The sequence below is a fragment of the Pinus tabuliformis genome, chromosome 7 (assembly GCF_031772625.1).
Source record: "Pinus tabuliformis cultivar Carrire ecotype Pingquan chromosome 7, CPIR1, whole genome shotgun sequence".
Classification (NCBI taxonomy): domain Eukaryota; kingdom Viridiplantae; phylum Streptophyta; class Pinopsida; order Pinales; family Pinaceae; genus Pinus; species Pinus tabuliformis.
Genome location: NC_142293.1, coordinates 46,142,289 through 46,214,377, shown reverse-complemented (window position 1 = coordinate 46,214,377; position 72,089 = coordinate 46,142,289).

Here is a 72,089-nt window from a genome sequence, read left to right as displayed (position 1 = left end):
AATATCAATAAACTATACAAGTGGTTGCATTAATTTCAATTGGGAATTCTCTTGATTATATCAGGACATTGTGCCAATGTCACTAGCTACCTAATAGTCTCTAGTATCTTTGGATAACCTCCATCAACATTGCGCACAATTGTATTTCCACCATATTTTATTTCTCGAATAAGTTTTGGAGCTAATAATATACTCACTAATTGTATAACTATCAGGAAAAGTTTCACTTTTACCACAAACCTAAGGAATTTTACTCCTATCATATACCAAAAAAATTCCATCTGATTTTGTTGTCCCAGGAGGTTGGTACAAGAATAATTCGAGAATTTTCTTTTGTCTGATGAGCTGTTTTAAATCCAAGTGCACTAGTAATATAAAATTTCAATGCACACAAATGTTTCCATGCATGGTCAATATGACCATATGCATATGCTTCGATGATTGTCTCTATATTAATTTCTACTACTATATCTGAAGCATCTCTCTCAGTTTACATATTTCCCCAATATTCAATAACATTGGTTAATTGATCAATATGTTTAAGAGACTCTCCCACTATCATTCGATTTGGTAACTTTATGCCCTTTGATTATTTCCTGAGTACTCCACAACCTTCATCCTTTGCTCTAGATATGGTTCAAATAAATGCTTCACACATCAATAAAATAATATAACTTTCTGATTGTATCCTAGATGCTCTGAAACATTGTTTAGTAATTTCAATTGACTGAACTCTAAACTTTTTGAAGACATTAGGATGCCAACCAAAAGAATTTCCAGAAATATTTTTCAATGATGGGCATTCCCTTTGATGTATTTATTCCATAATTTTTCATATTCATTAATTGATTCGTGGGGAGGGAAGTCATATATCCATGTCCAATCTACAGCACACCAAAAGGGCATGAAGTTAAATTTATGGAGGTCTAATGTGGTTAAGATAACTCTAATTTTGTTTGGGTGCAATGTCATTAGGAAATTAGCAATTAAATGTGCTTACAATAGGATGAATGGATTCTTAACATAATGAGGGAGGTCACAAATGAAATGATGGAAGCTATGATTTAGTTAACATAATTCCAACTCGATGAGTGGGTAGGCTGCAATGAGTTAAGAAAGATCATGATGAAAGGATGGAAGTTGCGATGTGAATGAGGAGGAGTCACAATTTGGTGATTAAAATGATGATTAGGAAATTTAATGTGCAATAAAGTGAGTGCAATCACAATTTTATTGAGGGATGTCGCCATTGGAAGAAGTTGTCACAATCTAGTGAGCTAGAATGTTATACAATTGAGGAGAAGATAATGATATGACTATCCAAATCATGATGCAATGGAAGGATATCCCAGTTAGGGGAGGTAAATTGCAATGCACTGAGGAAGATTATAATGAGATAAAATAAGGAAATAGTTCCTCTCAGAAGTTTGTCCAAATTCCCATCAACATTAGAGGATTTCTCTTAGTAATTTTATAATTTTTGTAAACATTGTGAAACATGTTTTTCCTTGGAATCATTATCAACACCTTAATGAATACAAAATTTGACACCCTTTATTTCAAAAAAATCCAATGCTATATTTTTCCTTCATATTATAATTGATGTGAGCATACCTCGTTTTCCCACCCTATCGGAGTTGAAATAGCGTTTGATCTTGGCTCCACTGAATTTCCTTAATCCTTCTCTATCTATTTGAAACTTTAATTGATTTCACTCAGTAGTTTGTCTCTTATTTATATTTCGATCTTGTCATAGATGAGCTATAACTATTTTTCATCCAAAATTCAGTGGGTGATCCAAGGGGAATTACACAGAGAATAGGTGAGTAGATTGGCTTTCTTTGAGGGTGAATATTTATTTCCATTCCTCTAAGAGTAGACCTGCCTGACGATGATTCCAATCCTTTGATAAGATTGAATCCCTGTTAATGGTTCATAAGACCTAGAAGAAAATCCAACCCTGAGGAATCATAAAGAACTTTTAGACATAGTAAAGCAATGGTGTCCAAATGTCCTCCACTTTACATCAATGGGATGTACGGCTAAACCTCTTACTATAAAAGTTTTGCAGTGAAAATAAGGGGCAATGTCCAAACTAATTCCCTTACAACTGACCATACTGATCTTCTCATTTTGATATTAAAGACAATTTTGTTAGAAAATTATATATTACAAACCAATGGAACACATAAAATATATTGCAAAAACATAAACACAAAAAGCACATAAAACAAGAGAGGCAAATATACATGGTTCACCCAATTTGGGCTATGTCCACGGAGAAATATCTGAATGTTTTAACCCTGTACAGGAATTACCTACATATGAATTCTAAAACACATAAAATAAACAATGCGAGAGCATAACACATAAAACAGATATACACAGATATTTTCCCCTGGATCCCAAAACCGGGACTACCAGCTTGATTTTTCATTATGTTCTTTTCAATGTTACAATAAATGTTTATACATGCTGAAGCATCCAATACCATGGACCGAAAACCATCATGTCCAAAACCATGGACCGAAAACCATTGCGCCCAAAACCATGTGCGAAAATCATGCACAAAACCATGGGTATGTCTGCCCAACCTAACATAGGGTCCAAAACCAAAACTTACACCAAGGTGACCTGATATTAGAGAAGTGTGTGCCTCTCGAATTATCTTTACTCTTTCAATTTGTGGAATGCATAGCTTCCCAAATGATACAAGAACTGGTCCTTAACATGATAATCCAACTCTTCTACTTATTTTCCATGACTTAAAGTTTCATATACATCTTTAAAATCTATATCTTGAGCATACTATTCAATGTAGCTTTCATGCAATAGTGAATTATGCTTAAGTATAGTGGATGCATTTATGATTGGTCTGGACAACATATCTGCAACTTTATTGTGTATTCCCTTTTTATACCTGATGACTAGATGAAATTGTTGTAGAAAACCCATCCATCTGTAATGTCTTTATTGCTGCAACTTAGTTTGGGAGTGTAAATATTGAAGTGGTTGATCATCAGTATGTATAACTATCTCTTTTCCCATTAAGTAATGTTTCCACTTTTTCACACTCTGTACTAATGCATACAATTCTTTATCATATGTGGGATAGTTAACTACTGCAGAATTAAATGTCTTAGAATGATAACATATGGGTTTATTGTGCTGCATCAACACTACTCCCATGGCATAGTCACTAGCATCCATTTTAATCTCAAATGGTCTTTGTAGATCAGGCAGTGCTAGTACTGGTGCTATACTAATCTTTTCTTTGAAGGTGTCGAAGGCTTTCTGCTATTTGCCTCCCCACTGAAACACCTTGTTCAATCTTGTTAGAGCATGTAAGGGAGTTGCAATTAAGGAAAAGTTAGAAATAAACTTTCTCCAATACTGTGATTCTCCTAAGAAGCTTCTAACTTCTGTAGCAGATTTGGGTTTAGGCTAGTTTACAATGACTGCAACCTTAGATAGATCTATCCTCAATTCACCACCCCCTACAATATGACCCAAATAATTCAAAGATGTTTTTCCAAATTCACATTTTCAGAGCTTAACATAAAGATTTTATTTTTTCAAAACATCTTGAGTCTGCTTAACATGCTTTAAATTTTCTTCCCATGTTTTACTGAATATAAGAATGTCATCCAAATATACAATGACAAAAACATCCAGAAAAGGTCTAAGTACATCATTGATTACTCTCATGAAAGTAGCAGGAGCATTAGTTAAGCCAAAAGACATAACCAACCACTGATACAGTCCCTGCTTTGTTTTGAAAGCAGTCTTCCATGCATTTTTCTCTGCAACTCTAACCTGATGAGAGCCACTATGTAATTCCAACTTGGAAAAATAAATAGCTTCCTTGAATTGATCCAATAGATCATCTATGTGAGGAAGGGGATAACGATTTTTTATTGTTATTTTATTCAGTGCTCGGTAATCAATGCACATTCTCCACGAGCCATCTTTCTTTCTCACCAAGACAATTAGAGACCCACATGGTGATGTGCTAGGTCTGATGAACCCCTTCTCAAGTAGCTCCTGTACCTGCTTCTTGATTTCTGCATTCTCTAAAGCGAACAGCCTATACATTCTGATGTTAGGCAATGGAGCATCTTGTTGCAAATTAATATCCTGTACTATTTCCTTTTTGGGTGGCAGACCTTTACGTTCTTGAAACAGTATATCATATTCTGAAACAACTTTTTCTAAATTAGCTCGTTGTTTAGCATCACAACCCTCAAATACATTGGTTTTATCAGGTTTCTTTTCCTTTACAACCATCAGTAAAAATTGTTTGCATGAATTTACAATTCTTTTCATCTTCCCTGAGTTTATGAGAGTATAATTATTCTTGAGTTTGTTAGCTCTTACAATATATTTGATTCCATATTTAACGAGTTGATACTTGTTCTCAGCTCTATAGAAATAACTTTTCTATCATACAAGTAAGGACTTCCTAAAACAATTCCACATATATCCAAAGGAACTATATCTAACTCAACCTCATCTACAAATGCTGACCCAAAAGAAAACCTAAGTTTACTTTGCCTAGTCACTTATAGCTGTGCTTTATCACATAACCAACCTAATGGATATGGATTTTTGTGAGGTGTGGTTAGCAATCCTAATTTCTTTACAATTTCTTTAGAAATTAAATTTACTTGTGACCCACTATCAAACAAAGTATCAATCTTTTGATGCTTTGAAATAACTTGAATATGAAAAAGCTCATGTCTTTTCCTCTCATTTTCTTCATTATCAGTAGATTGTGTAAAATTACTAGTAGATGCTTCAGAATTTTTAGCTTTTATACATGTGGCTGCGATTGTTGTTTCATCTCCTGAGTCTAACCCCAAATCCTTTTGAATAGATACAAGTGTCTTACTCTTCTTGCCCTCAAATTTCTTGGGTCTCAGCTCCGGATGCAAGATCCAATAGTGTTCATCATCATGCCCATCCTTCTTACAGTGAGTGCATGAAGACTTGGTCTTTTGTACAGTATTGGCCTTCCTCTCTTTCCATTTCCGTTTTCTCTTTTCCTTGCTTTTGCTTGCAGTGGGTTTTGATGATCCCCCAACTTTTGGGTTCACATTCTTTCCTCTAGCCTCTAGATGTGTAGCTCGAACAGATACCTCATCTATGCTAGTGGGATTAAAAATGAGAATAGTGTGCCTTAAGTAGTTGTGTACACCAACTATATACTTCAGTAGGGTTTCATGTGAGTCTAAAGAAATTCCTAGAATCAAAGCTCTTTTCCTAAATTCTTGAGTGTAACTTTGTACACTTTTCCTTTTAATTGGTGAAGAGTTTTCCAGCTCATCATGCCTTGCTGCATAGAGGCTAGTGGATAGAATTGCTTTTTAATTGTAGAAACAAATTCACTCTAGATAGAAAGAATTTTACCATGTTTCTTCATGTCATCTCACGTACTACCTTCCCACCATACCAAGGCAGTGCCTCCAATGCATACGCTAGCCAGCTGAATCTTACTCTTGTCTGAATCGATGCTTTGTACTCTGTAGTAAACATCAATCTGTCTAATCCAATTATCCAGCTTCTCTGCATTCAACTCTCAATCATATATCAGTAAAACAAATTTAACATCTAATTTAATCAAAGATGTTTTCTTTTTGTTTTCAGGGATACTAGGAGGTGTGGGAAGTTTTTCTTCTTTCCCTTTGCCTTTAGAGTGGTCATGGAGGAGAAATTCTCGCTAGCTAAATTGATGGCGGCGGGCGGCTGCTGGCTAGATGGCGGCTAGGGGGTGGGCAGAAGAATGATTGTTGGCTTACCTAGCTGGGATGAATTAGATCGCTGGCTTCGGATTGCTTGCTTTGCTGCTGGACCTGGAACAGGTACTCCAACTAGTTATGCTACTTATGCTGGATAAGCTAGATCTTATGCTTAATCGACATCAACAGCTGCATTCCAACTGGTTCTTAAGCTACTGGATATGGATCTCACTATGGAGATGGGTATGGATCTTGATCTGGTTAAGATGCTTAAACGTGCGCTTAAACCTATATATACTTATGAATCATATACATAAAAAAGTCATCTGTAATAAGACAGAGCCTCTAGGGTATAAAAGCTTACCATCATATAGTAAAAAACAACCCCAACCCCGGAGGTAAAGGTTACCACCAGCATCTACACCTGGCATTGAATGCTGAGTAGGACCGGTGCTACTTGGGAGCATTCATTACTCACTCGCATCTTTATTTGTGATCACTGGTCAGGTGCTCTACTTCCTTGGGGAATTCTAAAATTACCTCAGGGGGAGTTAACCGCACCTACAAATGATATTAATACTACGGTTGCTCTTCTGCTCCTTTATCTTGTTTGGAGTTTGATGAATCTTTAGCTCTAACTTTCTTAAATTCTCTATAGATTTCCTCCACCATAGCTTTCATGGTCAGGAAACCATCCATGAACTGGGAGTCCGATTCCAAGGGGTTTTCTTCTGACATTTTACTCTTAGAGTGGACATTTCCAATTTCAGGGTTAGCTTTAATGAACTCTCCTTCTCCTAATTTAAGTTTTGATCTAGTTAGCATTCAACAACAAAATCGAACACACGCTTGTCTAACCTTAGTAACCTAGAGCTTTGATACCACTTGATCTGGAATTTATCCAGGACAAAGAATTAAAGGTATTACAAACTCATGTGCATGGATGTGCCTATGTTACTTTATGCAATGGATCGATAAGATTGTAAAATACATAGACACTGAGGCAGTTAGAGAAGACATAATAGGAAAACATGTAAACAAAACAAGTTTAATAAGGAGTTCACCCAATACTCCCGGGCTACGTCTCCTGGTCCAGCTTTTAGTGGTGGCCTCTCTATTATGTTTTCAAAGCAGAGTTTATTTAAAACAGTGATCTCAATTTGAGTCTCACTCAACAGATATGAATCAGTAGGATTGGAGTACACACACTCTCCTTACTGGTACTTGACCTCTACTGGTCATAGTAGTATGAGCCCAATCTGAGACTCATAAATGATAGGCCTATGCCGAGGAGCTCACTTGAACCTCTCAAGCTTTCTCTGGAGTGCACAGACTCTCTGACACTCTCTGGCTCCATCTGGCTGGATGCTGCCTTTAGGTTAGCTCGGCTTCTTCTCTTTGTTCTATGCTCTTAGCTTTTTGCATCTAACTAACTCCTCTATGTGTGTGTCCTTTGCTCCTGTCAGTTTATGGCTTTAAAGCCAATCTACTTTCTGTTGGTTCGTTTCTGCTTCCCAACATTCTGGTTTTCCTACCTCTGTCCATTCAAACTCCCCTGTTCTGTGTCATCATCACTGGGTAACGCTTCACAGGGAGGTGGCCACCTATTCTACAACGGGTGAGTGTGTCTGTTATAGACATTTTTGAGCCTTACAGCATTGAGCATGAAATGTCCATAATCTAAGGGATCCAAAGTCCATAAACATGTTGTTCCTACCCCTAGAGGAACAAGGCAAACTAACCATAGCAATTCACAGAAGTTCTCCACCTGAAAACAATCAAAAACAAGCCAATTCTGGATCATGTCAACTGCTCCACTGAGCATCTGCGCTGAATGTCAACTGCTACACTGGCTACCTGCGTTGAATGTCAACTCCAACACTAGCTACCTGCACTGAGCGAGTTTGGACATGTGGCAGAGTCATTCCTCAAGGTGTCAATGCCCAGGAAGCTTCCAAAATGACACTTGCATCAAGGAATTCGACTGGTGATGAGTAAGAGGTTCCAAATCTCCAAGTGGAAGCAAGAACCTCCAAGTGGACTCAAGAACTGAGAGAGGGAGAGGACACTAGTCAGATCTCAAGCTGACTCATCCTCTCTCCAAACATCTATATATGGATCTCTCCTCCATGGGATCTAAAGGTTGGAATTTTGTGAATGCAAAGAATTGTTGTTGGTTTGTGGCTGGAAACATTGGGTGCTTAATGCTTTGAAGGGAGCTGAAGAAGGAATTCCATTCTGCTGGGAAAGAGATGCTGGATTGGAGCCCTATGGGTTGTATCTCTTCCTGAACCCTGTTACTTATCAATAAAGCTATCTTGATTCTTTCCTATATGCTGGTGTATTTGATATGATTGCATTAGTGTATTTGATTTACTTCTAATCCTGAATCATTTATGAATATGTATATTTGCCTTTGTATTGTGTTATTCTCTTGTCACAGGTAGTTGTTCTCTTGAGCAAGCGAGGAGACGAGTAGTTGTGGACACACAAAGAGAAGAGGATCTAAATCGAGGGACAACCGGAAGACAACGGTAAGTCTACCGATCTCCCCTCTTTCACATTTCATAAAGGAAGAAATCATAATAGCTGTATTCGTTTGTTGCTAAGGCGCTGTCACACCTTAGGTGGATAGGATCGTCCTGCATAGGCATTTTTCCCCACAACAAATTGGCGACTCCGCTGGGGAAGAACTTGTTTATTCATTTCATTTGTGTTTCCGTCATTTGTTTACTTCATAGACTTGACAGTTACTATTGAACTGCATCTTTCCCGGATGCAAAGTAGAAAGTTGTTGTTTTGATCCAGTTGCTGGACTCGTCTATGATATAAACTAGATCCACAAATGATTTGATGATCCTTTGTGATAGTCTTTAGTACCCTCTCAAAGTATCCCTCTGTTTATACCTTGCTTGTGTTTCTGATTTGGCCTGAAACGGTTGATTTTTGAGCATTTTATGACCCAGAACCCAAGGGAAACGAGAGTTTCTCTTTCAGCGCAACTGCTGTGAAGGCAGTCTGCATTTCAACGCAGGTCCCGAAGGGGCTACCTACGTTGAATGTCAAATCCTCAGTGTTGAGGTTGCGCTGAACCAGTTTGGCCTTGTGCAGCTGGGGTTCTTTGTCCTCTGTTGCCCTGTTTTGATCTCTGTTTTTGCAGCCTTTAACCAGCATAGGTACCAGTCCGATAAGCCTTTTCTTTTCTTAGATTCCGCCTCTTTTTTGTACAGAAAGATTGTGAATGTTTTTATGTGTTTGTGGCGTCATTTACAGTCTTCCTTTGCGTGAGTAAAGTAGTCATCCTGTAGCCTTTGATTCAGATCTGATTGATTGTGGTCTTAGAAAGAGAGTTCATTGGCTGTTTGCAGATTGATTATAGATTTACTTTTGCTTATTGGTTTGAATTTGTGTCTTTTAAATGTCAAAACAAGTCTTTATTACGAAAGTAGCAAAGTGATTGTAATCTCTTCTACCCTTGTTGTTTTTCGAAAGAGTGAGCTTGTTTGTATTGATCATTTTAAAAGCAAATTCAAAGTTGTGCAAAAAGCTTTCTTTGTAGGCATTTATACTAAGAAAGTGGAAAACAAACACCTGCATTGTGCATTTTGCATTTGATAGTTTGCATGTTGGATTTAGGGAAAGTGCATTAGAGTGTGCTGATTGCTCTTTGAGAAAAGATAGTGTTTTTCTTTTCCCTTAGTAGCTAGGATTTTCAAAGTTGAAAGATAATAAAGCTTGCTTATCATCTTAGACTGCATTTAGGAATTTGTATCATACATCACGTGGTGAACCTTGAAAGGAAAACTTTAAAAAGATCAACCTAAAATAAACTGAATGAACCTAACAACGCTTTGTAACATAACGCACAACATAGAGGTCTAGGCTAGAGACGTGTTCCGGCGTCGTTAAGCCTAGTGACTGTCGATCTCGAAGAAGGTGGGTGATTCCTCCTAAGAGACGGTAGCGCTAGTACGGATTTGTGCTCCCACGTACCGTCGCGTATATATTGGGAGACCCCTATAGGAATATATCTTTTATCCTTAGGAAGCCGTGTCGGCCGCCCTACTGATCGCAATGCAGTGAACACAGCATTCACGAAGATCGACCACCCGTACCGTAAAAAGTATTTTGTGGTTTTGCGAAAAGTTTGGCACACCCTCTGCCTAGATCTCCAGAGCAGTTTCTTTTGGCCTTTTTCAAACTCTATAACAGAAAAAGTCCATCCGATCATTTTTCATTTCGGGCTCGTTAAAACATCGAAGGAGACTAGAGTCATCTTTAGCTTTTTCTCGACTCTTTAAAAGTGAAAAAGCAAGTTGTGTCTAAAGCGTCGTTAACAATTTATTTTAAACGGAACAATCACCCTTTAATCCTGCGTTGATCTTTAGGTTGAAAAGATGGAGCACACCAACCAAGGAGTTCCCTTGGGTGGAAATCCTAGTCCCTTCTCCTCTTGGGGAGATGTTGGTGCGCCCCACATGGCCACATTGTCGCTTCCAGGACTGACAATTGGCCTACCAATTTGGCTCTTTTCAACCAATGTCGTTCAGAATACCACCATTCCTGAACAGTTAGATCAGACAAGAGTTGCCTCCCAGCCTTCAACTTCATCTTCCTCCCCTCCTTCCTCTTCACTTGACGGAACTGGTCGAATTAAAAACCAGGTTCCTAAGGAGAAGAAGGAGAAGAAGAAGAAAGAGAAGAAGAAGAAGGAGCCTAAAGCGACTGGGGGCAAACAAATGTCATCTGACAAAAATCCACACACCACACTCGTAAGGCCTAAATCGCCATGCGTCATATGCAGGGGAGACCACTTCCATAGAGATTGTCCCTGTATCCCACAGATACTAAGAGACTGTTCGCCCCGTTTTCACAATTCGGTAGCGTCGACCTCTGATAGCCATGTCGACTGCTCACCATCAACTAGTGGGAGTGAAGCTCCAGGACAGAGCGGGAGAGCTAAATTTCCCTGCAGACTGTGTGAAGGCAATCACGCCATCCACCGTTGTCCCTTCTTAGACGAGGCAAAAAGAGTTCTGGAAGATCGCCCGATTTTACGAGCGCATCTCCCTCCTGGATATCAAAGACTCCTGCCAAGTCCCTCACTAGTTGAGAATCCGGCTGAGCCACTTAGGTGGTCAGCTAAAGCACCTGTCATTGAAGATGAACCGTCTGGATCCATGCCTGATGAAAGTCAAAAGGTTGATACGACAGTTGACCCGGTTTTGCCTTCAGAGGCTCCATCTTCGAATGACACCATCACAGAGGAGAATCAAGACGACACCGTCCAGATTCTCTTCATCAGCACTGACTCTAATGATCAAGGGGGCAATGCCACCATTCCTTTGTCGCAGGAAGGAATTTCATCAGAGCGCTATCCGGCCGTATATTCGGTCCCACCACCAAGCAACCTGGTTGTGTCCTTTGATTGGAACCAACTAGGCAGGCCCCGGTTGCCAGCCAGTATACCATTCAGAATTATTTGTCAAATATACAGAATGGTAATGGCTGGCACTATCATTGATGAGGGGGCATCTGTGAGTATCCTTTCCTCTATTGCTTGGAGAGCGCATGGTTCGCTAGCGCTCTTACCTGAGATAAGAAATCTATCAGGTTTTGATAAAGGAACCAGTCGACCTTTAGGGATCCTCCCCAATGTGCCTGTAACATTGAAAGGGAAGACCGTTCAAATGAACGTGATGGTCGTTCAAGGACCCTTGGATTATAACCTACTCCTTGGACGAGACTATATATATTGCATGGGAGCTGTAGTCTCCTCACTCTTTAGACTAATGTGTTTTCCGCATGGAGGAAGAATGGTCAAGCTCGTGGACCAAATTTCGTTTCCCGGATCACACATCGCAAATAGTCATGTGCCACCCCTAAATGGTCTATTCATGCAAGAAGTGTCTCAACCCACGGTCCGTCCTCCTAATGAGCGCGAGTAATCCGGGAGGATATGACCGGAACCCAGGGGGCATGCATCCTGGCCTGTTTCGGCAGGGAAACTTTGGGTATAGGGTAGGTTTCCGCGAGAGAATATGACTAGTCCGTACCCCGTCCGTGGTTGGAAGAGGGGTTGTTCTGGAATAAGATTCTTTTGTCAAAGTTACGTGTTTGACACCAGTCATTCACCCTTGTCTATTTCGGTAGACATTGCCGAGGAAGTGTTTTGTTTGAAAGATTAACGAGACAATCTTTGGGTAACCTGAAAGAGGTAAGCCTCTCTCGATTAAAACAAATGTTTTGGCGGAGGGTAAGTAGAGGTAACCTTGAAACTCTGTTTTATACCTGGGGGCATGCAAACCTTTTGGAGTGCAAGCAAGGGGCGACTATTTATTTTTTAAATTTTTAGGACCTCTAACCCTTTAAACTCGTAGGATTAGTCGTTTCCAAACTTGCATAAAGAAAGGAGAGGGAGCATAGCTTTGGTAAGGCGCAAGCTCTATAAAAAATGGGATCTTTCATGAGACACTCTTATCTTATGACTGGGTAATCGAGCAGTTTTAGCATAAAGTTCATGCTCGTTAAAAAATAAACGCAAGATCCGAGCAGTTTTAACGCGGTCTTCGTGCTTGTTAAAAAATAAATATAAGCAGTGAGCAGAGTTTCCTCCAGTGTTTAAGCTCATTTTTAACTAAAAAATGAACCTATCCCAGTAAATAACCATTTTGAATAAAATTTATCAGCCGTTAAAGCCTTGGTCGTGTTTGCACCTGCCACCTCCACTTTTCATTTGGCCGATCGTTCACCTCCATATGATTGTTTACCCATTTTGAGGAACAGCTGCGAAGAGTGATTTCACCTAGCCATCCTTGTGACACTGCCGTGATTGGAAAATTCCAACCTGTACCTGGAATTAGTTGCTATCCCTGTTTATCACTCGTTCCTCAAAAGACGAGTCTTCTTTAAGCTCTTTTCAATTGACTCGTAAAATATGAAAAGATTGTCGACTTTTGGCCTTCCAGCTCGTTAAAGGACAGGAAAAGCTATCCCTCCTCTAGATTTTAATCTTTTTGGACCTGAGGGATTATTGCACAAAAAGGTCGAGCGCTTGTTTTATTCGGCTCGTTAAAATTATCGAAAACTCATCCCTTCTGTATTGTTTTATACTTTTTCGGACTTAAGGGATTAGATGACGAAAAAGGAATGTTGGAGTCAACTTTATGTACCTTTTCAGACTCTCTAAAAATGAAAAGGACCGAGTTATCCTTGTCGTTAGACTCGTTAAAATTATTAAATAGCGACAAACTTGTCTTTAGACGAGAACGAGTTTCACTATCGCTAAGCTCGTTAAAACATAGCGATGGGCTTGCCCGAAGGGCAGGTTATAGAACAAGCATATGTTATCCTCCTCAAGCTTGACAAAAATAAAGAGGTACTGGTCGGCAATGACTGGGGAAAAATTGGGAAAAATAAAGAAAACTTTGATGGTAGCAGGTCGCTCTTGAACATGACACTTTTCCTCCATACCACATTCGCGTTGGGTTGTTTCATTCACCGGTCACATCACCATGGTCTCGCCATACCATCCATATTTGGGGTAATGCTACCAATCCATCACATCAGTGTCGCCATATGTTCAAGAGAAGTCGTTCATAAAGAGTCAACCGGGTCCCATCCACTGCCATACATTATCCTTCATCCATTCGTGACCGCCACCCTGAATCATATGTCATAGATCGTTTTCACCTCCATTAAAATCATTAGCTCCATTCCGTGTCACTGATGTGGGATTCATTAAGGCCCTCCTGTGATGGATCGCTTCTTGTCGACATCATCTCTTTATCCAAGAAGTTGATTTAGGAACACCCCCTTCAGTACTTTGAAGCTTGCATGCCTCAATGGCAAGTTTCTCACTTCCGGCGACAGGTATACATCAATGACCTTCGACCAAAAGATTTTGCGTGGTGTTCGACGCCAAGTACTTTATTCACACCACGTGAATTGTACTGCAGTACCTTGAGGGTCATCATCATTATCGGTGATTCCTCTCGCGCTTGTTAACGGTTTACATCATTGACCGGTAATCAAGCGATGTCTTTCCATGTTCGACTTCAGCGCAATTCTCACATGGATCGACTTGTACTTAGAGTGAAGATCGAACGAGTTTGAAGACCCCGGATCTAGTTTCATCCATCCGGGCTGCGATATATATTCAGGAAAGATAAAGACATTTGACATGTACATCATTGCAGCAGATTATTATCCTACTCAAAGGATGATAATTTCACCAAAATTATCAGTCTACCATCAGACGATCGTCTGTTCTATGTACAAAAATGAATTTATAAAGCTGAGCATGGGAATGCCCGCCTCAGCTAGATCATGAAAGCAGTATGAATCATAATTTATTGTATTGTATTTTATTAGAGGTCTCCTCCCAGCAGATGGATGAACTTCGAACCCTCCTGGATAAAGCATTTCACCCGATAAACGGCCTCATACTTTAGGGGGCAACTGTTATAGACATTTTTGTGCCTTACAGCATTGAGCATGAAATATCCATAATCTAAGGGATCCAAAGTCCCTAAACATGTTGTTCCTACCCCTAGAGGAACAAGGCAAACTAACCACAGCAATTCACAGAAGTTCTCCACCTGAAAACACTCAAAAACAAGCCAATTCTGGATCATGTCAACTGCTCCACTGAGCATCTGCGCTGAATGTCAACTGCTACACTGGCTACCTGCGTTGAATGTCAACTCCAACACTAGCTACCTGCACTGAGCGAGTTTGGACATGTGGCAGAGTCATTCCTCAAGGTGTCAATGCCCAGGAAGCTTCCAAAATGACACTTGCATCAAGGAATTCGATTAGTGATGAGTAAGAGGTTCCAAATCTCCAAGTGGAAGCAAGAACCTCCAAGTGGACTCAAGAACTGAGAGAGGGAGAGGACACTAGTGAGATCTCAAGCTGACTCATCCTCTCTCCAAACATCTATATATGGATCTCTCCTCCATGGGATCTAAAGGCTGGAATTTTGTGAATGCAAAGAATTGCTGTTGGTTTGTGGCTGGAAACATTGGGTGCTTAATGCTTTGAAGGGAGCTGAAGAAGGAATTCCATTCTGCTGGGAAAGAGATGCTGGATTGGAGCCCTATGGGTTGTATCTCTTCCTGAACCCTGTTACTTATCAATAAAGCTATCTTGATTCTTTCCTATATGCTGGTGTATTTGGTATGATTGCATTAGTGTATTTGATTTACTTCTAATCCTGAATCATTTATGAATATGTATATTTGCCTTTGTATTGTGTTCTTCTCTTGTCACAGGTAGTTGTTCTCTTGAGCAAGCGAGGAGACGAGTAGCTGTGGACACACAAAGAGAAGAGGATCTAAATAGAGGGACAACCGGAAGACAACGGTAAGTCTACCGATCTCCCCTCTTTCACATTTCATAAAGGAAGAAATCATAATAGCTGTATTCATTTGTTGCTAAGGCGCTGTCACACCTTAGGTGGATAGGATCGTCCTGCATAGGCATTTTTCCCCACAACAGTGTCAGGTTCCTTGGACACATTTGAATGGTTGTTATTTATGTTTTCTCCAAGATGCCCACAAAACATGAATCTTTTGCCAACTCATCATCTACATCTGACTTCAAATCCCATGTAATCTTGCTTTATCTTTGTCAAATCTGGTCATTTATTGGGACGTGCCTCCGCCATTGATCTGGTCCCCCCAGATCCTACGATCGTCATTCATATCGGGTGGGTAAGTAGGATGACGTTTACCCATCCAATGCGAGTGGTTTTCTCTCTCTTCCGCCAGACGCATGTCACTCAATGTGTGGCATCGGGCAGGACTTGGTTGAAACTGCTTAACGCCTCGAGGCCTTCCAATATCCTACTAGTTTTGCAGAATCCACGGAACTGAATTAATTACTTTTTCGTATTTCTTAGCTATTTCGGGTCCGGGCACTTTGGGGCTTTCCTTCACTGAGGGGGACACCCTTCGATACGCGATTAGCACTTTAGCACTAATCGCGTACCAGAAACCACCCCCGTTTCATAAATTAGCCTCTGGTTTTGCCAATTTGCACCAGCGCGCGTTACCATGGGCGAATGGCCTGCGCGGTTGACCAAGGGTCCTCATTGATCGACGCTGATTACAATTACAACTGTCACGAGGATTCCTTATGATAGCATGATCTTTCTAAGACTTGAATTTGTTTGGCATACTTTGAACGAGTTTATGAAAACTTAGAGAGTGTTTAGGATCCAATTTGAATGAATATTGTTTTGTTTAAACATGCAGGTAATGTCATGTCAAATTGGAAGAGTTGATTTGGTATCCAAGATTGTAAAAGGGAGATAATGATGAAGGGTTTCATCTTTGTAAAAGAATCATTAAAATTCCTTTTGTACATGCTTGACTTGAAGGGTCAATTGTTGAAAGGGCATGTTTTTGTCAGTTTGGGATTTTGGTTGATCATTTGTACACAAGATGTAAAGACATGATGATGATTCACATGATGTAAAATTTGTTTTTTTTGGTGGAGCAAGAATTTATGTCGTCAAGTTTTTTTCTTGTATTTTGACATTGTCTAATGAAGGAGATTTGCAACAGCAAAGGTCGCCATGGAAGTTCCTTGGAAGCGATGTTCAGCTACCTTCTGTAAATTCTGAATGAGTTCAAGGAAGACAATTCTTAATAGGAGAACAAGCGCATCCAGGAACGGAAGTATCGACTCTCTTTTAGTTTTGGTTCTAATGCAATAGCCATGCAGGCGAGTGTATGAAGGCTGAGAGAAGATGGTATTGTACTCTCATCTACTGTTCAGATCAGTATATCAGTCTTTTTGGGTCCAAAAGATTCCTAATGGGGAGGAGTGATCAGATATTGATCCAGGACATTAATGATAGCTCAAATTTCAAAGTGTTCAAAAGAGTGTCGAACCTAAATGACTAAATAGATCTCATCTTCCTAATTCTGGTGCCATGAATAGTTTGAAAAACTGACACAGTATGAAGAAGTTATCGCCATTTGAAAAAGTCTAGTAAACTGCAATTTAACGGAATAAATTGATTTTTGGAAAATATTAAAAAAATAATATTCCCCAGAATATTCTTGTTTGGTTCAAAAATCAGGTGTTGACACATGGCAAGCCCAGAGGCTACCACATGGCCCTAGATTGGCATAGTAAAATTATGTTTAGGGTCTGGGGGGATTGAACTCGTGACCTTCGGCAAACCAACATAGCTCTCTACCAACTTCACTAACCATTGATTATTAAGATTCTATGGTTGCGTTATACATTTATGTTGTAAATTTTTGCATTTTGGGAGTTAGACCTCCAGCGGTCCCGTAAGCATTATTCACATGTCACGCGGTATTACAATCGTTCAAACCACGCAGTTGCGTGTAAACCGCTAACATTATCCCCTAACTGTCGAGCTACCTATCACATGCCTACCCGAAGCCATTAGTTACAGTTAGCCCCAATGGTCAAGCCTGGCAGAGTGCCAAAAAAGGGCGGTTATGCCAATTTAGTTACAGTTAACTCCAGTTAGCCAAATTTAGTGGAGGATCACTAGGAGTTACTGATTAAATGCACTCCAGAAGTGATTTTCGACCTAAGAGAGTGAAAAAAGAGGTTAGCTAGGCTAATTGAGGCCTTCTAAAGCCAATGGAGCAGTCCAAAGAAGCTGAAGAAGCCATCTTCAAGGAGATTTTCATCTAGGGAGATTTTGGAGCTCAAGGCCACCAGGGGTTGGAGGCAGTTGCAGGAGCTACCAGTATCTGTTCTCAGTGAACCAACAATCATTCTTGACTATAATGAGCCTTATGAATCCATTGCAAGGGTTTATAGAAGCATCTAAAGACTTCTAAAGGCTGAGATGATACAGGGAAGTTTGAAGCAGCCCAATGCCAACCGTGGAGGAAGGATTAGATCGGGGATACAGTGCTCATTTTGAGAAAATGAACAGTCTATTTGTTATAGACATATTTGGGCACTCCAACTCCAATAAAATATGTCAATACACCAAGGGCTCTCAAACCCCTAAAAGTGTTGTTTCATACCCTAAAGGACCAAGGTCAACTGATTACATCATTTCCCAGAAGTTTTCCCTGAAAAGCTGCTCAGAACTGGTCAAAACTAAACCATACAGACTGCTCCATGCTAAGGGTGTGATGCATCTCAACTGATACACACAAAGGGTATGATGCATACTGAAAATCCCTTCTGTATGGTGTGATGAGCAAGAGTAGACAAATGGCAGAGGTAGTTTGCTAGGTGGAAACTCAAAGAATCTTCTAGAAACTGCTCATATGACACTTGCCTCCCTGAATTTGCCCCGGGTTGAGTAAGAGATCATGAAATCCCCAAGCGGGACCAAGTACTATCAGTGAAATGACACCAATAAAAAACCCGGAAGCTGACTCACCCCCGTACAAATATTTATATATGGATCCCTCATTCTAGAGATCCAAAGGCTGGAATTTTGTAATTTGTAAGGAAGTGCCGGTGGTTTCTCTTTGATACATTGTATTTTTGGGTGATCTAGCTTTTCATGAGGTGAAGAGGGCTTTCATGCTGGAAGGATGGCACTGGATCAGACAGCTGGGTTGTAATCCTCTCTTCTACTACTTTTATCAATAAAGTTATTTAAGTTTTCCTCCATATACTTGTATATTTCTGAATCGTGTATTTGTGTATGCATTTGTATGGTTAATGTACATCTGGTTCTACATTGTTTATGGTTATACATCTCTATGCTTTGATGGTATTTTGCTACTTTGACTCTACAAGTGTTATTTAAAGTGGGACAAGTGAGAAAGGAGTGGCGAAGCTCTATCAAAGAAGAGAGGAAACAAGCAAGGAGCCAAGCAAAAGACTGAGGTTGGTACTCTCTGCTTCTCTCTCATCTATCTCTCATAAAGGAAAACACAAACTACTTTGACTAGCAGCTCTGAATGGACACTAGTTTTCCCGGAAACAAAATGGCGACTCCGCTGGGGAGCGAATAGTTTGTTTATTTTTTACTGTTGTTTGCTTTATAAACTATAGATGGAGCCTAAAGTTAAGCCAGCTAGCCTTCAAAATGCTTTTGCTATGCAACTGCAAAGTAGATCAACACTCCTTCAGTCAATCTCTAGGTTGGTTTATGAACTGAACATCTAATTTGCAAACATCCTAGGTGCCTTGGTGGTAGCTCAATAACCTCATTAGATCAGCCCCTATACTTTTTGTTTACTATCTATCATAAGCTCGGCCTAAATCCTTGAAATTAGCTGCAAACTGTGGCTGAAAACCAAGCTTAGTCTCGTCCCTAGACCATCGCACTATCTCTCATTGGCAATCTGGATGCATCGCACCTCCTGTGTGTTGCAGGTGAGATGCATCCCTGTTTCCCTTAAGGACGGGTGCGATGATTGAATGAGACTGTTTCTACCTCCAGATTTTGGTTTTTTCTTCATTGTTTTCAGCTCTATTCAGTAGTTTTGTTGTCTATGATTAGTATACCACTGTTGAAACCTTCTTCCTTCACATTATTCAGCCTCCATTGATAAGGAATTGTGAATTTTTTTAATGTATTTTTCATCATTTACAGTCCTCCTTTGCAAATAGTAGCTTAATCGAACTATCATCTTTTTGATTTGAAAGTGTCGTAAGTGTAGTTTTCAGTCAAGAAAAAGAGTGTCATAAAGTCTTCCTCTTTTGGATAGTCGATTGTACTTTTTCCATTATATTTGATTTGAATTATCAGTATTTCAAGTGTCAAAAACAGTTTTCAATTCGAAATCGTAAAGTGTCATATTAGTCTTCCTTTCATTTTGAAAAGAGAAAATTGTTAGTATTGTCGCTTTGAAAGAAAAATAGTTCAGATCTGTACTTAGCATTATTTTTGTCATTCACACATTAAGAGAGCGGAAAACAAATACATACATGTGCATTTGCATTTAGACTTCTTGGGGAAATTGATATAGGAAAGTGCATTTAGTTTTTTCTCTCTGCTCTATGTTGAAAGAAACGTATTTTTCTTTCCTTAGTAGCAAGGATTTTCATTGCTAAAAGAAAATAAATGACTGTTTATCATTTTAGATTGCATATTTAGGAGTTGTACATCTACATCACATGGTGAACCTTGAAAGGAAAACTTCTTAAGAAAGATCAACTATAAAATTAACCTCAATGAACATAAAAATGCTTTGGAACCTAATGCACAACATCTAGAAGTCTACGCTAGATATGTATTTCGGCATCGTAAATCCTGGTAAGTATTGTTTTCATCGTAGGTTGGGTGATTCCTCCTCTTTGATACGACAAGTGCCAGTATGGAATTGTGCTCCCATGTACAGTCGAGTATATATTGGGAGACCACAATAGGCTGATATCCTTTATCCTTAGGAAGTTGTGTCTACCGCCCTATCGATCGCAATGCATTGAACATAGCATTCGGGAAGATTGACTGTCGTACGTGAAGTCCTCCGTAATTTCTCTATAATTTACCACTGAGGTGTATATTGCAGTTTTGCGATTGGTTTGGTAATCTCTCTGTCTAGATTTCCAGAGTAGTCACTTTCATTCCTTTTCAAACTCCTTAAAAGAAAAGGTCCATCTAAGCACTTGTCACTTCAAGCTCATTAAAAATCGAAGGTGACTAGAGTCATCTTTAGCTTTTTCTCGACTCTTAAAAATTGAAAAAGAAAGTTGTGTCAAAGTGTCAGAAAATTCATTTAATTCGGAATAACATTTTCCCCTTTTTATTTTGACTTGATCGAGTAATCTGTAATCGTGGAAGAAAGTCAATCAAAACCCCTTCGTTCGCGGAGACTAATGAGTCAACCTTCTTTGACTTTGGAAATGAAACCATTTTGGGCCAAGCGATCTCGTTTAACTGGGTCGAAATCTACTGGTTTATTTGAAACTTGTGTTTCAACATCATCAGAGACTCCAGTTACTCCAATTATTTCTGGTATCCCTTCCTTTACAGAAGAAGCTCTGTAGTTACAAGAGGACATTAGAACTGACCCTAGTATAGTGGAAAACACTTCTATTCCTGAACTAGCTGCATCTAGGGCTGATTTGGAAGGTGTCACCCCTACAACATTTGTCGTTGTAGAGTCTATACCTTCTTCGGCACCGGAAATATTTTACAGACCTGACGGTCTACCTCGTCCACCTGGACTAATTGCTATAGAAGAAATTATGGAGGATCTTCCATCCAGTACCCCATTTCATTTTGGAACTGGGATCCACCTATATCCTTCTACCATAGAAGTTAGTTCTTTTGATCACCCTTCATCAGAAGTTCCTGTCGAATCGCTATGAAATATTTTGGATAGAATCAATATCTCTAAACAACCATTGACATCTAGGATTGTGTCCTCTTATACAGTAGCAGTAGAACTTCCTGCCACTACTTCGAAAATGTTCACTGGTATACCATTTGTCCCAACTAGTTCTCAACCACTAGATGGAGTCCACCCAGAGACTGTTTCGACAGCATGGTCTGTTCCTATTTGTTCATCCGGAATCTTATCTGGAGTTTCTTATGTTGAGACTCAGCAAAGTGATCCTTCACATCAGTATCAATTTGGGCAGTCCAGTCTCCAAAGACTAATTTACCCTTTGAACACTGGATTTCCGCCATATGGGGGGCAGTATGCCTTTTCATTGTTCCCTCCAGGGGAGCAAGCATATGAGAATTTACAACAAAGTTCGTGTCAAGCTGGAATCACCTCCAGTGGTTGGGTGCCAATACTGCCTCAACAGCCAAGAGTTGCATATTTAATGCAACAAAATCAACCTGTGTCAAACATTCCCACTACACCGGCTATTGTGACGGTGTTGTAAGTACAAGCGATGCCTGTTGTATGTCAACCTCAAGTCTCTCAGGTCGTAATACAACAACCTCTTGTCCCCATGACTCAATCAAAACCGCTAATTAGTGGCTCCTTAACTGAAGAGACTCAGGCTCAGATGGGTACTATCACCCCTCATCTTGCTCAAACATCTAGTATTGGACAATAGAAAATGGTGTCACAACCATGGTTGGTGTAATATCAACAACCGCAATTCCAACAAGCTTACCAAGGACCTGAGCAACAAAGCTTTGCTAGTAATGGGCAGCCGTATATTCAAAACGGTTACCAACAATCATATTATAATGGTTATGCCCATAAACCTTATCAAAGTTATCAGCATCAAAAAAATTATGCTCTTATGCAAAGACCCATTGCTCAGGTGATCCCATCTTATCCTGGGTATGCTTTGGCAAACCTGAATCAACAGTTGCCCTTTGTAGCAACTTTAGAATTACCAGATCTGAATCGGCTAACAAATGATCCAATTGTTTATAACCGTTAGTGGCCAGCGATTTCTCATAAATGTCCATCAGATATTCCTAAATTCAATGGAAATCTGAGTGAAGATCCATCGAATCATGTGATGACATTTCATCTGTGGTGTTCATCCAACACCCTTAATGATGATTCGACTAGGCTTCGCCTTTTTTAGCGAACGCTAACTGGTCCGGCAATTAAATGGTACATTGAATTGCCTAGAGCTTCATTTGATAACTTCAGCACCCTTGTCACCAACTTTTTAACCCATTTTCAGTTACCCATAAGGTATGAAACAGGAACAGAACTCCTTACCAATTTTAAACAGACAACAGCCACTCACATATCTGATCATGTTCATGAGTTACGACGTCATCGTCTAATGGTAAATACATATGTTCCTAATTAGCTTCTAGCTAAATGGTTTATTAAGTAATTTTTACCTTCTACTATAGAAGATGTGGCCAAGGGAGGAGTCGTCACTGAAGAGCAAGTCATTTCTTATGCACAATATCTAGACTTGATCTATACTTAGTCGGGCACGCTCTATGAAAAAATTCCTGATGCTCCTAGACTATAATTTTTCATTCCTCCTCCTCCTAAATCGAACAGGGACTCTCATGATGGCGATGGCATGACTGGCACCTCAAGTACGCAAACTGCAAAGGCCCCATCTGGTAAAGCCCTTGTGTTTTCCAGTAAAAGGGAAAATGACAAACCTCTCACCTTGGAGGTCAATGTTGTGTCAACTGACAAAGGCAAAAGTCCTAAGAAACCAGGGGGCAAGAAGAAAGGGACAAACAAAAAGAAGAAATAGGAGGATTCGACTCCTGAGAAATCTTCCGAAAACCCTACTGGGCAAAAGAAACCTTGTTATCCATGTTACATATGCGACGATGAGCATTTCACGAAAGATTTTCCACATAAAGCTAAGGTTATGAAACTTTAAAAAACTTCAAATACCCCAGCGGTGTTGACTAACCCATTTCTGAGCCCAGAAGCAAACCTGGATGCTATCGATCATGCTTCTCAACCCAAGTGCTTATGCTATCCATCTTGAAACAACAAAATGATGCTTTGATATCGACAAGGAATAAAGAATATGGGAATCCACAGTTGTCGAACAACAAGGCTACAGATCAACCCAATAGTTTGACAACAACTTTGCCTGAAGTTGTTTTGCCCATCATTCCTGAACTAACTATAAAATTTCCAAAGGGAGTAGTACATAAATCGACATTTAATCCTCGTGCCCGAGTAGCATAGAATTATAATATAGTGGAGGATCTGGCCCAATCGCCATCTGCTATGTTGACACTTGAAGTACTACAGAATTGCCCCTCCCAAAAGCAGGCTTTGTTATCAACGATAGGTGGGATTGAACCAGCGGATTCCAACCTAGTGGCCTTTAATCATAAAGGATACGAACCTTAGTTACCAGCAGAACTCTCTTTCCTCATACAGGTAAAAGCCCTTAACAAAACTGTTCATCGAACAATCATTGATGAGGGAGCATCTACCTCTATCATGTCAATGACTTGCTGGAAAACTTTAGGTTCTGCACCCTTGTCACGATCATCAACGACATTAAAAGTGTTCAATGGAAGAACATACACGCCGTATGGGATATTAAGTAACTTGCAAGTCGAACTGGGGGGGAAAATAGTAGAAATTGAAGTCGAGGTCATTGATGGAAACCTTGACTACAATATTCTACTGGGCAGGCCCTAGATTTATGCTATGGCTGTTGTTGTGTCAACATATTTTAGAAAGTTTACATTTCCCTTCCAAGGTGGAATTACAATCATTGACCAACTAAACTTTCTCCCCAACAGTTCACAAGCTACTGGAAGCATTCCATTGATCCATGGAAGTTCTCAATCGCTTCAACATGTCAGAGTAGGTCTCTTAAAAGACTCATCCTTAATGGGTACTTTTGCCCTCCCGCCTCCAAGTAATCTGGCGAAAGTGGCCACAGAGGAAACTTGTCATATGATATCTTCTACATCATCAAAGATTAAGGACTCTGACCATTTTGATAGTGTCGATCACAATGAGGTTTTCATAGTTGAAAATCTGACTGACATGACTCAATTAAGTGATGTTGTACAATATGTACTGGGGGAATTAGAACCATATCTTTCCTTCATTGCCCCTTATGAGTTGTGATCAAAGGTTGCTAGAGGATAGTTCGTTGACTAGTGTCAACTTCATTAAAAAATGAAACCAAGGATCTGATCAGAATTCCTTATCTTGTGTCAAGCTCGTTAAAAAATGAAAGAAGGCTGAGCAAAGTTCCAATTCGAGTCTTTCACTTGATCTCATAAAGGAACCTTCATTCCATCCACCTAATTACCACGAGTAGTCTGATGAATGTAACGAAGCTTAGGGGGTATGCACACTTGTCTATTCTACAAACAAACCCAGCTGTAGAGATAAGTTTCCTTGTAAGTTATGTGATCAGTCTGAGTGACCTTTCACCTTTGTCTACTTGGTAGACAAAGTGCATGAAGCGTATTGTCTAAGTATTGACAGAAAATCATCTTGCTTAAAAACAGTAAGTTTCCATATGGTTACTGAAGACTTTTTTTATGCTGGGGGTATGCAAACCTTTTTATACAAGCAAAAACAACCAATTTCATTTTTTCGCATTTTAGCTTTATATTTTGGTCGTTCGTAGCTTACATAAGAAAGGAATAAGAGAAATGTTCTCACAAGGTTCAAGTTCATTAAAAAATCAACCTGCACTAAGCAGAATTTCTCCTAATTCAAGCTCGTTAAAAATGGAAACCACCTTTGGTAAATAAACTTTGTGATTGCTTTGCTATCAGCCCTTTTGAACCTTGGTTGCATTCCTTCCGTCACCTCCATTCATTCAGTCGACCATACACTTCCACTTGACTGTTTACCCTTTTGAGGAACAGCTGGGATGAGTGATTCTATTAGCCACCTTCTTTACACTGCCGTGATTGAAAAGTTCCAAACTTACCTGGAACTAGTTGCTATCCGAAAACATCACTCGTTCCTCAAAAACAAGTCTCCTTTAAGCTCTTTTTAGACTCGTAAAATATGAAAATATTGTTGAGTAATTGGCCTCTCCAGCTCGTTAAAGTGATTGGAAGTGCCATCCTTCCTCTATATTTTAATCTTTTCGGACCTGAGGGATCATTACCCAAAAAGATTGAGCACTTGTCTTTTTCAGCTCTTTAAAACTATCGAAAAGTCATCCCTTTCGTATTATTTTATACTTTTTCGTACTTAAGGGATTATACTACGAAACATGACTACTGGAGTTTCCTTTCTATCTATTTTCAGAATCTCTAAAAGTAAAAAGGACCGAGTTATCTTTGTCGTTAAACTCATTAAAACAATAGCGACAAACTTGTCCATATGGACAAGAGCGAGTTTCACTATCACTAGGCTCGCTAAAACATAGCGACAGGTTTTCCTGAAGGGAAAATTATAGAACAAGCATATGGTATCCTCCTCAAGCTTGACATAAATAAAGAGGTACTGGTCAGAGAACTTCATTCGTAGCATGTCACTCTTAAACATGACACTTTCACTCCATCACCATGATTGAGTTAAGTTGGGTTATTTCATTCACCGGCCATATCACCATTGGTCCTCCGTACCATCCATTTTTGGGGTTAACGCTACCAGCCCATTCTAGTGTTGCCGATATTTTCAAGAGAAGTCGGTTAGAGAATTCACCAACCCAACTAACACCTCATCTGCTACAATACCTTCGCACTCCATTTTTCATGATCGCCACCCTAAACCTTGTATCATCATATCATTTTCACCTCCAAAAAATTATTTTCTTTGTTCCATGTCGTAGATGTGGGATTCATTAAGGCCCTCCTATTATGGGTCACTTCTTCTTGACATCAGCTCATTATCTAAGAAGTCGACTTAGGAACAACCCTTTCAGTACATTGAAACTTGCATGCCTCAATGGCAAGTTTCTCACTTTCAGCGACAGGTTTACATCAATGGTCTTCGACCAAAAGATTTTATGTGGTGTTCAACATCGAATCATGTATTCACACCACATGAATTGTACTGCACTACCTTGAGGGTCATTATCATTATCGGTGATTCCTCTCACACTTGTTAACAGCTTACATCATTGGCTGCTAATGAGGCGATGTCTTTCCATGTTCGACACCAAAACATCTTTTCACATGGATCGACTTGTACGTCGGGCGAAGATTGAACAAGTTTGAAGACCTCGGATCTAGTTTCATCCATCTGAGCTGCGATATATTCATGAAAATAAAAACATCAAATGTACTCCATAGTTGCACAGATAATCATCCAAGCTAAGGGATGATGGCTCTACCAGAATCATCAATCTGCCACAAAGATGGTTGTCTATCTTATGTACATGAAAATGAATTTATAAAGCTGAGCATGGGAATGCCCGCCTCAGTTAGATCTTGAAAATATTATGAAGATAATGTATTGTATTGTATCTTATTACAGGTCACCTTCCAGTTCGAAAAACCTCGGATCCTCATGATAAAGCATTTCACCCGACATCAGAAGATCTACGACCTCATGCTTTAGGGGGCAATTATTGTAGACATATTTGGGCACTGCAACCCCAATAACATATGTCGATAAACCAAGGGCTATCAAACCCCTAAAAGTTTTGTTTCATACCCTGAAGGAACAAGGTCAACTGATTACATCATTTCCGAGAAGTTCTCCCTGAAAAACTGCTTAGAACTGGTCAAAACTAGACCATACAGACTACTCCATGATGAGGGTGTGATGCATCTCACCTGCTACACACAAAGGGTTCGATGCATACTGAAAATCCCTTTTGTAGAGTGTGATGAGAGAGAGCAGAAAAATGGCAAAGGCAGTTTGCTAGGTGGAAACTAAGAGAATCTTCTAGAAACTACTCATATGACACTTGCTTCCTTGAATTGGCCCCGGGATGAGTAAGAGATCATGAAATCTCCAAGTGGAACCAAGGACTATTAGTGAAATGACACTAATAAAAAACCCAGAAGCTAACTCACCCCCCTACAAATATTTATATATGGATCCCTCATCTTAGAGACCCAAAGGCTAGAATTTTGTAATTTATAAGGAAGTGCTGGTGGTCTCTCTTTGAGACATTGTATTGTTGGCTGATCTAGCTTTTCATGAGGTGAAGAGCGATTTCATGCTGGGAGGATGGCGCTGGATCAAACAGTTGGGTTGTAAGCCTCTCTTCTACTACTTTTATCAATAAAGTTATTTGAGTTTTCCTCCATGTACTTGTATATTTCTGAATCGTGTATTTGTGTATGCATTTGTATGGTTAATGTACATTTGGTTCTACATTGTTTATGGTTATAGATGTCTATGCTTTGATGATATTTTGTTGCTTTGACTCTACAAGTGTTCTTTGAAGCGAGACAAGTGAGAAAGGAGTGGCAAAGCTCTATCAAAGGAGAGAGGAAACAAGCAAGGAGCCAAGCGAAAGACTGAGGTTGGTACTCTCTGCTTCTCTCTCATCTATCTCTCATAAAGGAAAACACAAGTTACTTTGAATTGTTTGTTTCTAAGATAGCTACTCGTCTTAGTGGGACTAGCAGCTCTGAATGGACACTGGTTTTCTTGGAAACACTATTGTTGATGTCTGATATGTGATAGAGATGGTAGAAGAGGTTTCAGAGATAGTTGAATAATTCTGAAGGAGTTTGTGTCATCAAGAAGCTCAGGGAAGCTCAACGCACCGAATGAAGGAATCAAGTCTAAGGGATCTTAGGTCTGTTTACAGAATGATGATAGCCATGATAGGGATTTAAATGGTTGTCTAAGCCCATTGGTTCAATCAATAACAGTTGGAGTTGAGTGTGGAACTTGAAAAAGAATTGAAGCCATAATCCCAAAGAGCCAAGTCAAATTGACAGAAGCTCAAGAAGACGTAGCCCATGATATTCGGGTGAACTCCTAGATTAAATTTGTTGTTGTGTGTTGATGTTTATTTTCTAAATTATATGGCTGTTATGTGAGTCTAATATCAGTAGAAACAAATCAACTTAAAGCACTTAAAAAATTAAAAGCAAACAAAGACATACACCTGTTTCAAGTACTTAATTCCGCAAATGTCAACATAACCTAGATCAAATAATTGTTAAGCTTTGGAGTGATAGGTTCTTGTAAGTGAAACGAGATGTTAAAACCTCATTTCAGATCAATAGATAGATGTGCAATGCAAAGGTTGGAACCACAAGCTAAATGAAATATAGAATAAAATAGGGAAATGAGACGAATTGGAAAATGCAAGGGAAATGCAATGCAATGTAACAATAACTACATGAAATGAAAAGGAAATAAATGATGGGAGATAAAAATAATTGAAGAATAAAAGAGTAATGCAACATAAATAACTAGATGCGAATGAAAGAAAGAACTAAAACCAACCATGAAGGTAAATACCATGCATAAATACTCTAGAAAGAAAAAAATATAAACTAAACCTAAACCTTTTCTAACTAAAGAGGATATTGAGATCATGTGAGATTGAATTTCTACTGGATGCATTCGAGTTATTCCTAACCTACAAAATCATAGATGTTAGTGATCAGTGCCAATATAAAGCAATGTTAAAAAATAAATATAATTACCTATCTAACATGCAAAAGAGATCAAAGGTCTTGCTTGTTTGCAAAATATTTTTATGGGAAGGATTGTTCGAACTAGGTCATAATTCTATCTTGATATACAAAGTGATAAAATATAAAATCCCTAAAAAAATTTGATGATGAGCATTTATTCAATGCAACAAAGCTATGGAGGGAACATTGCAAAAAAATGCTAATGTGATGTAGTTCATATATCTCATCAAAATATTGAGGTCCTGACATAACCATCAATGAGAGATGAAGTGCCTTAATCTCTTGACAAGTATGCAAAACATCAAATATGAGAGAAACAATTCTCAGCGGCTAGGTGAAATAAATAGATGCATGTGGAGAACCACCATTAACTGTATGAGTGAGATCATGGTTAAGAAAATAATTGTTGTTAGAGCCACTAATTCAATTATATGTTTGGATATTGTTAGATGAACCATTCGTTACACAATATTCTTTATTGATCAAGAATGGGGATAACTCAGCTAGAGGGTTTACATGAATGGCCTGAGTGGTGGAGTTGTATTATTCACATGTTCAGGATTGGAAGTCAAAAGAGAGATGAGGGATATTTTCATTATTTTCCTCTTTTATTTGTGATACATCACTATCTTGTACCTAATTATAATCTATCCCAACATAAAGAAAATTTAGAGGATTTAAAGCGATTGTTGTTAAAACATATTCATCAAAAAATGTCAAGATAAAATGAGTAGTAGATTGAGAATGAAACAAGATGAAAAGATGCTTGATAAGACAACTCAATTTGCTTCAAATCTGATTTTGAATATAGATTTTGCACACCTATATTTTCCTGAGGAATGGTCAAATCAGCCTATAAGTTACATTCTATGGAATAATTTGAAAACACATGATTAACAGAGGCAATGATGCCCTAAAAGACGACATAGTTTATCATGTTGTGATCCAAAAACAACAAAATTGGCTATTTACTTAATTTCTTCAAATATTAACTAAGGTTTATTTTTTAAGTTGATTAATAAGGAAAATGGATTTTTAAGTGCCTTAAAAATAAACTTGAAATATGAAATTAAACATGAACAATAGAGAAAAAGAAGCGAACACAAAAAACTTGATGATGGAGTTTGTCCCTCGTGGACCACATCCTCGGGTCCGCTTCTAGTGGGCATCCATTGTATTATAAATATTTCTCATAATGTGTCGTTAGATCAAATTTCACCATTCTAGAATGTGCATACATGCAACAATGGCTATTGTCGGAAGATAGGCCTTGGTCTCAACTTCCCAATTCAACTTTCAGATTACAAAAAGACCCAATATTGGGCAAGATATGCCTCAAAAGGCATTTACAGGCACAAATAACAAAAATTCAGATTCAACTTCTTTCAACTCCTCTGGCACTGGTGTAGTGGAAATTCCTTTTATAATTCCCACAAGAGGTCATAGGTTCAAACCCATGGTCCTCCTGGGATTTTGTTTGGCAAACATAGCCTATGTTATAACCAAATTATGAATACATAGTATACAACTACGGCGTATGTAATATATGGTTTTGAAACTATATCATATACTTACAACATTTGTTAATTTTGGAGTATAAACATTAATCTCACGGATATGAATCTCCACTCACCATAATTGTCATATGGTTATTATCCATTATCTGACCAGCAAATACATATATCCCCATATCATGTGGTTGATACAATAGTTTTAACATTAGTAATAACAATCTCCCTACGCGCCATATTTGACAATGGACTCCACACCAACCATGACATGGATTAAAAATGGTATATGTGTTCTAACTATATACTAGCAGGGTTATAATATATGGCTTAGAATGTTGTAATGTTAATATCCTGCGCCAATTTTAGAATGGAAATTTTCATATGCTTAAAATAATCCACGGGTTTGGTGGACTTCCGGATATGGCGGCTCTGCCTACCCTTCCCCCACATGCAACATAACATTACTTTAAATATAATTTAGCACAAATGTAATGTTAAAGCAATGCATGGCTCATTGGTAAATTTTTGTGGTGTTGGTTCGAATGTCACGGGTTTGACCCACAACCACTCCGCCGGGTTTGAGTTGACTCCTACCACATGCCCTACTATGAGACTGCCATGGGCCCTGTTTGGAGACTGCCACTTGGCCTTCTCTGCCTACTTTTTTACCTATTTGGGAAACAATTCAGAACATGTTTTCTCCCTCATAGGAAGGCTATTTGTAAAATGGAATATACCATTAGAATCAACGTGACGATCTCTTCAACTTGCCACTAGTTTCATGAGCATCTGAGACTATAAAATTTTGAGGATCTTCTTGGATCATGTCGAAATAGTGCGCTCAAGCTTTAGGCTTCATGACTGCGCCATGTGCTCAAAAGGAAGGATATAAATTTGTGCTTTGTGATTGCTCCATGCACTCTAAGGATTCATGCTTCCTTAGTGCGCCATGAACTCTAGGAGTGCACAATTCTTTAACTTGAAGGAGTGAGATCATAGTACCAAAGTGTGCTCATTATTTTGGAGTGTTCTTAGTCTTGGAAGGACGCAGATATCTCCAAAAATGGCTACTTGTTCATCTACAATGTGCTTTTCAGCAAGAAAGGCAACACAGGGCTAGGTGTCTTATCATTATATAGCACTAATGCATTGTGAGAGGGAGGATACATTTAGAAAATACTTAGTGCATAAGTATGGGAGAAATATATGTCAATGAGGCTCATGAATTAGTTGCACCTATCACCTAGGAAGTGGATTGATTCCTTTATAACTTTTGTTGGGCTGAAGGACCAAGGAAAACTTTGAAAATGGCTAAATGCGGGACTAAAAGAGTAGGAGAAAGAAATGCATCCTAAAATGACTCAAAAATAGGTCACACACATAAATTCCATCAATACAATATAATGGAATGCACAGGACTCCTCAACGACAGTCACACCTTAACACAACAACAAAATGACACCTATTTCTAAATACAACAATTGAAACAACACATTACAACATAGAACACAAGCTATGACAGACGTGATGAGTATGGGCAAAAGGTACACTGAGATGTAGGAATGTGTTTAGCACATATTCTACTGATATGTAAGATCATTTGGTCCAAAATAGTGCACCATAACTAAATTAGATAATATGAAATGGTGTGACTCAAGTAGGAGTGAAAACATAAAAAGTGACACTCGCGACAGGAGGAAAATATGAAGATGATACTTGCAAAATGCAAATGACCTTAAAGGAAACACATGCCAAAGTGAAGATAACATGAAAATTACACTTATTAAAGAAAAATAAAGTCAAAATTACAGTCATGAATGTGAAAGCGACACTTGTGAAAGTGAAAATGTGCAAAAGATGATAGTTGAGAAAACACACCGTAATAAAAGTACAAACACAACCCAAGTGAGGGAGATTGTCAATGAATGTGCACACTGACTGGAGACATGAGCTGAAAATCACATAGAAATTGTCTTGAAGGATAGTGTTATGCATGTGCAACCTTACATAAAGGAGGCGCGTGCATAAACCCATCAAAGACTAAGCATGTTTGTGCAAGTGACATGATAATTTGAAACAAGGAAGAAGACTTAAACAATTTTCAAAACATCAAGCAACCATGGAGTAACCATAGAGTGACAAATCATAACATCCTTAGTAGGCTCCAAAATTCATTTGTGAGAAAAAAATTGGAGGGTATTGATCGCAGTGATAACAGGTTGTAAGGCCTAGCACTACCAAAAATAATAGTGTCTTCAATGTTTTCGACATAATATAACACCTTGGTGTATGGACACCATTCACATATGAGAATATATATATATATATATATATATATATATATATATATATATATATATATATACATATATTTGTGTGTGTGTGTGTGTGTATAAAATAGTACTAATAAATAAAAGTTATAGAAGTAAAATGAAAACCATTATCGTGGGTCATGGTTGTGTTGATAGTGTTAGATATCACAAACATGTAAGGGCGTCTCCCCAATCAAAATTCCCAATCAGACTTCCAACCATTTGGTGTGGAAGACCTTTCGGAAATAAGTCCCGACTGCCATATGTTGTTAGAGATTTTCCTTCACTACAAAGTTCAGTAAAAGAGAGAAATGTACATGATATTTCATATGAACAAGTGGGAATTCCTTGTGGAATGCTCAGCTACAAAAAGCATCAAGGTTCTTCTAATGAAAGGGAGAGGAAAAGTGAGCCCTTAAAACTGGAGTAATAGTAGTAATCTAATAAACACACACGACCATATACATAAGGATGAACCATTGATCAACCAACAAAATAGTTCACATGAATGCAACGATTATTAAAACAAACACAGCACACCCTCAACAAGATAAGTACCAAAGCCACCGAAATAGTTCAATTTTCTTAGTATAGATGAAAGTGACATACATCGCAAAAATTCAAAGAATATTCTTACGACATATGCATAAAACTATGTTGCCTCAATGAGCTTTGTAATTAAGGAAAAGTTGCAAGATACATCAGTATAAAGAACACCACTAGCTTCAATAGTGGAGAATTAAAGCATCCACTTGCTCCTCCAAAAAAAAATTTGCCTGGTAGGAGAAGCCAAGGTGAAAATTCCATTACATGAGCAATGAGGATGTATATATAACAAATGCGGTGATCATTCACTACCCTTGTGACACTTGGTATACCCTCATGACTTCTTGACTTCTCTACGACCTTTTGACTCTTACATGACTTTTCACATTCTATACATGTCTCTTGGACTTCCATTTTACATTACATTTATCATATAATGAAATTACATAATCAATGAATGATGTGGCCAATAATGACATGACACCTTAACAATACTTGAGAATACATTGATGACATGGACTCGATGATGATGTTTCAATGTCAAGTCATTCTTTTTTCTTCTATCTTTGAGTCTTCTTGAAAGATGGTGCATTTTCTTTCTTTTCCTCCATCAGGCTTGAAGATAAGGACTCTTCAATGTGATTGTTATCTTTAGCAACTATTACAATATGGTGCCCCTTTATATTCTCTTGATTAATTAGCTTTCTTTTGTAGCTACAAAGGTGTCTTATAGCAGGGTTTCCCTCCTCATGTCCTTCGTCATCATCCTGTAATGGCATGAAATGATACCTGCAACTAAAATCCAGTCACGAGAAGAAGACATTAGTCCGATAAACCTGTATTCTAACATGCTTCATGATTATGCATAGACTGAGCTAGAACTGGGTGACTGGATGAGACACAAGCTCAAGGATTGCATGGTTTTGTAGCTGAAGAGGCCAAGTGCCAGTACTCAAGCTTGAGACTATGCGGTGCACAGTTCAGGTAGGCCAAAGCTAGACATCTGCATTGTTCAGGGCCTCAAGAGGTCAAACTAAGGGCTTTAAGCTTGAGGATTCCCAATGCATAGTTCTAGAGGGACAAAGGCCAAGGGGTTGTGCAGTTGCACAGTTCAAGAGGTCAAGGCTAACGTTTGATGCTTGAGATTGTGTTGTGCGCATAGGAGGTTGACTAAAGGTAGAGACTACGCAGTTATGGAGCTCAAAGGTCAAGAATGAGCACTGATACTATGCAATGTGCAATCCTGGAAGGTATAGATTACGCATTGCATAATGCCAAGACGAAAGGTTGAAACTTGAGGACTGAGGCTACACAATGTGTAGTTCAAGAAGGCTGAGTGAGACCAAGTTGCTCGGGCAGGAACTTTTCCAGATTTGGATTAGTGTGGGATCAATGAGACAAAAGTGAACAATGATAAAAATTAAGCATGGTCACACACTTGGAACATTTGATGACACAAAATTGAGTACTCAAAACACATGAACAACAGACATTCCAATGCGATGACATTGTTATGGCTTACCCAAGTTTGACACTAAAGGTACACTTTGCGATGATAGTGATGACACTTGTGAGTCAGTGCTTGAAACTTTTGGAATGAGTGTGATATTTGTCTAGATGATAAGCATGGCTCATTAGCACCAATATTACCACTTGAATAAAACCAAAACTACATTTATGAGATGCGCGATGCTTTCCATGCCAAAAGATGACATTTTTGATAGTAAGAGGAAAGTGTAAACGACACTTGCAAAATGAAAAAGACATTGAAAGTGACATGTTCTAAAATGAACATAGCATGAAATGACATTTATTATAGTGAAAACAAGAAACAATGACAGTCATAAATATGAAAGCAACACCTACAAAAGTGAAGCTATAAAAAAGTGATAGTGGAAAAATTCACCAAAAATAGAAGAAAAATCACAACCAGAAGTGAGAGACTATCGATGAAAGTGTGCACTATCTATCAATATAGGTTTAACATGGAAGAAGCATTGTCTTTATGGAATTTCTCTATGCATATTCAAGCTTTCATAAAAGAGTGTGCTCATGAACTTACTGTAGACAGTGTATGCATGAGTAGGTGACTTTGACACTTACAAACTGAGAAAATACTAGAATACTTAACAAAGCATCGATTGACCATAATGTGACTATGGAATGAGAAATCATAAGATCCATGGTAGGCTCCAAAATTCAAGTGTAGACCAAATTTTGGAGGGTGTTTATCGCAGCAAAAACATGTTGTAATTTCTAAGTGTAATTGTTAGAAACCCTTCATGTACTTTCTGATTTATTCCTTCCTACTTGTTCTTAATAATTAACAAGTTATTTACAAATTAAATGCTGAAAATAAACACAAGTACATGCTCAACACATTACAGATCATCAACTGAAGGAAACAAAAATAAGCACACAAATGACACTGTTATTTTTGGACTAATGTCCCCTTGAAAAATCCAATGCGGGAAAACTAGTGCAACTATATGAGGGTTTGATTTATTAAGCAGTTTCATAATACAATCTAGCTGCCAAATCTGGCTCACCCAATAGAGAAAAATCTCTGCAGTAGCACCTCTCAATCTGAGACAGAAGTTCTGGCTGAAACCCTGATAAACACTCTGGCAGCTCCTCATCTCCAATCTTCCCCACGAAAAACCCCAACATCAGCCTCTAGGGACTACGTCAACCTCTTCTTCCCTTTGCCTTAGCTTTCCCAGTAGTTCCGACAATTCCAGGAAGTTCCGGCGGTTCCCTGCAGTTCTGGCTTCTACCCTCTGCATCAACTTTCCCGGCAGTTCCGACAGTTCTCGGCAGTTCTAGCTATTCCAGAAGTTCCGATTATTCTGGCAGTTTCATCTTCTTCCCTCTACGTCAGCTTTCCTAGATGTTCTAGCCATTCTCGGTGGTTCTGGCTTCTACCATCTGTGTCAGCTTTCTTGAATACTACGCTAATCCTCCCAGCACTATCTCTGCCTCTTTGCTTCTATATTCACTGCCCCTCAACTGCAACTCTAATCACTCTCTCAACTTTCTTAGCAAACGCCACCCCAGAAAGTCGAAATCTTGATCTCTTGTTCTATTCTCCAAGTGACCCTCAAGCCTTCTCTTATACTTTCTCATTGAGAAATCAACAGCCGAGATTAAGCCCATAATCAACGGCTAAGATTATATCTGGCTTGATCCATGACTTTAGGACCATTCTAACACATTTTTATATTAATTCACATTAATATTTTATTTTCCTTAAGTTTAGACTTAGGGACTCCATTAAAATATTAATTATTTTAATATCTCCCAAATTGTTTAGAATCTGCCCAAACCCTTGTTGGGTTTTGGAAATCTCATGTGACGTAGCCTCTCCACCAATTTTCATGGCTATAGCACATCCAATGCTATTCCAAATAAACAAAACACTTGGCGACACACTAATAGAACTCCAACTTCTATGCGTTAGTCTAATATTTTATGCAAGGTCTAGCTCCTCAAAAAATATTGATTCATCATTCATATTTCTCTAGTTTCCCCACTTATCCTAAGTATAATCATAGTCCCCTTCATCCCTTATTGATTGAACATAATCATAAAAACAATCGTACCATAATGTTTCAAATTAGGAGAAGGGTGATGTTATCCATGAGCTTTAGATTTTTAGTGTAATTTTTCATCTCTAGTATTGATCGACTATCAGCAGGCCTGGATGGTTCCCCAACAAAGTCACTTTAGGAACACAAACATTTCTCCACTACTAGCAAGCCTCGACAATACCCCATTAGAGTTTCTTGCTTCAACTCCCTAGGAAGGAAGCCTTTCTCTTCTTTCATCATTTATTTACTTATTTTATAAAGGATTGTGCATCGCCACTTATTCATTTCATGGAGTGGAAGATGAATCTTGACTTATTGAGAACAAAAGAGGGTTTTCCTTCAGAGAATCATATATAAAACCTCTTATATTTGTTTTCTCATTTGTATTTTTCCCTTTTCCTTCTCTACTTGATCAGATGAGTGTGGAACAAAATGAAACATAAAGAACCAAGCATAAAAATGAGGTTCCTAGAAAAGGTACATGTTTCATGGTTTCACACAAATCTCTCCTTACACAAGGATTATATTTTGCATCAAAACCTCATTGACTAGAAGATATGAACCAAGATGAAGAAGAAGGACTAAAGGTTAGCCAAATGCTGTGGTGTCACAAAGCCCTTTTACATTTTGCCACATTGTCTTTCGAGCTAAAGGGAACATCCTTGATGCCAAGTCTTATTAAACAAAAGATAAAAGAAGAGACAATACTAAACAAGGAAAAAAATACGAAATGAGGATGCAATACAAAAGTTAGAAACCACAGAAAGTGTACAAAAAGCGAGTGTAGGATGAGTGTGTAAGGGGAGACTAGTATGCAGCTAGATGTACTCCTAACCTAACCACCTAGCAGGTTAGGGTCAAGTGTAGTGAAATTTTTAAGGTAGCCACCATAATTGTTCCCGACCTGCATACACAATGATACAATAAATTAAAATAAATATAAAATAGTGTGCAATAGAAAATATAAGCACTTCAATAAATTTCATAACAAATTGAACGTCATACCTGTCAGCAAAAAGATATGGCATAGACACTACTTCTAACCAACTCACATTCTTACCTTTTTTATGAAAATCATAATTAAATAAACCTTAAAACCTTCTTGCAAAAGTATGTCCATTTATACTTCCCACCTTAGCAAGAATGAGAAAACGCCGAAAGTTGTTATTTGCGACAAAGCTTTCGAGGTGTGATGCTTCCAATTGATCATAGATTGGATCATGAAATTCAACAGAATCCTCTTCAAAACCTTGAAATATTGGAAAATATGACTTTTCAATTGAAAAAATAGGATCAGGATGAGAATCTCATAAGGGAAGGTTTGATCATGTCCAGAAGGCTTGTCAAGATAGTGAGGACCTAATATAACCATCAGTGAAGGCTGAAGGGCCTAAACTGCTTGACCAATATCTTGATAGTGAAATAGACCATAAATAGTAATCGATGTCAAAAAGAAATGTCATCTAATATAATGGTGGGAAAATGATAAAATGAATGATAGTTAATATTTGATCAGATGGATCATTTATGGTATAATATTATCAGTTATAACATAATAAAGATAGATAATTTTGAACATCTTTATGGATGCCTTGAACAGATGAATCATCCTCCTCACATGAAAAATATAACAAATCACTTCGTTGTAATTGGTTACACACTACACTAGCACTATAATCATCGAAAGAAGTGAAAAGGAATGTTGGCATAGTGGGAACATGAAACCAGTTAGGATATAATGAGTGTAGAAGAATTTGATTCACCAAATAACTCATGCATTCATTAGAACTCAAGAGGATTTCAGGTGCGATGAAGAAAAATATTAGCAATATAACATTCACAAGAAAAGCCAGGAGTTGACTATTCTGAAATGCATCTAATATATATGATTACTTTGGCCAAAGATAGTCTTTGAAATGATTAACTTTGAAATTCCATGCTTCTATGAGAGATACACACTCCAAACCCAAGTTAAGTACAAGAGCCTTCCATGGAGATGAATTAGCTGAAATAAAATCTTGAATCTGATCAGAAACCAAATATTGAAAGTTCAAATGATTAAATCCGAAATTCCAAACCTCTTTCAAGAAGGAATTTACATAGAAGGAAACCATGCAAAAATAATAATTTTGCAAGAAAAACCAGATCAGACTTTGTTTAGTGAACTTACGAGAGTTCTGAGATCATGATATAAACATAAAAGGAAGTTAACGTGCCTCGAAAAAGTCCCGAAACTTTCAATGATTGAAATCTAACATTTTGAAGATTGAATTATATCATGCATGTTGTGTGGATAACTGCTACCAGTAATTTCAATAGGACCACTACTAACTAGATGGAATCCATCACTATCACCCATTTGATTGGATTTTACAACTTCAAAAACTAGATTACTCAAGTATAAATATTCTTCTAATCACAAATCTAGAGATGTATGAATCAAAGAAATTTCATGAGCAAGCCGATTTGAAGAGTTGTCCACATGCAAAACTGAAGATGAAAGGGAGTGGAGTGGATACTCAATGACTTGATTGTTTCGGTTTTCATCATTATTACCCTCCCTACCTTGTGGCAATTGAGAAGGTAAGTAGCTAGATGAAAAACTTGAAGAGTATGGAGTATCTTCATCACAAATTGTAGAGCACAAGGGATAGTGAGATGAAGAGGAAGTTTCGATAAGAACATATTCTTTGGCGAGATTAGATTCTAGATCTAATTCTTGCAAGTCAAAATCTTCTTGAGAAATCTAAATTTCACCTTGTTCACTTGGGCATTCCTCATTGCATATGTCGATGAAGTAACGAATACTAAAATTTTGGTTTCCCAAGAGTATAAATTGGCTAAGCGAATCAATTTCATTCAATTGAATACCAAGATTAGTAGATGTTGGCATTATGATGCATGTGTTGTACTTGATGGCAACCCCCTCATAGAAGATCATCTCACTTGTATACATTCAGATGAATCCACAGAAGAGATGGATGTAGGACAGTTCAAAGGGATCAGATGACAGTTCACAAGTAAGCTTTTCCATCAACTCCAAAGGGGGAGATTGTTGGCATTATGGCTAGAGTATTGTCCTTGATGGCAACCCATACAGGTGATAGATCACTGTACAACAGGTCAGTAGCAGAGATTGATGATCAAGCTCTCAAATATTGAAGAAAATAAGGGGTAGGCAGTTACACCGTACAGAAGGTGCGTACACGCAGGCCTGTCTTACATAAAGTGCGTACATACCCGCAGTTATCCCATTCATGAGGTGCGTGCCCCCAGTTCACTCACTTCAAGGCAGAGAAGCGCGCTCACGTGGGGTTTCTTATGTTTGGCCCGTGGTATTTAGCCCACCGTTCTTGACTCTATGGTTTTGGCCCGTGGTATTGTTTTATATTATTATTATTGAGCCCCTATTGATCCATGATTTTAGGAAGAGCTTGCCTATATAAAGCAAAGGAGATCATTTGGCATGACACACTTGTGAAATTAGAAGATCCTAAGAGAAGCTAGATCTGAAAATTCTTGTAATCGATTTGTGAGAGAGAGTTGAATCAAAATCAAGGAGAAACATGAGAATTACAAGTCGGATCTACTAATGGGTTGGTATCTCCTCGGCGCATGTTCAGATCTGTAGATCTGACAGTCTGGGTTATTCTTGAATTCTTGAAATTATCTATACCCGCAGGTATGCAAGTACAGTGAAAGAAAAGTGCGGAGATACGCAGGAGCAGAATCGCTACAAGTGCGCAGATACGCAAGCCCAAAAGCGCTGCAGATGCAGAGGGGCACATGCACTTCATTGGACACAGAGCGCAGGTACGCAGGAAGTCTGTGAGGCACAGTGCGTGGGTACGCAGGAATGCAGTTGGAAACAGTGCGTACTTCTACGCAGGTTTTATATGGGTGAAGTTGCGTACTTCTCATGAAATCTATTTAGCTGCCCCTGTTTGTTATTGTTGTGTTCTGGGTTTTGAAGTGATGTCTGATTTCTGGTATTAAGTTTTGATAATAGCAGTGATTGATTATACATTGATGTATCAGGTTCTTATTGACTCATTCTATGTGATCTGATGGACTAGATCTGATTGATGACTCACTTGTATATGTATTGATCTAGTGTTTGGGTAATTCAGAAGGTTGTTTGATTATGAGCTTCAATGTTGTTGGGTCCAGTATGAAAATTGGATGAAATGTAGCCTTTCAGATTATGTGTTGTGCTTCAGTGTATCTAGTCTGAAAATTGATGAAACGTGGTACCTGGAGGAGAGAAGATTGTAGGTCAGCACCTACGTACTAGTATCTAAGCTAGTACAAGAGCTAAAGGAAATCTTTGGAGCATTGCAGCAGGTAGTAGCCTGCGTACTAGTAAATGGATCGGCTAGTACAAGAGCAAAGGGGGTTGTAGCTCCCGTACTGGTATAAGACTGCACCAGTACAAAATATTGTAAAAGGATTTTCTTATTAAGAAGAAGACTGAGATGACTTGCAGCAGGTGGTTTTCTCCCGCATTGGGTTTCCACCTTATATCATGGTGTTCATGTGTGTGCCTTATGTGTGATGATCTACTATATGTTACTGCATCTGTTAACTGATAATATGGTTGATAATGTTCTAATACACTCATTGAAGATCAATTAACTTAATCATAAGAAGTTGTGGAAGCAGCATATATGAATCTGATTATGGAAATGAAAAAGTTTTATTAATGTGATAATACTGATTCACCCCCCCCCTCTTAGTATTATTTCCAACAATTGGTATGAGAGTAGGTCCTTTAGTAGAAGCTTGATCGCTTGAAGGAGATCCGTGGAACAATGGGAAAGAAGCTTAAGAAGAAAGCTCATAAGAAGAAGAGGACATCTCAGAAGAACTATGACAGTGGGAGAATCGATTGGGGATTAGGTATAAGAAGCTCTTCAGATTTAGAATCAGATTCAAAATCATTATCAGGTACGAATATATTATCGTCTGATGTTCCAGCTATCTTTCCTTTTGGAAGAGATGAAAGTGATAGCGAAACTACTGAATTTGCTCTTATGGGTGAACAAGAAAGATATCAAATAGAGGCAGAATTTAAAAGGCTGACAGACAAAATTAGAGATCAACAAGATCTATTGAACAAAAGGGAATGTGATTTCAAAGAAGAAGCTACCAAACTAAAGGCCCAACTAGAAGAAGGAAACAAGGTAAGAAAGCTACTCAAGGACAAGGAAGACCAATGTCAAAAATTGCAGCATGAAGTGACATCACTAAGAAAAGAAGTCAACGAAAGAAGCACAACCATCAAGAAACTCAAAGATAGATCCAACCACTATGAAAATCTTGAAGCTACAATCCTCTCACTAAAAGGAGATCTTGAAGAATCAAAGAAGCAGAATGAATATCTACGTCAAGCAATTGAAAAACAAGACAACGAAGTCACCAGCTTAAAATCGCAGCTGGAATGTGCGTTCAGAATTCGTCAAATGCAGCAGGATCTGAATGAAGAACAAGAAAAGGAGATTCTCAAACAAACGGAACAAATGGAAGAAGGAAGGAAAGCTGAAGAAGATTTGAAAAAGCAATCTCTTGAAAAGGAAGAACAACTCCTGGTTGAGGTAAATATCTTGAAAGGTAAATTAGAAGAAAAGGATAAGATTTTACGATTTCAAGACAGTTCTAAAGTCCTGGATGATATTCGTAGTAGTCAAAGGTCTCCTGCTATAAAGACTGGTCTTCGTTTCCATGAATCTGTTGAAGGTGAATCTAGTTCACAAGGTGAGGCAAGGAACTCTAAAGAGAAATCTAAAGTTATCAACGAAGAAATGAAAGATCAATCTCATCATCAACCAAGAAAAGAGATTCCTCAAAGAAAATCCTTTACTCCGCCTATGAATAATGTTGAATGTTATGTATGTCATAATCTTGGACATGTTGCAGCTAGATGTATAAGAAGAAGGGTTCACGACCATTATGCAGAAAGATCATCACATCCAAGGTACTTTAATGGATATAGCTTTGCTTGCAATATGTATGGTCACAAAGCTACTGACTGCTACAAAAGGAATATGAAACATGTAAGATGTTATGCATGTAACAAGCTTGGACATATAGCAAAGGAATGCAGGAACAAAGCACGGACATCACACCAAAAGGAGAAAACATCATCATGCTTGAAGATATGGAGGAAAAAGGAAGTACAGTCAGAAAAAGGCAGCATAACACAACGTACAGACATACCAGAATCAGAGGGTGCTGAAAGTACAAAACTTCAGTGCCCTGAATCTCATATGCAAACTCCATAAAGGGAAGTCGCGTATATATGTGAGTTGGATACTGCACAATCACGTATATGATTGTTTGAAGAAAGGCAGTAGGGAAAGTGAAGTTGGAAGTGAAGCTATGAAGTATGATCTCTCGAGCACAAGATCAGATCTAAGAATCTGACTATCAGTAGCACAGAGGAGGACTATTAATTGGATTTTAATCAGAGGTACGCAGGTGATACACAGTGAAAGTGCGAGGGTACGGAGCGCATCAATGGTCCAGGTGTGTACGTACGCGGCGTAAAAGAAGGACACATGCGGACGAACGCAGCGAGACAGAAGAAGTTGTGCGGAGCAAGATCGGAGGTACGCAGTGTGATAGAAGGATAACTTGCGTAGGTACATAGAAGTACACGGCGCGATAGAAGCAAAGGTTGTGTGAGGTACGCAGCGCAACTGATGGCACAGGTGCGTGAGTACGCACTGTAATAGAAGGCTTTCTGCGTGTATATGTAGAAACACAGAAGGTCAGGTGCGTGGATACGCAGAGGAGTGAAAGACGAAGTGCGGAGCCATGCAGGTCATATAATGAGAAACTGTGTATCTGTCTTAATGCATTTATTGGCTCACTTTTCTTGTTGATAAGATCTGACAGATGGCACTAGTTTAGGGGGAGCATATGTTTTTAATGCATTTTTGGCATTATGGGTAATAGTCCTTGGTAATGATGCTTACATAGATAAATGATTCATCTTGCTATGAGTTGTTCACATGGTTCTTGGATCAGATTTGTGGTTGATTCTCTAATGGTGCTTACATGGTAACTTTCATGAGGATAAAGGAGATGCACTTCACATCTTCTTGATGATGAGTCACTCATATGCTGTTGTTGACATCATATATTACAATTATGATGCATGATTCCTTTCATTCTTGGCACAAATGGATGAGGATTGTTGGTTGGATACATGGATGATTATTCAAAGTTGCATTGTTGAAGACATGATGATGATGAGCTCTTACCTATATGATGATAGGTTGTTTCGTACATATGTTGATTAATGCAAATATTCCCAAATGATGATCATGATGGCTATGGTGATTCTCACATAGAATGTGAAATTATGTTGATGCGGACATACCTTGATGATTCATGCACTAATGCAAGTTGCTGATCTAGTTGCTGTTGACAGATACTATGGAGCAGATCATACAGTGTTGTTGCTGATGTTTATCTTAGGTGATTGGTCTTTGTTATGAATTTCATATCATGACTCATGATGTAATAGTATGTCTCTATCTATTGTTGTCATCTCTTCAGGTCATGTAACGACCTATGTTGGTTTCCCCACTATGCCTGGGATGAAGATGTAATGTATTTAGTTCCTGATGTATCCCCACTTGGTTGGGTGATGGATGTATGTATTAAGTCTTTTGATAGGAAGGTCATTTATGATATATAGAGTCATGTTCTTCTTGTAGAACATATTTTTGTAGACCTTGCTTACAGTCAGGGGGAGCTTGAGCATGAACAACACTATATAGCAGAGCAGATATTTCAGCTTGTTCTCAGAAAGAGCATTATCAGATTGGTGCACCATGGCATATACAAAGGGGGAGCTCATTCAGAGACTTCAGCAGATCTGGTTTATAGTCAAGGGGGGCATGATCTTAGGGGGAGCATAACCCTTTGCCCTTGATGTCAAAGGGGGAGAGTGATTTGGTGTTGTTGCCATCAATTCCAAAGGGGGAGATTGTTGGCATTATGATGCATGTGTTGTACTTGATGGCAACCCTCTCATAGAAGATCATCTCACTTGTATACATTCAGATGAATCCACAGAAGAGATGGATGTAGGACACTTCAAAGGGATCAGATGACAGTTCACAAGTAGGCTTTTCCATCAAGTCCAAAGGGGGAGATTGTTGGAATTATGGCTAAAGTATTGTCCTTGATGGCAACCCATACAGGTGATAGATCACTGTACAACAGGTCAGTAGCAGAGATTGATGATCAAGCTCTCAAATATTGAAGAAAATAAGGGGTACGCAGGTACACCATACAGAAGGTGCGTACACGCAGGCCTGTCTTACATAAAGTGCGTACATACCCGCAGTTATCCCGTTCATGAGGTGTGTGCCCCCAGTTCACTCACTTCAAGGTAGAGAAGCGTGCTCATGTGGGGTTTCTTATGTTTGGCCCGTGGTATTTAGCCCGCCGTTCTTGATTCTATGGTTTTGGCCCGTGGTATTGTTTTATATTATTATTATTGAGCCCCTATTGATCCATGATTTTAGGAAGAGCTTGCCTATATAAAGCAAAGGAGATCATTTGGCATGACACACTTGTGAAATTAGAAGATCCTAAGAGAAGCTAGATCTGAAAATTCTTGTAATCGATTTGTGAGAGAGAGTTGAATCAAAATCAAGGAGAAACATGAGAATTACAAGTCGGATCTACTAATGGGTTGGTATCTCCTCGGCACATGTTCAGATCTATAGATCTGACAGTCTGGGTTATTCTTGAAGTCTTGAAATTATCTATACCCGTAGGTACGCAAGTACAATGAAAGAAAAGTGCGGAGATACGCAGGAGCAGAAGCGCTGCAGGTGCGCAGATACGCAGGCCCAGAAGTGCTACAGATGCGGAGGGGCACAGGCAGTTCATTGGACACAGAGCGCAGGTACGCAGGAAGTCTGTGAGGCACAGTGCGTGGGTACGCAGGAACGCAGTTGGAAACAGTGCGTACTTCTACGCAGGTGTTATATGGGTGAAGCTGCGTACTTCTCATGAAATCTATTTAGCTGCCCCTGTTTGTTATTGTTGTGTTCTGGTTTTTGAAGTGATGTCTGGTTTCTGGTATTAAGTTCTGATAACAGCAGTGATTGATTATACATTGATGGATCAGGTTCTTATTGACTCATTCTATGTGATCTGATGGACTAGATCTGATTGATGGCTCACTTGTATATGTATTGATCTAGTGTTTGGGTAATTCAGAAGGTTGTTTGATTATGAGCTTCAATGTTGTTGGGTCCAGTATGAAAATTGGATGAAATGTAGCCTTTCAGATTATGTGTTGTGCTTTAGTGTATCCAGTCTGAAAATTGATGAAACGTGGTACCTGGAGGAGAGAAGATTGTAGGTCAGCACCTACGTACTAGTATCTAAGCTAGTACAAGAGCTAAAGGAAATATTTGGAGCATTGCAGCAGGTAGTAGACTGCGTACTAGTAAATGGATCGGCTAGTACAAGAGCAAAGGGGGTTGTAGCTCCCGTACTGGTATAAGACTGCACCAGTACAAAATATTGTAAAAGGATTTTCTTATTAAGAAGAAGATTGAGATGACTTGCAGCAGGTGGTTTTCTCCCGCATTGGGTTTCCACCTTATATCATGGTGTTCATGTGTGTGCCTTATGTGTGATGATCTACTATATGTTACTGCATCTGTTAACTGATAATATGGTATAATGTTCTAATACACTCATTGAGATCAATTAACTTAATCACAAGAAGTTGTGGAAGTAGCATATATGAATCTGATTATGGAAATGAAAAAGTTTTATTAATGTGATAATACTAATTCACCCCCCCCCTCTCAGTATTATTTCCGACAGTAGATTTAGAATTAGCCAAGAATGGAAAGGCATCATCTTCACATGGGGGAATTTGAAAAACAAAAGAGAGATCGAAAAAATCCTCACTTTTTTTCTCCTCCACCTATCTAATATGACCACCTTGTACTTGATCACAATTTGAATCATCAACTTGAAAAAAAATAGAGCATGAAGAACTAGTTAGTGGAGAAGATGGATCAAGAAGATCATGGTAGAAAGAGTCATGTCATATAGATGATATAGGATGACATATGTCCCTTGAAGAAGCAATACTTTCAATGGAACTAGATTCAAGATTGAGGTTGAGAGAACTAATGTCATATTGAGGAATGAAAGGATTAGCCTTCAGCCTAGGCTCCATGGAACAATCAAAGGTTTCCTCCATTGGACCCTAATCGTGAGAGGTGACGAAGGTTGAATATATGGATCAACCATTTGATTTTTATATTTCCCAACTTTGACATCATCGCAAGGAGGTACCCACATTGGAATTGGAAAAGGAGGAGGATAAGGAATATAAGGAATAGTAGGTTCCCCCTATGAAATTAAAGGTGTCTCATAATTTATACGAGGTGGGAAAGAAAAAGAATTAGTATTTTTGTTTCAAGAAATCCCAATCTGTATCTTCTTCAGAAAAATCATAAAAAAGGTGAAGGAATCGATTAGAAAACTCATCAAATGATTCATTAAATTTCATTCTTGGTTGATTATTTTAAGGACATCATAGTAATCATACCTATGACATGCTAAATGAAGTTCCTTGATTAGGTGTTCAAAACAATGAATGTAAGCTAGTGGTAGAGTATGACACCATGGGTTAACTCAACCTTCCAGTGCGAGCAAGAAAAGAATAAAAGCCACATCTTCACAGTCAATTTCATAGTGTTGACAGAACTCAAGAAAAATAGATGCATGTTCAGTAATGGATGTATCATTCTCACTACCAAACTTAAATTGAGACAAGTCATCATGTTGTTACATGGAGATGAAAAGTTTACCAGGGGATAGGTTACATAAAAAAATCAGGATTATGATTGGGGGATGAGCTATTTAGAATAAGATATTTGAAAAAGAATCAATGGGCACATATTATCATCTGGCCCTCCTTCCAGTGCAATAATGTTGATGGTACAGGATACCACCAACATGTAAGGGGGTCTCCCCGATAAAAAATAACAATCCAAATTCACACTATTTGGTGTGGGAGAGATTATGGAAATAAGGCCTGGCTTCCATATGTTCTCATATATTTGACTTGTCTATAAAGTTCATCATAAGAGAGAAATATACATGAGATTTCAGATAAACAAGTGGGAATGCCTTTTGGAATGTTCAGCTGCAGAATGTATTAAGGTTTTTCTTAGTATCAATCTTTTTCTGCATAGTACGCAGCTATGACACTAGTAATTATTACATCTCATATTGGAAGGAGAGCTTTTTTACTCCCAAAGAATTTAGAATAGTATTGATTTATCCAAATGAATGGTATCGATGTGTAACAAGTAACTTTTAAATGTGGAGATCAATGGAAAAAATAAATAAGTTATATTACAGTTATTTATGCAAGTTCACTATGGTAATTTATTTTCAAAGGGAGAGATGTTAGAGAGAGAGAGAGAAAATAAATTATATTACAATTATTTATGCAAGTTCACTATGGTAATTTATTTTCAAAGGGAGAGATGTTAGAGAAAGAGAGAGAGAGAGAGAGAGAGAGAGAGAGAGAGAGAGAGAGAGAGAGAGAGAGAGAGAGAAACTTGTAAATGTGGAGATCAATAGAAAAAATAAATAAATTATATTACAGTTATTTATTCAAGTTCACTATGCTAATTTATTTTCAAAGGGAGAGATGTTAGCAAGAGAGAGAGAGAGAGAGAGAGAGAGAGAGAGAGAGAGAGAGAGAGAGAGAGAGAGAGTTGTAAAGTGTTATATCCATAGAAATTCATTTGAACCATGTATGTAATTTGGTGATTGTTGAGTTACAATGAATCCCCAAAAAAAAGACTCCTTAGTTGGTCTTTACAAATAGATAGGGAATTGGAAGGTAGTTGGGATAGCCTAAGAGAATATTTAGCAAAAAAAGTGATCACAATTGTAAAGGGATTCCTTTCCTATCATATTTTTCGAGATGACAAGTTAAGTAAAATGACTTAGAGTGAAACCTTAATAATTCAGCCTTATGGATTCATAGCCTCATTTTATTGGTGGTATTTACCATAGAAGTATTAGGTGCAATAGAGAGGCTAAATCTAGATGGAACACCATTCATTTGCAACTAGTTAGAGAATTATTTTTGTTGTAAATTTTATTATTTTCAATTTGTTTATGTTAGGGTCCCACCCTAACCCCCTTATTTATGTCATGGGATCACGTCATAGTCAAGAGTCAATAAAGCCCATATTAATATTTGTAAGTGGTTAACCCGCAATTAATGATGGGACCACATTTAGTTGCAAATGGGTCGTAGTATTAGATAGATGGTATTAATAAAACCCACGGTATTGGCCCGTGGTATTGCATGTATGAGTCATATATAAAGGATAGAGACTCCCTGCGAGGAGCATTGTGTCTTATTTTTGTAGTCGAGCTCTGCTCTATTGGAGGTTGACCCCTCGAAGAGGCAAGTGAACATTACTCTCTGAATAATAAAATCATTGCTATTCTGTGTTCTGGGTATCTTTTCTTCGCATATTCTGTATTTGGGTATCATTTTGCACGTTAAGAGCATAACAAGTGGTATCAGAGCTCTTTCCAGGGCCGATGGGATCTCCAATTCTTAGCAAAAAAAAATTTCGGCTAGAGACGTGTTCCGGCGTCTTTAAACCACGGGATCTGTTGTTGAGCACATAAACGTGCGGATTTGGGGAGGCATGCACGCAGGAAATACAAGAGGTGGTCACGTCTGTTGGACTCCCTTGTAACCCCTGTGGGTACCCCTTCGAGTAGTAGCGCATTAGACAGAACTGCGCACAGACTGTCTTCCACGTACCCTCTAGGTATATCGGAAGCGCCCTAGGCTCCCTTGAAACCTCGCCATAGATAAACCGTCGGCCGTCTTGTGGCTACAGTACACCGAGAACAGCACTCGGAGAGATTACTCGCCCGTACGATAGGGAAGTCGGGTTGTACGGCTAAGGGTACAGTCGATCCTCCTTAGTTAGAGCCCTGAAACATTGGGTCGAGTACTTCTGCCAGACCCTTATGTATATTGCAATATGTAGCACCTAACACTCCTCACGACCATAGTTCCCTTTTCTATCGGGGGATCACACAGCATCTATTCCCGATCTGCGTGTGCAAAGAGGTACAGCAGCAGCAGACATCAGTCCCGCAGATCCATCAAATCCACCGCCGCAGTTGTTCCGCCATTCAGATCTCTCAGACCCACCAGATCGGAGTTGTTGTGAAGGGTTCCTATACCGGGGTATACTTTTCGCAGGACTTTTGGCAGCATTGACATTTTGAGGATTTGGCGACTGCAGTATTGATCAAGGAGGAGTAAAACTCCGTTAGGAGTTTTCAAAAAAAAAAAAGAGTCTGAGATCTTCCGGGGCGCTTATTGGTGATCTAGCCCATCAGAATCAGGACGACGAGCTGAGCAAGGTGGTACCATTCAATTTATTAGTAAAAAAATTTTAGGCGGTCCCAATTTTTCATCAGGTTGGTGTATGGTAGAAACTAGAGCTCAAGCGATGGCCAATGAAAGGATGGACAAACTGGAAGAAACTGTGAACTCCATCCAAACTGAGATTCGCGGACTAAGTCTCCAGATACAGCAATTACTCCCGAAGGGCAAGGAGCAAGCCCACGAGGAGGCGTATAATGGCCATGAATACAATGAGGGTGAGTCTAGCCACTCTCCTCACGTCTGGCACACCCATCCACCACCCAGTCAGCGACCTCCCAAGTTGGATGTGCATAAATTTGACGGTTCTCACCCGTCTGCATGGCTAGCACAAATGGAGCAGTATTTCAAATTGAATCATATCCCAGAGGATGCGACTAAGCTTATGTTGGGGAGCATGTACTTGGACAATGAACGGTGGCAATGGTGGGAATGGCATCAGCGTTGCAATGGACCTTTTAAGACTTGGACCCAATTTACCAAAGCTCTTCGAGATCGCTTTAAACAGGAAGACTCCTTTTTGGGTCGTCTCACTAAGCTCCGACAGACTGGTACAGTGGATGAATATATTACTGCTTTTGAAGCCTTAGCCTTCCGCACTAGGGGTCTCACAGATGAGTTCTACATGGAATGTTTTATCAGTGGTCTTAAAGAAGCCATCAAAGCTCAAGTTCTAATTCACCACCCTCCCATGTGGACGGAGGCTTGCCAGGTAGCTCGTAAGGTGGAACGTGCATTAGCAGCCCAATACAGTCGCCCAAATTTCCCCGCTAAAGGTCGTTCCCCACAGGCTCACAACACGACTCAAACACTTAAGGTCCAAAAGGTGTCACCTGCGGAAATGGCCGAAAGAAGGAAGCAAGGACTATGTTACTACTGTGATGAAAAATACTCCGCAGGTCATAAATTTTTTCAAATAGATGCCACTGACTACAGCTCAACAGAGGAAGATCCACCACTTGAGGAACATGAGGTGCTAGAAGAAGACAACCGAAAGGAGAATGTCTCTGACGAACCAGTTATTTCGCTACATGCGTTGGCAGGGATTTCTTCCCCTCAAAATCTCAAAATCTGGGGTTTTCTTAAACATCGCCCAGTAGTAGTCTTGATTGATAGTGGAAGTACCCATAATTTCATCCATCAAAAAATTGCAGAAGCAGTGCATTGTTTTGTACGAGCAGTTTCTAACTTCCAAGTCCAAATTGCGGATGGGGGCACAATGAAATGTGAAGGCCGCTGTGAAAATGTCAAACTTGAAATGGGGGATTATCAGTTGAAAACCCACATGTTTGCCATACACATGGGGGGTTGCGACATTGTCCTCGGCGCTGAATGGCTCCGCACTCTTGGGCCAATCACAATGGATTTCCAGGAGTTATATATGAGTTTTAAGCAGAACAACTCCACACATACCCTCCGTGGACTCCAGGCGGGAGCCCCCTCTATCATCAGCTCGCATAGGATGGAAAAATTGTTAAAAAAGGGCCATCATGGAGTAGTAGCTCAATTTAATGCCATCCAGGTAGTCGAAACCATGTCTCTGCCAATTCATCATGAGATGCAACAGATTTTAAATAACCATCGGATGGTCTTTGACAAGCCTCATGAGCTTCCACCCTCACGAGGGGAACATGACCATAGCATCACCTTGGTTCCAGGGGCCCAACCCCCAAATGTGCGGCCATACAGATATCCATTCACCCAAAAGAATGAAATAGAAAAAATCATCAAGGAACTGTTGGAAGCAGGTGTCATTCGTCCCAGCATTAGTCCTTATTCATCCCCAGTGGTCATGGTGCTCAATAAATATGGGGAGTGGCGGATGTGTCCCGACTTTAGGGCCCTCAATAAGTTGACAGTCAAAGATAAATTTCCCATCCCGGTGGTTGACGATTTGCTGGACGAACTCAATGGGGCTCAATTCTTCACTAAGTTGGATCTTCGCTCAGGCTACCACCAAATTCGCATGAAGGAAGTCGACATTCCCAAGACGGCTTTCAGAACTCATGAAGGCCATTATGAGTTCCTGGTCATGCCATTTGGTCTTTGTAATGCCCCCTCTACTTTTCAGAGCCTTATGAATCACATTCTCAAACCATATCTCATAAAATTTGTCCTTGTATTCTTCGATGACATCCTCATCTATAGTGGCACTTGGGCGGCACATCTTCAGCATGTAGATCTACTCTTGCAACGGCTCCGCAAGCATAAATTATTTGTCAAGATGTCCAAGTGTTCGTTTGGCATGGAAGAAGTTGAGTGTTTGGGCCACATTGTGGGGCGTGAAGGTGTGAAGGTGGACCCCAAAAAGATCCAGGCAATGCAAGAATGGCCTCAACCTAAGACCTTGAAGAGCTTTAGAGGATTTTTGGGTCTCACAGGCTATTATCGTGAATTTGTCTGCAACTATGGCCGCATAGCGAAGCCCCTCACTCAACTCCTAAAGAAAAATTCCTTCTTCTGGAACGAGGAAGCACAAGAGGCATTTACCGCTCTCAAAAACGCCATGTGTTCCACTCCAGTATTAGCACTACCTGACTTCACCAAATCCTTTTTCATTGAATATGACGCTTCAGGTACAGGTATTGGGGCGGTCTTAATGCAGGAAGGGCGCCCGTTGGCCTTCACAAGCCAACAACTCAGTGGGAGGAATCTGGGCCAATCTACCTACGAGAAGGAAATGATGGCCATCTTACATGCAGTTGAGACCTGGCGACCTTACTTATTGGGGTGATGTTTCCAAATCCGCACAGATCATCACAGTCTTAAATATTTTTTGGAGCAATGCCTATCCTCCCCACAACAAAATAAATGGTTAGCCAAAATGCTGGGATATGATTATGAGATAATTTACAAGAAAGGGAAAGACAATAGTGTAGCAGATGCATTATCTCGCCAATTTGAGGAGGAAAGTACTCTGCTCGCAATTTCCCTCCCCATTCCAGACTGGATTGAAGAGGCTCGCAGGGAATGGTTTTCACACCCCGGGCTCTCCCAACTCATTTCTCAATTGCAGGTAGATCCTAATTCCACCAAGGGCTACTCGTGGCAGAATGATATTCTTCGCTACAAGGACAGAGTCGTAATCTCACCAACATCCACCCTCAAAAGTCACATTTTGGCATAATTGCACTCATCTCCCATTTCAGGACATTCGGGCTTTCAGAAGACGTATGCTCGCACCAGAAGATCATTTTTTTGGACAGGCATGAAAAAGGACATCCTTACCTTTGTAGTAGAATGTGATGTCTGTCAACGCCACAAAGGGGAAACCGTCAACACACCAGGCACATTACAACCATTGCCCATTCTGGCATCAATTTGGACGGAGGTTTCTATGGATTTCATTACAGGTCTTCCAAAGTCAGGGAACAAGTCAGTCATCATGGTGGTTGTGGACCGACTGTCGAAGTATGCTCATTTCTGCGCCCTACCCCACCCATTTACACCAACTTTGGTTGCTCAATCTTTCATGGATCAGATCTTCAAATTGCATGGGATGCCCACTTCTATTGTGTCCGACCGCGACCCGATCTTCACCAGTAATTTTTGGCAGGAACTCTTTAGAATACAAGGCACTCAACTCAAACTCAGTACTTCATATCATCCGCAAACATATGGTCAAACCGAAGCCGTCAACAAATGTCTAGAAACCTACCTTAGGTGTTTCACTTCAGAAAAGCAACACCTTTGGGTACAGTGGTTACCTCTGGTGGAATGGTGGTATAACACCAACTATCATGCCACCACCAAAATGACTCCCTATGAAGCAGTATATGGTCAACTTCCACCTTCCCCTACTTCTTATCTCAAGGGGTGCTCCAAAGTACAAGCAGTGGATCAACTCCTACAACACCGCGCAACCATGCTCGCCCATCTTAGAGAGAATCTTCATCAAGCTCAGAACCGCATGAAGCAACAGGTCGACCAGCATCGCTCAGAGTGCCAATTTCAAGAAGGGGATCAGGTCTTTTTGAGGCTGCAACCATATAAACAAAAATCACTCAAAGACAAGGGTTGTCAAAAGCTCTCTCCAAAATTCTACGGACCATACCAAGTACTTCATCGCATTGGAGAAGTGGCTTACAAGTTGGCTTTGCCACCTATGGCCAAAATCCATCCAGTTTTTCATGTATCGTGCCTCAAGAAAGTGATTGGGAACAATTGCCGAGTTCAAACCAGTCTACCTGAATTGGACGAAGAAGGGTCAATCTGGCTTCAACCCGAACAGGTTCTAGACACGCGAGACAAGCACCTGCGTGGCCGCATGATTAAGGAAGTCCTCATCAAATGGAAAGACACCTCTCCAGAAGATGCAACTTGGGAACGAGCCACTATTCTTCAGCAGTTTCCGCAGCTTCAACCTTGAGGACAAGGCTAGTCTTAAGGGGGAGGGCATGTTAGGGTCCCACCCTAACCCCCTTATTTATGTCATGGGATCACGTCATAGTCAAGAGTCAATAAAGCCCATATTAATATTTGTAAGTGGTTAACCCACAATTAATGACGGGACCATAGTTAGTTGCAAATGGGCCGTAGTATTAGATAGATGGTATTAATAAAACCCACGGTATTGGCCTGTGGTATTGCATGTATGAGTCATATATAAAGGATAGAAACTCCTTGCGAGGAGCATTGTGTCTTATTTTTGTAGTTGAGCTCTGCTCTATTGGAGGTTGCCCCCTCGAAGAGGCAAGTGAACATTACTCTCTGAATAATAAAATCATTGCTATTCTGTGTTCTGGGTATCTTTTCTTCACATATTTTGTATTTGGGTATCATTTTGTAGGTTAAGAGCATAACAATTTAATTCTATGTTTATAAATTTAACTTACACAATCATGGATGAAAGTGTGTGAGCATGTTAGAAGTGGTTGTCATAAATGTCAAGATTAGTCATTGATTTCAAGTGTTTTCTTGACGATTGATATCAAGTTCAAGGGGAGATTCTTGAGGTGTCACGCATTATGTTTATGATGCCATTTGGTTGTTGGCTCAGTAGACTATATTTGAAGTCATTTTTATTGTAAATACTTTGTTCGAAAGCACATGTGAAGTCCTTGATTGGTAACCCTTCTCCAATACCTTTCCAAGTGTATATGCAACTTAACCTAACACCAAAGGAATGAAGATAAAACTTATTTTTAATTTTTTCATTTCAAGTAAGGTTCAAGTTGGTCATGGTTCCAGTGTGGGACACCATAAAATTAGTGCCAAGGTTGAAATAATCTCTGGAGGAATGGAACTAGAAGCAGAATGTGATGGACTATAAAGGTTTTGGTCATGTCAATTGATCAGAAAGGGCCATATGTAAGCATTTACAGGATGAGAGTTAATTGACCATTGAACCACGAAGGAAATAAGCTTAGTATGAAGAGCCACGATAAGTGATTGGTAGGTAGTTGGGTGGAAAGGCCCTCTAGCATACCTCCTAATCATCAAGAGTTCAATGGTAAGCCCCAAGGTGTTTATCGAAATATTGGATGAGAGCTGATCTGCACACAATATAGCAGTGAGCATGGTCGGTACACGTGGAAAGACAAGTGGTGCGTCCACATAGATGCTAGATAGAAATGATTAAAACACATACATATTCTAACAACCGATCACTATTGATAAGGTTAGGGATGGTGATCAAATTCCTATTAATCAAGCCACTTCCCTAACCCCACCTTTGTGTCAAGGGTTTCCAAGAGGGGGGGGGTGGTATAGTATGGGGATTAATGCCAGACTATTGGTGGTTTTTGACAAGTCAATCAATGGTTGTGGTGGACTTTGGACCCACCCACCAACCCAAAGTACAATATCGGGGGCAAGAAATATAGGTTTATTTTGTAAAATGGTTTTACGTAGGTGGATGCTAGTGAGGAGAGGACACATGGCAGTAGGAAAAAAATGTAATATACCTAGAAAACCACCTTCAAAACCATAGAAGATTTGTATAAGTGATTTGTCATGATGTTTGGTTTTTATAATGCACCATATACATTCATGCGGTGAATGAATGGCATACTGTTCCCTTTTCTTCATTCATTTCTAATTATCTATTTTGATGTTATACTGGTATACAGTGCTACCTAAGAGGAGCACATATTAGATTCAATGTAGGTGTTGGAGACATTAAACAAGCACTAGTTACTGGAAAATATTAAAAACTTTGATTTTACACAACGATATTTCGTATACATAGGATATCTGATTGGTGAAATGTAGCTAAAGATTGGTCCTACTAACATGGAGGGTATCATGAAGTGGTTGGTGCATGCCAATGTTTCTAACAGAAAGAGTTTCATTAGGGTAGTGTAGTACCTGAGAAAATTTGTAGCCTCATTTTTAGTAGCAACAAGAATCGATGCTATAAAAATGAGAGGAAAGAGCCTCCATTGGGTAACGGTCTACAAAAGTATTTTCAGGAGTTAAAGAGGAAAAGTAGTCAAACTTCACTTCTTGCATTATTGAACTTGTAGTATCCCTTTGAAGTGAAGACATATGTGAGTGGGTATATTATGGGTGTAGTGTTGATGTAGGGAGGAAGGATTGTATGCTACCATTATGAAGTATTTCATGGGAAAAATATTAACTACTCTACACATGATAGGGAAATCTATCCCCTAATACAAGCTATCAAAATTTGGAATCACTATCTGAAGGGAAAGGAAATAGGAATCCACATAGATCATTGATCACTACAATATTTGTAAGCCCATAGTAACTTGCAACACAGTAGGGATTACATGTGGATGGGTTTTTACAATAATTTCATTTTGTGGTCATATATAAGAAGGGGAGCATAAATAAGCTGGACGACATGCTTTCATTTCCACCTATGTCATAGATCATATGTTTTGGAAGTTTGATGAACATGGGTCCTTTCATCCATGATGAATATAGAGAGGCATACAAAAAGGATGGGGACTTCAATGAGATGTTTCAATAGTTGTAGAACCAGATTCATCTACATGATGGTGATAGCATAGTTGGTAATCATCTATAGAATGGATTAATCTACAAATTAGACAAGTTATGTATTCTTAAATGTCAGTGAGTAAAACTAATTAAGGAGGTTCTGAGTTCCTAGGTCGCGGGGCATTTTGGTTTAGGGAAAATACTAGCCAACTTACTACGGTATATGTACGAACCCAAGAAGTAAGATGTAGCTATATTTAAAAGAGGATGTATTCCTTTTTGTACCATAAAGCCTAATAATTGGAAGCAAGTTCTATACCATCCCTTATTTATACCTATTATTTGTTGGAAAAGAATTTTGATATACTTTATGGGCTATTTACCAAGAATTAGTAAGGGACATGAATGCATGCTCATGGTAGTTGACATGTTTAGTGAAATGTGCATTCTCATTCCCTATAAAAAGGTCATTAGTGGGAAAGAAACAATAAATGTGTTTTGTGGACAATCTAGGTGCACTTTGAAATCCCAAAGATCATAGTTTTAAACATGGATACAAAAGTTATCAATGAATTTTGGACTATATTGTGGGAGAAGATAGAAAAGGGGTTGAATATGTCTATAACATTCCATCCATGCACAAATGGGTAAGTAGAAGTATTCAATAGCACTTTGGTGCAACTTTTGAGGGGTTACGATCAAAAGAATCCAAAAGGCTTGGGATGAAAATCTAGGATATATACAACACTCTTATTATATGACATTCCACATTTCTACTGCTAAGTCCTCATTTAAAAAAAATGGGTTTTTCCCACCTTTACCTTTGGATATTTCATATTGACGTGGAGGAGAAGTGACGGAAGATCTAATAGGGGATGATTTAAGCGCATAAAAAATCGTTGATAATATCTGGTAGATCCATTTATAGGTAAATGAAGAATTTCATAAGTCATAGTAAAAATATAAGGCCAAGCCTAATCCACAAAAATTGAAGAAGTAATTTAGAGTGTTAGATAGGGTTTGCTTATAGTTGAAAAATTAGAGGCTACAAGGTCGTGGTAAGAAAATAAAAGCTCTAGATATGGTCCTTTTGAGATACTGAAGATGGTGGGAGATAAGACATATAGACTTGTATACACCCATACCTGTACATTTACTCAATAGTGAATGTGGAAAATCTAAAATTCTATGAGACTTCCATGCCAGATCACAAAGAGGATCATGTTCTACCTTCTGTAGAGGATTAAGCAATAGATACGTAGGTAGATTTCACAAAGGATATACTTTTTCATAAGAGATATAAAATTACAAAACATGGGAAACATGATATTTAGTGGATTGGGATAAAATGAGAACTTTCACGCAAGACTAAATGGCACTCCAGGGAGAAGGTAGAGGAAAAATTTCATCATATCATCGAGTAAAAAATTTTGGGGACAAAAAGCCTAACAAAATGGGGATGTATGATTTGGATTGGGTCACTAGATTATTTTTCATCCATATTGATGCTTTTAGAGTTGATGAATTGTAGGTTTTATCACTCAGATTTTCCTTCAAGTTGTTGGGAAGAGGAAAGGGGTCTGAGGTAACCACAAACCAACTTTTAGGTACATAATCTAGCCAATCGGTAGCGAGAGAGGTTTCTCTCTTTAAGTTTTAGCTTTGTTTTGAAAGATATTAGGCTAGTTATGAAAGTTCAAGGGTTTTGATTGTGTTTGGTGGTGAAATTCAATAGAAGAGGGGTAGGACTGAGTATTTTAGGCCATTGGGCTAATGGAGTCAAAGAAGATGGCTTAACTAGATTTGGTTTCTTAACAAGGGATGGTTTCACAGGGCAAGATAGCTAAACATGGAGCAATAGAGACTTTAAAAAGATGTAATGGGCTTAAAAGGGATGGAGGGCAACTAAGAATCCTTCACCATATTTTAAGAGGGGGAACTTGAATGATTACCAATAAAGAGCAATTAAGAATTATTTACTAAATAATCAAAGTGAGTAAACTAGGAAATGGGAGAAATTAAGAATTCACTGCTTATGCTAGTTTAGAGGAAAACATTAATAATAACAATGATTGAAAATAGATTGCACTCAAGCACTTTCTGAATTATTCTTTTTCGTTTATCATTCAGATATGAAACACAGTTGATAAAATAAAAAAGAAAACATTAAAACTTGACATATAGAATACTTATTGATCTGGTGTCCGACACATGAACCCTGTGAAAAGTCCTTTACATTAATCCTTCATCCAGCTAGCCATACAAAATTTGTCCAACAACACTTTATTCCAAAGTAATCAGTTTTACAACAATGTCTAAGAATCCACCCCCTCAATACTCCAATTGAGGGAGTATTTATACAAAAAAATTAAAACAAATATCTCATAACGAAATGAGATATATTCTAGGATGACTATCAACAAGATACAAGAAAAATAGAGACAGATGGTCTTGTAGATAGAAGAAAAGGCAAAATGATGTTGTGTTGTTCAAATTCTTATGAATGTGCTGGAGGTAGGCCCTATGATTTTGCATGTTTCTGTCCTCTTTGTAACTCTGTGTTGGCTGCCCTATTTTCACTGATACTCTTTACCTGCTCTGATACTCTTTGACCTTTTTGATCTCTGTTTATCCTCTTTACCATTATTGACTGTGGTAATTAACCAAAATTTACATTTTACCAATGATAATTTACAATATTTCTAGCATTTATTCCCACCATTTTGGTTGTGGTATTCTGAATTTTTCTCATGGTCTCATCAATTTCGATATACCTGAAAAAGGTAGGCTGAATTGGAAAGAAGTGCTTTATTTCATGCTCGACATATAATAAGTTCTCTAGACTATCATAGAGAACTTTGCCTGTATGTAATGCTTTTGATGCTGATCACTTGTTGATGAAATTACCTGATTGCCTACGTATTGATTCAATTTCTCCACATAATCTATATCCCTCATTAATTTGTCATTAATAACTAAAAACTTGGCAACCCTTTACTCTGCAAAATATCAAATTTCTTCATAAATGCTTTAATTTCTTCCTGCGTGTCATGGCATCTTATTTGTAAATTTTGCATCAGAGTCCTTTTAGTTAAAACCCTTTTGACTTCTAGAATTATTCTTGTTCTGTCTTGAATGCCCAGGTCTTCAAGCTAGTACTTATTCTTGGTATTCAAAAAATGTATTAGCCTGGTGGCTTCCTCAGGCATATTTCCTAACTCTGCTCTTGTCCTTTAAACCTCTTCTTAGGCTACCTTTACTAAATCAATTTGTTCAAAAATTATTTGGATTGATGGCCAAACCTCATTTATTGACTGAGTGATGTTGGCCCAAAGAATCTTTTTAATATTTGTCAAGGGCTTGTCAAATGTAAGGTATTTTTCTAATGATTTCACCCTATTTTCTAATCCTTTAATTTCCCTTGTCTTTTCTGCAACATTTATCTTTGAGAGATCATACTTCTGCTCCAAAGTAGAAAATTGAACTCTTTTACCTTTTGGAGCTCTGTAACTTGGAGCTTCAATTCCTCCATTGATTTTACTAATTCATCTAGGGTGAGACCTGAAATTCCTGCTTGTGTTGTACATGTTGTTTTTGTTGCTATTACTTCCTCTGTTGTAATTACTGGAACATTAGGTGCTAGAGCTGTTACAAGGGTGGAAGGGACTACAGTGGAAACTACTAGAATCACATTGGGAGGCTGAGAGGTCGGCTATCCTTGTTTGTCCTTTAATGATTTCTCCAATTCTTGTTCAATTTCCTTTAGTTGCTCACTAAGTTTTAGAACTAAACCCATTAGCTCTTCTTTTGTTCTTTGTTGTATCACCTCATCTGTTTGGGGGTGCTGTGAAGGTGGCAATTTTAGTTGCTTTCTCAAAGCAACGATGTCTTCATCCTTCTTTTTAATTAAGGCTTCTGTAGCCTTCACATCTTTAGGATCATGACCCAACCCAATGATCAATTATTCTAGTGTTTTAATCCTGTTGTCTTTAGCCTATGAAGAGGGTTTCTCTAGCTGTAATTGGGCAGTTGTGTTATTCAAAGAATTTTCTAGCCTTTGGGCCACTATAGCCTTACCAGTAAATGTGGATTAAATCATCTCTTCAGTTTCTTTATGCAATTCAATTTGATCCAAGGGATGAATATCCTTTGCCATAACCTCAAACTTGGTTCTAAGATAGTCTACTGCTGATTGAGGCTGTTGCACTTTAGGTTTGAAATAAATCATTATAATTTTACCTTCCTTGATGTCATAGGCTGACATCAATCTGTTTTGATTAGTGGGAGACGTTTTCAAATATTGATTGTAAACCTGAATCCTCAATGGATCATTTTTGGCTTTTATTTCTATAAATGTTTTCCTGATATCTGAAGTGTCCTCTCCTGGTGGTCTGAAAGATGATACCTCCGTACTTTGTTGTCTCTCTAGCTCCTGTCTTTGTGAGCTAGTAGATGTCTCTTCTAAAAATTCCTCCTCTGAAGAGGATTTAACCTTTGCCTTTTTGCACTAGGCCATTGTGAGGGTCCATTGGCAGGGGTAGCTACTTCCTTGTCTCTTTTCTTATTCCTTTCCTCATTGAGAGGAGTCTACAAAATTGGAGGTTCTCCCACATTGCCCTGAGTTGGGGGAGTTTGCATTTGGGCCTGTTCCTTGGAAGTTTCAGGCTATTTTGACATTGTAGATTGCTCTGTGGCTTGAGTGCTAGTCTCTATCTCCTTTCCCTTAGATGTTTCTGTAGCTGGTGTATTGATCTGCTGTGAGTGCCTTTCAGAGGTCCCAGCTATTGAGGCACTTATTCCTAATGTTGATTTCTGAGAACTATCATAATGTACCTACCCAAAAGAATCTAAGTCAAGAGTATTTTCAAGATCTCTCATTGCATTTTCAATATTCACCTGTTCACTCTCAGCATCTACTAAGGTCCCCTCTCTCCATTCATCCATGTTGGCAAACTGTTCAATTTCTAGGATCCTATGATGCATATAGGGGGAAAACCTATTATTCATTCTTCTATCACAGATAAAGCCCTGAGGGTCATATGGGGCCCAACCAAAGCTCTTTTGTAATCTAAGGTAGTTTTCTAGAATCCTTTCTGCTACTTTCCCTGCTTCTCTACTATTGCAGATGAAAGGGCCTATTTGATGTTTGATCCTGAGCTGTGCTTTCTTTTTGGCTTTGGTAAAATGTATCAAATATTCATTACACATCTGCTTATAGTATTCCAATGCAAACCATGGCATTGGAACTTACTTTGGTAATTTTAAGGGGCAAAGCTCACAACCATATATCATGAATTCTGTGAAATTTTGAGATAAGTACCAATCTCCCACTTTGTATTGTTTAGAAAGTTGAAGGGTTTTTTTAATATCACCGCTGATCCTAGGAGGGGAAACCCCTATTAACAAGGTAGTTGCTGGATGAATGAATAGGTCAATGAATTCATTATAGGAGTAAGGGGTTTCAAAGGAATCATGGAAGACTATAGACCAGAAGATTACAGACCTTGGATTTCCTCTGGTGTCAAGTTTCAGGATAGGGAATGGGAAGTTGTCTGATTGATAAAAGAGCATAAGATGGTATAGAGAGGTGGTTTACTTGAAAAATCTTTCATTTTCCAGTTTGATGAACTCGTCATGAATCTTGTCAGCAATGTAGGAGGCAAAGTCATATTTGACAGCAGGGGGCTGCCCAGGAGTAAAAATTGACAACATTGCTAGGGTTAACCCATCAACAAATTCACTAGTATTGAAACCCATTATTGATGATATCATGTCGATTATGAGTTGTCCCATATCTATAAAGAAAGTTTGCATGTAAGGAGGTGGGCCATCAGGCTCATGTTTTGGTGACATGAATGTTTGACAGAGGTGATTGAGTTCCTCTTGGGACAATTTAGTTGACTTCTCAAGTAAATATCCCATGGAAAGTGGAGTCAGGGCTTGACTAGGATGAAACTATAACGTTTCATTAATTTACTCGGCAGTTATTGGAAAAAGAATGGTTTAGCTTGGGGACATGACTCCTCGGTGATTAAGGTCATAATTAGCATGGCAATGATGAATTATTTCCGGGAAAACATGAACTCAGGGTAGAAAATACATAGGAAGGTTGGATTCCCATGGTCCTAGGATATCAGAGCCATTTAGGTAGTTATCTCCGCTTTGACAAAAGACTCTCAGGTGATTTTTGTCAGTTATGAGGTCTTTTATCTGGAAGTCCCTATCAACTAAAGGTAGATAGTATAAATCTTTGTGTGGAGTATTTAGGGGTGAAACATTCAATGATACAGGGGTTTCCATGTCTAGTTCTTGTGGATATAGAAGGAAACAATGATTTTCTATAAAAAAAATGGGCAAAACAGAGGGTCTGGGAACTTATATTATGAAAACAAAAACTGAATTGTAGTGAATTTGGGTCTTTTATGTCAAATTAAAGTGAAAATGAGAACTTGCAAGGTTTTATTGGGAATTTGGATAAATACCTGTGTTCAGGGGATGAACAGTGAAATTGAGGTCCTGGTTGTGGCTAACAGGCTCTAGGCTGTGTCAACTACAAGTTTTGAGCAGGTTGGTGGCTGAGAATTTCAAATTGTTGACCTCAATGTTCTTTTGCATGGGCGTGCAGGTTTACAGTACAAAGCAACAAAAATGACTTGTTTGTTTTATTTACAAGGTCAAGGGTTGGCGGGGTTTTTGGTTTCCAAATGGGTGAGGTCAACGGGGAGTAACATGACAGTTTTTGTCGTATGCGGGAAAACAGTAAGCGGTTTAGTATCGCACCGCTTTTGGGGATGTGTGGTAATTAGCCAGGAGCAAGCGATTCCATAGATTTTGTGACATGTGGCGAAGGCGCTGTGTGAAAACCACTTTGTGATCACATGCTAACGAGCGGTCACAAAGGCGTGCACGATATTGATGATAGCTGTTGGATGTGGGAGGTGTGATCGAACGGCTGATGGGAGGTGTGATGCAATGGGATTTAACAACAACGGGCCCAACACAATTACGGTTTAATTAATTATATCGAGGGTGATAAGATAGGTCGGGGAGGTTCTTAATTAACCACGAGGGTTAATTAATCCCTTATTAATGAGGCGGGGGATTAGGGTTGTTAACTAGTTAATCTCGGTTATCAAACTTTTCTTTTCTTTTCTATGGAGAAATCTATCTAAATCTAGCCTTATTACATCCAAGATCTCAGATTAAACTGTTGAGCTCCTTTTATTCACTCTACTTGTCTACTTATCTGCCAAGATTAAATTGTTTGGTCATATTTTATTCTCTATCTCTAAAACATAAAATTCAAATATGAACTAGCCAAGTTTAAGCTGTTTGACTGTTCATCAATTGTGTCATAGGTTGACAAGCTGCACACAATTTTTTATTGCACAAGAGTAAAAAGTAGTGGCATTTAGACTTGCACACTTTCCTTGGTCTTTCTTTTGATGGGGTTCATTTTCTTTCATTTTTTGACCATCTTTTTTATTCTTTTCACCCTTTGATTTTTCTTTTAGGGTATACCCTTTTTACATTTTTAAATTTTTTTGATTTTTTGACAATATGGAAAACCTTTGCAACAAGTAAAGGTATGAACATATTACATAGCTCATCAAGTCAATCATGATATATCACACCTATTGGTATAGGAGCATAACACTGGCTCCACTTGGTGATGACTTTTCCTGGTGGAAAGTCAAGAGAAGTAGGTCAGATGGCCTCCGAATGATTTTGACTGAACTATGGAATCTCTTTTTACTCGTTGCTTTATTGTATGTATGACAGTGACACTTCTAAAGCTTAGGGCCTTCTTTTAAGGCTTCAACTCCAACAAGCTACTATCCAATCAAAATTGTAACAATACAAAGGATATATTATGTACATGTTAACAATCAGGATACATTAATAAGTAGGATCAAAGTAATGTTTCAACATCTGACCATTAACTAGCCTTTCTTCTATTTATGTGCCATCCAAGTTTTTCAGATAATATGTATTGTTTCTTTGTAAGGCATAGATAATATAAGGCCCTTTCCATAGGAATTCAAACTTCCCATGTTTCCCCTTACCCTCTCTCTTGGAATCCCATCTTAACACTTTGTCTCCAAGGTAGAAGTCATCTGCCTTGGTCCTTTTATCAAATATCTTCTTGAGCTTTTCCTACAACACTTGGGATCTTTGATACACTTCCTCTCTGGTCTGCTATAGATTGATGGTCTGGTTTATCCTCCTTTGAATATCATTAGGTTCCACCTGAGCTTCTTGAAGTAATTTCATTACAGGAACTCCTAATGATGAAGGGAATACAACCTCCATGCCATAGAATAACTCATAAGGAATAGTACCAATGGATTATTTTGTGGTAGGTTTGTCTACCCATAGTACATTTTTTAGTTTCTTGTGCCAATTTTTCTTGTTCTCCCCCAATAATTTTTTAATAATATTAATGAGGTTCTTGTTGGAAGACTCAACCAGTCCATTCCCTTGAGGTTAACAGGCTACGGAATGGCCTAAGGTGATGTGGTACTTGTTACAGAAACTTATCATCTTCTTGGATTTGAAGGCAGCAACATTATCAATTATGATTTTATCAGCACGATCAAATCTAGACAATATGTTGGTTTCTAGGAATCATATGATCATTGTGTCATTGGCTTGTCTAGAAGGGATGGCCTCTATCCATTTGGTGAAATAGTTTGTTGCAATGAGAATCCATTTGTGTTGGCCAGAAGAGGGACGATGGATTTATCCAATGAAGTTGAGGCCCCATTGTTGGAAGGGCTTTCCAGTGGAAATCAGTTTAAGGGGTAAAGGTAACAATTTTCTCTTGCCTTCAAAAATTTGATTTTTATGGCAAGCAATAACAAATTTCTTTTCATCAACGAACAAGGTTGGCCAATAGAATCCAACCCTTACGATATTTTCTAAGTTTGATTTCTAGTAAAGGTGCCCACCGCAATCTCCTACATGAAATTCTTGGAGAGCCTTGTCAGTTTCTTCTTTTAGTAAACAATTCAATAAAATTTCTTCATGACTTTTCCAGAAAAGAGCTTTATCTAAAATACAAAACTTTGAAGATTTCATCTTTAAAAACCTTTTCTTTGTTCTGGATAACCCTGGAGGAGCCTGGAGGTTTAGTAATACATAAATTACATCAACATATGAAGGTGAATCTAAGAAGGCCTGGCTGATTTGTGGAGTCGCCATCTCCTGTTCGTTATCCAGTTCATTAATGTCCAGGGCTTGGAAATTGGTTTCTGTCATGAGTTTGGCTAATCCCTGTCCTTTTATTAGCTTTGTAGGTTTTATTTCAATATCATACTCTAATATGGTAGCAATCCATTTACCTCTTTTGCCCTCAATTCCATCCTGAGTTAGGATGTCTTTGACAACAACATTTGGTACATAGGCTATCGCATGAGAGTATAATATATAGACTCTAAAGTATTTAATGGCTTTTACAAGTGCAAAGGCTTGCTTCTCCATGATTTTGTATTTTAATGATGCATCCCTGAGTGCTTTACTAAAAAAGGCTATGGGTTTCTCACATCCTTGATCATCTTTTTGTAATAAACAGTTGTTATAGTATGTTCTGATGCGAATGAAAATATTATGAAGTCTCTATCAAATTGTGGACTGGTTAAGACTAGTGTTCTAGTTAAAGACATTTTAATTTCTTCAAATGCTTGTTTGGCTTCTACTGTCAATTTGATACTTGAACCCTTTTTTAACATATCATTAAGAAATCTAATTAGTTCAGCTAAATTAGATATGAATCTTCTCAAAAATTTTATCTTTCCTAAGAAATCTTGAAGTTCTTTGATATTTCTTGAATGAGGTATCTGCAGAATAGCTTCTATTCTAGCAGGATCAATTCGAATGCCATCTTTGGAAATGATATGGCCCAAAAGTTTACCTTCCTCTAGACCAAACAAGGACTTCTTTGGATTTAAATAGATACCATATGTTCTACATTTTAGGAATACTTATCTGAGATGGCCCAAATGCTGCTGATCTGATTTAGAAAAACAGTTAAGTCATCCAGATATATAACAAGAAAATCATGAATTTCTTTTGCAAATGCTATGTCCATTGCTATTTGGAAGGTTGCTCCTGCATTTTTAAGTCCAAATGGCATTTTGATGTACATGAATGTGCCCCATGGTGTTGTAAAAGCAGTTTTCTCCTGGTCATCAAGATGAACTAGAATCTGGTTATACCCTGAGAATCCATCCAAAAGTGAAATCCTAGAAGCACCTACTACCCTTTGTAAAATATGATCCATCTTAGGTAAAGGGTAGTTATCCTTCAGAGAAACCTTATTCACGTTTCTTAAATCAACACATAATCTCATTTCCCTAGTTTTCTTCCTAGTAGGTACTAGGTTAGACACCCACTCTGAAAACCTAATAGGGAAATTATCCCTACTTCATACATACGTTTAATTTCTTTTCCAATCAATGGTAGCAATATAGGGTTAATTTCTATGACTTTTTGTTTGAGTGGTTTCTGATTTTCTTTCAAAGGTATTATATGCTGAATTATAGAGGTGTCATATGATTTCAAGTCTTCATAGCTCTAGGCAAAGACATCCTGGAATTTTCTCGTTAGTTCAACATATTTTAATTTTTGGTTAGGAGGAAAGGATTTGGATAACTTTATCATTTTTGGATTTTCTTCAGTCCCCAAGTTATATTCTTTGATGTCTGCTTTTAGTGGTTCCATCTAAGGTTTCCTTGGAAGATCATTAGAATCAAAGAGATCTTCTATAGGAGTTAGTCCTCTAGGTAGATGATTGTCTTTTAAATCAATGACTTCTAATTCTCCTTCAATAATCTCATCAATATCCATTTGTTTAAGGTCCTGCATTTCCTTGTTGGTGAACTTTGTGGGATGAAGCATTTCAAATGTACTTTCTTCTGAAATGTATGTTTCTACCTCATTTGTTTGATCAAATTTTATAGTTGTATCTACATTATGTGACTGTTAGAAAATTCTTCATCTAAAGTCAAGAAATTATTAATCTGCTCATCACCATCAAACACTTTCCAGTTCTTTAAATTGTCAGGTATAGCTGGTCTATGCCTAATCTTAGCTGTCAACTGATGATTGGGTTTGAACGGTAATTTGTAGGTGCTGGCAAACATTGCCAGATTGTGGGCTTGCAAGTTGTGTTTTATTGGGATTTTAGCAAGCTGAGTTTCCAAAAAAGTATTGAGAATCTCTATAATTGTTCCTCTGTAGTATCTCAATCTGGGATCATTAGTTAGATACTTCCCTTTGATTTGTTGAATAATTAAATCAAAATCTCCTATAACAGATACTCTAATTTCTCCTAGTCTTTTGACAAGTTTAAGACCAAGCAAGAGAGCTTCATACTCTACCATATTATTGGTGCACATAAATTCTAATCTGTAGGCATGGCCTTCAGCATGGTCATTTTCAAGATTGTACACCCAAACTCCTCCTCCTCCTCCTAATTTGTTGACTGAACCATCAAATTCCAGGTGCCAAAGAATTTCATGTTCATAGCTGGTCTCAGGAGTATCAAGAATTTGTTTAACTGTGAGATCTAGTTTTTCACTTTCTTTTGGTTTCCCTTGGGAGTCTAATGTTTCATTGTTTTCAGAGATATCTTGGATTTGAACACTAGATCTTTCTTTTTTAATTTATTTTGGTTCTACTGCTAAAACTTCTAATTCATTGGAGGGATCAATTTCAAAATTATAAAGAATGAATGAATCCATATCAGAGTGTATTGAGTAGATGGGGAAATTTTGGGGTTTCTCGTGACTAATTACTACATATTTCATTAAAGTTTCTCTGTATGGTTTCTTAGGTTGGCCGAAAACTGAAATAGTAGCATAAGATATATCCAATTGAAGAGATACATGAAGCTTTGCTGTTGGCATTATGATGCATGTGTTGTACTTGATGGCAACCCTCTCATAGAAGATCATCTCACTTGTATACATTCAGATGAATCCACAGAAGAGATATCAGATATGACAGAATACATGGATGTAGGACAGTTCAAAGGGATCAGATGACAATTCACAAGTAAGCTTTGCCATCAAGCCCAAAGGGGGAGATTGTTGGCATTATGGCTAAAGTGTTGTCCTTGATGGCAACTCATACAGGTGATGGATCACTATACAACAGGTCAGTAGCAGAGATTGATGATTAGCTCACAAATAATGAAGAAAACAAGAGGTACGCAGATACACCATACAAAAGGTGTGGACACGCAGGCATGACATACATAAAGTGCGTACATACCTGCAGGTACACCATGTAAAAGGTGCGGACCCCCATTTCACTTACTTCAAGGCAGAGAAGCGCGCTCACGTGGGGTTTCTTATATTTGGCCCATGGTATTTAGCCCGCCGTTCTTGATTCTATGGTTTTGGCCCATGGTATTGTTTTATATTATTATAATTATTATTGAGCCCCATGTTTTGGTTATCTATGGTATTTATCCATGATTTCAGGAAGATATTGCCTATATAAAGCAAAGGAGATCATTTGGCTAGACACTTGTGAAATTGGAAGATGTTAAGAGAAGCTAGATCTGAAATTCTTGTAATCAGTTGGTGAGAGAGAGTTGAATCAATATCAAGGAGAAACATGAGAATTACAAGTTGGATCTACTAATGAGTTGATATCTCCTCGGTGCATGTTCAGATCTGTAGATCTGACAGTCTGGGTTATTCTTGAAGTCTTGAAATTATCTATACCCGCAGGTACGCAAGTACAGTGGAAGAAAAGTGCGGAGATACGCAGGCGCAGAAGTATTGCAGGTGTGCAGATACGCAGGCCCAGAAGCGCTGCAGATGCGGAGGTACGCAGGCAGTTCATTGGACACAGAGCGCAGGTACGCAGGAAGTCTGGGAGGAACAGTGCGTGGGTTCGCAGGAACTCAGTTGGGAACAGTGCGTACTTCTACGCAGGTGTTATATGGGTGAAGCTGTGTACTTCTCATGAAATCTATTTAGCTGCCCCTGTTTATTGTTGTGTTCTGGGTTTTGAAGTGATGTCTGGTTTCTGGTATTAAGTTCTGATAACAGCAGTGATTGATTAAATGTTTATACATTGATAGATGAATGGATCAGGTTCTTATTGACTCATTTTATGTGATCTGATGGACTAGATCTGATTGATGGCTCACCTGTATATGTATTCATCTAGTGCTTCGGTAATTCAAAAGGTTGTTTGATTATGAGCTTCAATGTTGTTGGGCCCAATATGAAAATTAGATGAAATGTGGCCTTTCAGATTATGTGTTGTGCTTCAGTGTATCCAGTCTGAAAATTGATGAAACGTGGTACCTGGAGGAGAGAAGATTGTAGGTCAGCACCTACGTACTAGTATCTAAGCTAGTGCAAGAGCTAAAGGAAATCTTTGGAGCATTGTAGCAGGTAGTAGCCTGCGTACTAGTAAATGGATCGGCTAGTACAAGAGAAAAGGGGGTTGTAGCTCCCGTACTGGTATAAGACTGCACCAGTACAAAATATTGTAAAAGGATTTTCTTATTAAGAAGAAGATTGAGATGACTTGCAGCAGGTGGTTTTCTCCTGCATTGGGTTTCCACCTTATATCATGGTGTTCATGTGTGTGCCTTACGTGTGATGATCTACTCTATGTTACTGCATCTGTTAACTAATAATATGGTTGATAATGTTCTAATGCACTCATTGAAGATCAATTAACTTAATCATAAGAAGTTGTGGAAGTAGCATATATGAATCAGAGTTTGGAAATGAAAAAGTTTTATTAATTTGATAATACTGATTCACCCCCCCTCTCAGTATTATTTCCAACAATTGGTATCAAAGCAAGGTCCTTTGACAAAATCTTGATCGCTTGAAGGAGATCCGTGGAACAATGGGAAAGAAGCTTAAGAAGAAAGCACCTAAGAAAAGGATGTCATCTCAGAAGAACTATGACAGTGGGAGAATCGATTGGGGATTAGGTTTAAGAAGCTCTTCAAATTCAGAATCAGATTCAGAATCATTATCAGGTATGAATATATTATCCTCTGATGTTCCAGCTATCTTTCCTTTCGGAAGAGATGAAAGTGATAGCGAAACTACTGAATTTGCTCTTATGGGTGAACAAGAAAGATATAAAATAGAGGCAGAATTTAAAAGGTTGACAGACAAAATTAGAAATCAACAAGATCTATTGAACAAAAGGGAATGTGACTTCAAAGAAGAAGCTACCAAACTAAAGGCCCAACTAGAAGAAGGAAACAAGGTAAGAAGACTGCTCAAGGACAAGGAAGACCAATGTCAAAAATTGCAGCATGAAGTGACATCATTAAGAAAAGAAGTCAACGAAAGAAGCACAACCATCAAGAAACTCAAAGATAGATCCAGCTACTATGAAAATCTTGAAGCTACAATCCTCTCACTAAAAGGAGATCTTGAAGAATCAAAGAAGCAGAATGAAGATCTACATCAAGCAATTGAAAAACAAGACAACGAAGTCATCAGCTTAAAATCCCAGCTGGAATGTGCCTTCAGAGTTCGTCAAATGCAGCAGGATCTGAATGAAGAACAAGAAAAGGAGATACTCAAACTAAGGCAACAAATGGAAGAAGGAAGAAAAGCTGAAGAAGACATGAAGAAGCAATGTCTAGAAAAGGAAGAACAACTTCAGGTTGAGGTAAATATCTTGAAAGGTAAATTAGAAGAAAAGGATAAGCTTTTACGATTTCAAGATAGTTCTAAAGTCTTGGATGATATTCTTAGTAGTCAAAGGTCTCCTGCTATAAAGACTGGTCTTGGCTTCCATGAAAATGTTGAAGGTGAATCAAGTTCACAAGGTGAGGCAATGAACTCTAAAGAGAAATCTAAAGTGATCAAAGAAGAAATGAAAGGTCAATCTCATCATCTACCAAGGAAAGAGATTCTTCAAAGAAAATCCTTTACTCCTCCTATGAATAATGTTGAATGTTATGTATGTCATAATCTTGGACATGTTGCAGCTAGATGTAGAAGAAGAAGGGTTCAAGACCATTATGCAGAAAGATCATCACATTCAAGGTACTTTAATGGATATTGCTTTGCTTGCAATATGTATGGTCATA